Source organism: Aegilops tauschii, chromosome 7 (assembly GCF_002575655.3).
Source record: "Aegilops tauschii subsp. strangulata cultivar AL8/78 chromosome 7, Aet v6.0, whole genome shotgun sequence".
Classification (NCBI taxonomy): domain Eukaryota; kingdom Viridiplantae; phylum Streptophyta; class Magnoliopsida; order Poales; family Poaceae; genus Aegilops; species Aegilops tauschii.
Window position 1 is genome coordinate 41,505,294 of NC_053041.3, and position 72,089 is coordinate 41,577,382.

General features: G+C 47.6%; 1 protein-coding gene across 1 annotated transcript; it reads left to right on the plus strand.

The window, feature by feature from the left end:
• The first annotated feature begins 5,364 nt into the window (after positions 1–5,364).
• LOC109756162 (uncharacterized) lies at positions 5,365–27,743 on the plus strand. The gene is made up of 16 exons (XM_073505833.1): positions 5,365–5,492; positions 5,748–5,832; positions 6,906–7,833; positions 7,909–8,220; positions 8,257–8,443; positions 8,726–8,847; positions 8,955–9,019; positions 9,085–9,172; positions 9,213–9,249; positions 9,306–9,615; positions 9,748–9,793; positions 10,203–10,293; positions 10,900–11,044; positions 11,199–11,264; positions 27,240–27,273; positions 27,556–27,743. The coding sequence occupies exons 1-16, from the start codon at positions 5,365–5,367 to the stop codon at positions 27,741–27,743; spliced, it is 2,832 nt and encodes a 943-aa protein (XP_073361934.1).
• The last annotated feature ends 44,346 nt before the right edge of the window (positions 27,744–72,089 follow it).

A 72,089-nucleotide genomic window follows, 5' to 3' on the forward strand; every position in this document is an offset into this window, starting at 1 on the left:
TGGAATCTTCTTGGCAACATCTAGTGAAGTTCAAGTTGTGTTTAACATTCATATGGTTTCATCAAACATGTCTGCTCGGCCAATGGTCTTAGTGCAAGATGAGATGATTGATGCAGTCGGACGGAGGGAGGGTGCTCAGGGAGCAGTCGTTGGAGGCCATGCGACGGGGCAAGGAAGCGCTGCCCGAGGGTGGTGCGTCCAGTGTGACCTTGGCACAGTGCATGCATCTTGTGATTTACACAGAGATGCGGAGCTTAGTCAAACAGTAACCTTGTGACTGACATGTGGCACCCACCCGATTTACACAGAGATAAGATAAAAAAAATTGAGGGGAAACCTAACCTTATTCATAGTCTTTCAGTGTGATGCATTATTAACTGTTCAAGGGCCAAATCCGTGTGAATGTTTGTGCCTCATCTCTTGCAGGTTATCTCGGCGGCTATGGCTTCAGTTCACATGTGGCCATCACGAACGCCTATAGCTTTGGGTGCAGCCGGCGAGAACAACTATGCATGGTTTATTCAAGAAGTTTCGTAGGCGAGCCGGTCGTAGATTATGTGGATGAAATGTGTAATAATCATGTGTTCGACTGCTTATGGTCATGTTGTATTTTTTATTCTATATTTTATTTATCTATACCTATACTACGTACTAATAAAGGGCTATTACTTATAGCGTCACGTCATGGAAATTGCCCTCAAAATTGCAAAATATTACCCACCAATGCCATTCATAAGTGAGATAAAAACGATTCACACAGGAAAATCCCCCTCTTGGGCTGGCCCATGCAGTAGGGCCCTCCAATACTGCGCTCTGCTCGCCGCGAGAAGAAGCGGCATGCCCATTTGTGGCGGCCCACGGCCAGTGGCGGATCTACAGGGTGGACAGGGTGGGCCGCGGCCCACCCTGAGATTTTTGGTTAACCCATATATATACTATAGCCCATAAGGGAGAGACTAAGGGATGGGCTGGAAGAAAGAAAAAAAGCCCAGCAAACGGAGCATCAACTCGTCGCGTAGCTGCACACTGTCTCCCATCCCCGATTCCCCTCATGACTGCTCTGCGCTCCCGCTGATCTTGCCGCCTTGCTCATGCCTCGCCGGCGACTCTGCCCACCCTGCCCCGCCCCTACCCGGCGCCACCGCACCCAGCAGGCCGACCGCCGCAACCAGTCGGCGCCCGGCTACAGTCGTTGTGCATCTGCAGCAGGCCAGCAGCCAGCCGCCTAGCCCGATTTGAGGTAGTACATTCGATGAGATTTCTGCCCCTTCCCCAGTTCCAGTTTACTTATTGCTCGCCGTGCTGCTAGGTGCTACCTGCCACTAATGCTCATTAGTCATTACGAATTTAGGCTTGCTGTGCTTCTATGTAAAATGCAATGTATTACTAATAAACTCTGTCCAGAATCAAATGAATGTCATTGTCAGATTTAAAAACAAAATGTCAACCAGGATCACAGGATTACATATATGTCTCAAATGTGGAAGAAGGAACACATGCACATAGTCTTATTTGAACTTGTAAAGGTATGCATGCTTCTTTTTTTGCAAAATTAAGACTTACTTGATTAATTTTAATAAGTTTTTAAGACGATACTGATCAATTTCTATTGTCCTAATTGTAAATTATTTAGTACATTCGCATGTCATATTTGTTGTAAAAGAAATTTTAGGGTGGACTACCCTGTATCAAAATCCTAGATCCGCCACTTCTCACGGCCAGGTGGCATGTTTTTCAAATTTCGTTTTTTCTACTTTAAATAATTTGGGACTTCAAATTTTTTCCAAAAATTTAGAAAAAACGAGAACTTTGAAATACATTTTATAAAAAAAAATTGCTTATTAAAAAATCTTCTACATTTTGTAAACAAATGGCCGAAAAATAAATAAATGTTCATGATTTTCAAAAATTTCATGCATTAAAAAATTTAAAGAAATTGAACAAAATTTCCCCAATTCAAATAATGCTCAAGAATGAAAAAATATGCTAAAAAGTCAAGAACTATTCGTGACTTACAAAATAGTTTATTCATTCATAAAATGTTTACTAATTAAAAAATGATCATGTATTTAAAGAATTGTTTTTAAAATAAAAATATTATAAAATAAAAAGTGTTGGTAAATTTGAAAAATTGTTCAAATTCTAAACTAATGTTCATCCATTCTAGAAATGTTTGCCGATTCAAGTAACTTGTTAAAAAATGTTTATAAATAGTAGAAAGTGTACATGAGTTCAAAAAATTGATTATGATGTAGAACTAGGGTGGCATGTGGCACCCTGCTATGCGCGTACACACGCCAGGGGAGGCATGGCGACATGATGCTCTTCTACACCGCGACGCGCAAGCGTGGGTGGCGCCGCCGGTCTCTGCCTTCAACTTCATGCTCTCGTCCCTGCAGAAGAACAGGCTCCACGGCAAGGTGATCCACCTCTGGAAACACATGGTGGAAATGGAAGAAGCCAACAATGTGGTGCCAAATCACTTCACATACACAGTTGTGATCGGCTCATTTGTGAAGGAGGGTCTCCTGGAGGAGGCCATGGATGTTCTGGGGAAGATGAGTGTATGACGTTGTAATTGCACGATATGTTGCTCTTCGTGCATAGGCACGTATATATGATGTACAAAGGTGGGCCACAGACCTCAACTATACAAGGAACTAGGAGGTGGGCCCAATACACAATATGCACATAACACATATACTCAACCCCCACCCCCCCCCCCCCTCGCAGTCAAAGCGGCACCTCGGCTGACGAAAAGACTGGACCGGAACTCCTCAAATGACGACGTAGGCAAGCCCTTGGTCATCATATCGGCAAATTGTTGGGAAGTAGGGACGTGCAAAACACGAATATGGCCAAAGGCCACATGTTCCTGAAAAAAATGAATATCCAACTCAATATGCTGGGTCCGTCGATGATGCACCAGATTAGCGGAGACGTAGACCGCCCAGACGTTGTCGCAATAGACCACCGTGGCACGGTCAACAGGACTAGAGAGCTCCTGAAATAGCTGGCGAAGCCACGAACACTCGGCGACGGCGTTGGCCACCGCACGATACTCAGCCTCAGCACTGGAACGAGAGACCGTAGTCTGCCGCTTGGACGACCACGAGATGAGTGAGGGTCCAAGATAGACACAATAGCCTGAAGTGGAGCGACGAGTGTCAGGGCAGCCCGCCCAGTCTGCATCGGAGTAGGCAATGAGGGCGGTGTCGGCGGAGGCGTGAAGCGTGACACCAAGATCCATAGTGCCACAAATATAACGGAGAATCCGCTTGACGGCAGCCCAGTGAACGTCTCGAGGAGCATGCATATGAAGATACACCTGCTGTACGGCATACTGGATCTCCGGTCGAGTCAGAGCGAGGTACTGGAGAGCACCAACGATAGACCGATAGAAAGCAGCATCCGAAGCAGGAGAACCATCCTTGGTAGAAAGCTTGGCCTTCGTATGAACAGGCGTAGCGGCGGGCTTGCAGTTAAGCGTGCCGGCGCGCTCGAGGAGCTCGTGAGCGTACTTCCGCTAATGAAGGAAGAAGCCATCCGGACGGCGCACCACCTCGACACCGAGGAAGTAGTGCAAAGGATCCAAGTCCTTGATGGCGAACTCAGCGCGAAGACGAGCCGTGAGCTGACTGAGGAGACCAGCCATACATGCCGTCAGGATGATGTCGTCAACATGGAGCAGCAAGTAGGCCGTGTCAGAGCCCTGATGATAGACGAAGAGCGAGGCGTCCGAGCGGGTAGAGCGGAACCCAAGCTGGTGGAGAAACGCCGCGATGCGCTGGTACCAAGCGCGCGGAGCCTGCTTGAGTCCGTACAAGGACCGCTAAAGCAGGCACACGTGGTCGGGAAGCGCCGGGTCAACAAACCCGGTGGGCTGCTGGCAGAAGACCTGCTCCTTGAGGTGACCATGGAGGAAGGCGTTGGAGATGTCCATCTGGTGCACCGGCCAAGCACGGGAGACCGCAAGGTGGAGAACAATGCGTAGCGTGCCGGGCTTGATGACCGGAGCGAAGGTGTCGGTGAAGTCGATGCCAGCACGCTGTCGGAAGCCACGAACGACCCAGCGCGCTTTGTAGCGATCAAGGGTACCATTAGGACGGAGCTTGTGTTTAAAGACCCACTTCCTAGTAATCACGTTGGCGTGCCGTGGACGGGGAACAAGCTGCCATGTCCAGTTGTGCAACAGGGCGTCAAACTCCTCTTGCATCACTGCCATCCAGAGCGGGTCATGAAGAGCGGCTCGAACGGAGGACAGCAACAGCGACGGCTCAGAGGTGGACGCCACATTGACGTAGTCATCCGAGGCGTAGCGCGAGCTCGGGCAAAAAACGCCCGTACGAGCGCGGGTGACCGGACTAGCCACAGGCGCCGAGGGGGCCGCGGGCACCGGGGCGACGGGGGGGGGGGGGGCGCGGGGGCCACGGGCGCCGGAGGAGCCGCGGGGGCCGGGGGCGCCAGCGCCGCGGCTGTAGGAGGCGCCGCATGCGGGGGTGCACCTCAAAGCCAGGGGCGGGCCAAGAAAGGCGCGCGAGAGCCTTGGAAGAGGCATAGAGGAGCCGGTGTCACCAGTGGCGGGAGGAACAACCGGGGTACCTGGTGAAACGGAAACACATGCTCATCAAAGTAAACGTGCTGGGAAGTGAACACACGGTGGGAGATGGGATCGTATCACCGATATCCCTTGGACTTGGAGGGGTAGCCGATGAAGATGCAAGCGACAAATCGAGGTGCAAGCTTGTGAGAAGCAGTGTTGGCAGTGCTGGGATAGCAAAGGCACCCAAAAATATGCAAGTCGTCATAAGACGGGGGCGTACCAAAGAGAAGATGGTGAGGTGCGTAGTTCCATCATGGGCGGCAGGGTCTAATATTAAGAAGAAGTGATGCAGTGGCGAGTGCGTCTGGTCAGAAACGAGGCGACACGTTGGCATGAAACAGGAGCGTGCGAATGCAGTCATTCAGAGTGCGAATGACGCGTTCGGCTCGACCGTTCTGCTGTGAAGTGTACGGGCATGTGAGGCGGAAAACTGTGCCGGGATGCGACAAAAAGGTGGGGAAAGTGAGGTTGTCGAACCCTTTTCCATTGTCCGTATGAAGCGCAAGGATGGGACGCCCAAACTGCGTGCGGACATAGGAGTAAAAAGCCGTCAAGGTAGAGAGTGCATCCGACTTTCTGTGCATAGGAAAAGTCCACACATAATGAGAATAATCATCAAGAATGACCAGATAATATAAATAGCCCGAGTTACTAGGAACCGGAGAAGTCCACACATCGCTATGAATCAACTTAAAAGGAGAAGAAGCAATGGTGGTGGAATTATTAAATGACAGGCGAACATGTTTGCCGACTCGACAGGCATGACAAGTGTGATCCTCGATCTTATTGCAACTAAAACTAAAACTCCTAAGAATATGACGAAGTGTGACGGGGTTGGGATGACCCAAGTGAGCGTGCCAGAGATTGACGCCAGCGGAGAGAGCAACCGGTGTGGTGGTGGTGGATGAAGGTGAGCGCACTGGATAGAGCTCGTCAGGGTTGTCACATCGGTGAAGTACCATCCTGGTTCGAGCGTCTTTGACACAAAAACCAAGCTCGTCAAATTCAACGGTAACAAGATTTTCACGAGTGAAACAACGAACGGAAATGAGATTCTTAGTAAGATGAGGTGACACAAGTATGTTAGACAAAGACAATGGAGTAGAAGTAGAAGGGAAAGAAGTGTGTCCAACATGTGTGATAGGAAGTGTGGAACCGTCGCCGACAATGATGCGGTGGTCGGTGGAGACAGGAGTGAAGGAGGCAAGGTTACCAGGATGAGCAAACATGTGAGCTGTAGCACCGGTGTCGATGTACCAATCACCACCTTCAGGGTAGTTGTTCGGTGTAGGAGCGGCATGCAGCCCGGTGAGGAGCACCGGGTCCCAGGGTGCCGGCGGCAGGGCCGGCGAGGGGGACAGAGACTCCAAGGGGAAGCCGTAGCCGCCGCTCAACGGCGGTGGTAGGTACGCTCCATACAGCCCCGGCTGCAACTGCGGTGCCGGGTAGGCCGGATGGCCGCCGGAAAAACCTGTGGGCCCGCTGACAGATGCTGCAGGTGCTGGGTGCCGTCTGGCTGCTGACCAGCGGACGAGTGCTGGCCCGTTGACGACTCCCACCAGTACCCGGGAGACTCGTACACGAGCGAAGCCCCGTACGTGGATGCTTCGATGACGCGGGTGGCAGCGGCTGGCGAGGCGGTTGGGCGGCGGCTGCAGGTGATACGCGCGGTAGCAGCAACGGCTTGGCGAAGGCTAACGGCGGGACGAGCGAAGCAGCGGGCGGGCGGGGCTATCTGGCACCACCTACGGAAACAGGCTGCTGGATGGATTTCCTAGACGTGAAGCTAGCTAGACGAAGCTAGCGATCGATCGGCTGTACAAGCACGTATATGCGTACGTGCGAGGTCGCGGCTAGCGGGCGATGCGCGATAGCGAGCGGCGCGGGCGGCTGGGAGCGACGAGAATCGGGCAGGCGGCACGGTGTAGCGCGTGCGGCAGGCCAGGCTGGCGATGCGTGCGGCACGGATGGGTAGCGCATGGCGTGCGGCGCGGATGGTTATCGCGCGGCAGAGAGGAGCGGCAGCCAGCGTGGAAGACGCGCGGGCGGCGGCGGTGAGGCGGCGGCGGCGGCGGCGTAGGGGAGGTGCGCGGCGGCGGCAGTGGAAGGCTAGGGTTAGAACCTAAAAACGGATACCATATATGATGTTGTAATTGCACGATGTGTTGCTCTTCGTGCATAGGCACGTATATATGATGTACAAAAGTGGATCATGAACCTCAACTATACAAGGAACTAAAAGGCAGACCCAATACACAATATGCAAACACATATACTCATTACGTCCCGGTTTGTCACGGAGGAGTCGACGTATAGTGGCCTGATCAGCTTGAGTGCTAGGCATCGCAGAATGGAGCAGGCAGTGGGGCTCTATGAGGAGATGAGAGCCCATGGAATTGTCCCCAGCAACGACACATGTGCATCCCTCCTGGCACTCTATGACAAGAGTGAGGACTACTCGAAGGCGCTCTCGCGCTTCTCGGAGATGGAGCGGAGCAGGGTTGTCATTGATGGGGTCATCTATGGGATCCTCATTAGGATCTATGGTAAGATCTGGCTCTACGACGATGCGCAGCGCACCTTCGAGGAAATCGACAATATGTGTTTTTTGAGTGTTGAGCAGACTTATGTGGCAATGGCTCAGGTTCACATGAATGCTGGCAACTATGGTAAGGCATTGCAAGTTTTTGGATTGATGAGGTCGAGGAATGTGAAGCCGTTGCCGTTCTCTTACGGCGCTCTTCTTCGATGCCATGTCGCGAGGGAAGACATAGCTGCAGCTGAAGATGCCTTCAGAGCTCTGTGCAAATATGGCCTCCCTGATGTGTTCTGCTGCAACGACTTGCTGAGATTATATGTCAAGCTGGGCCAGCTAGAGAAGGCAAGTGCATTCATTCGTAAGATGAGAAAAGAAGATATCCTGCTTGATGAGGCCCTCTGCATGACTGTAATGAAAGTTTCCTGCAAAAGCGGGATGATCGCCGATGTGGATAAGATACTGAAAGAGATGGAAAATGAAGGGGTGACCATGAAGAATTCGACAATCGTTTCTATGATAGAGATGTATGCTAGAAGCAGAACCAGTGTGATGCAGGAACAAGATAGTTCGTCGAAGGCACTAGGTTGTCAGACTGACCATTCAACGTTGGACACGACCTTCAGATCCTTGTTGCACACACCTCTGGGTTCATCCATCGCGTGCCAATTGATCAGAAAATTGTCTAGGGAAGGTGAGGAAGCTAGGTTCTACATTGATGATGCCTAAGTATACTGTCACTCACTGCTGTTCATATATTTTTCTGCAGGGAGTACATGTGAGGCAAAATTCCTTCATGAACAGCTGACTGAATTGGTAGTGGAGCCTGAAGATTCTGCAACAGCTACTCTGATGGTCCAATATGGCCAGGAACAGAAGTTACAGCAAGCCGTGGAACTGTTTGAGTCGGCATCGACATTGTTTCCAGTAGGAGGGCCTGTCTACAATGCCATGGTCGATGCATTATGCAAGTGCGGCAAAATCGAGGAGGCGTATCATCTCATTATGAAAATGGCTGATCAAGGCCAAAGCAAAGATGTTGTGACAATTAGCATACTTGTCAATCACCTGACCAAACATGGTAATTTTTTTTCAACTGCTACCCATCCTTGTGCAGTAAATTTGGTGAGGCGTTTCGCTGCCGTGTATACTCACATAGCAAAATTACTCCCAGCAAAATTTCAGGAGGCAGAGAACATCATACATGCAGCTTCAATGGTGAAGTTGAGCTTGATACCGTCGTGTACAATACTTTTATCAAGTCGATGCTCTAGTCAGGTCTGGATAAACATCTTTTCGAACTGGTAAGGTGGGAAGCAAGATTTTTAGGGCAAGGATGCCATGGCTAACTGCTACAGCTTTAGTTTCCAAGCAGGCAAACTATACTAAGCAGCCAGCATATATGATCGCTTGATATCCTCTGGCGTTCCCCGTTCTTTGCAGACATTCAATATAATGATAAGGTGCATGATCCTGCTAACACTTAGAAAATGGGAGATAGAAGTATGCAATTATTATTTTCTCTCTTTTATGTTTGTGTTGAGACTTGAGACCAATTTGTCATTAGCTTTAGTTTTCTTGTTCAGTGTCTATGGCCTAGGAGGAAAGCTGGATAAGGCTGCTGAAATGTTTACTTCTGCACAAGAACTAGGCTTACCGATCGAAGAGAAGATATACACAAACATGCTTAACTTCTATGGAAAGGCTGGTCAGTCCCTTCAACCTTGCGTAGAGGAATCAAAGAACATTACCCATGTCATGTTCGACGAGTTTTTCCTCGACTCTTGTTCATACTATTCAGTTCAATTTATGCAGGGAGGCATCAGGATGCGTCTTTACTATTCAATAGAATGAAGGAACTTGGTATCATGCCTGGAAAGGTATGCTTCTATGTTATCTGACTTGAGATTGACTAGTGTGAATGAAACTTGCAATCAATGTGCAGACCAGTTTCAACTCCATGATCAATGCCTATGCTACTTCCAGGCTGCATGATAAAGCAGAGATTGTTTTCCAAGAGATGAAATCACAAGGTCAAGTTCCTGACTCGATGACATACCTCGCACTGATCAGGGCATACTGAGAAAGTAGATGCTACTCCAAAGCTGAGGTAGCCATCCAGATGATGCTGAGCAGCGGCATAACCCCTTCATGCCCCCATTTCAGCCACCTCATTTTCGCCTTTCTGAAGGAAGGCCAAATAGATGAAGCTCAGAGGATCTGCTGCCAAATGCAGGAGATTGGTGTGGCTGTCGATTTGGCCTGTTGCCGGGCAATGATGAGGGCGTACCTTGAGCACGGCCGCGTCGACGAGGGCATATCGCTCTTTGAGACAATACGCAGGTCACTGAAACCTAACGGCTTCATCCTGAGTGCTACATTTCAACTCTATGTGCATTCAGGCAGGGAGCCTGAAGCTGGGGATGTGCTAGAAGCCATCGGTCTACATGGTGCCTCTTTCTTGAGAAGTCTGAAGGTTGAATCAAAGTTGGAATCAACTTAATAACGACCATATCATGTGCCCATCAACAGCAACCATCACAGGTATCTTCCTTTTGCATGTATGTTATGATATTGTAAAACTGAAAAATAATAAACACTTGATCAGGGATCTTCCAAGTTCAATCTGCAGATATGGAGATATAACTTTTCTGGTAATACCCATGAAAGAAGTGCCTGCTATGGTGCCATTTACATCTGCAAGTGGCCGATTTGTGTGCTATGGAGCATGCGACTCTACTGTCGTGTTGCAACTCCAAGGACACGTTTGGTTGCCCGCATAAGGTCCAACCAGGCCCGCGCGGGAACAAACTGGGCTGTTTGGTTGCCAGCATACACTATTGGGCCTGCGTCGCACGAAGTTTAAAGCACCTCTGGGCCTATCTCACGAGGCACGCTCGAATCGGCAGTTTCTCGCGAACGAGGCCCGAGTGAGGCACGTGGGCAGGGGGGGCTGCACGCGAGGAGCCACCCTCGATAAGCGGCGTTGCTTTCCGAAGCGCCGACAGTTATTACCCTCACATTACCTCACTGATCTCTCCCCTCTCCCCACTCTCATTGAAGGCGGTGGCAGGGCTTTGAAGCAGATCAGAGAACAGCAAGTCGACCTCCGGCCACCTTCACCGGCATCAGCAGCAGCACTTCGGCAATGGCGGTAAGCTATTTTTCCCCTCCTTGCCTACTACTTCGTATTTGATTCCAGTTTAGATTCGATCCGCGTTAGGGGAACGGGGTATCGGGGTAAACACTATACAAGTGATCATAGCATCGTCATGACTACCGGTAGATATGAGGTTCCCAATCCGGATTGAGTACAATAAGAATAGGGATTAGGGTTCATCTTACATAGTACACACAGATCTTAGCTTCAGGGACCCTGGAGGTGATTGGAGCGGAGGGTGGCCTTGGTATCAGTCTTCTCCTGCAGCACCGTCTCTTCTTCCTCGCCAGAGTCCACCTCGATTCGCATGCTTCGGTTTCCTGGCTCCGACGCCCTCACAGTCATCTCCACGCATCCTCCTCTTCCTCTTCAATAGGCACAGTATTTGTGGTGAAGTACACGCTGGCAGAATGGTTATGAGGATGCGGTACTATCTGTACTTGGCCCACTCACCCTCTGTCTAGCATCGCTGGATTCAGCCTGATTCATGGCCCAGCGAAGTATGTTTACTGACATAGCGCCCTTCGCTGTGTCAGGAATCTGTGTCTTCAACTCCCCCGGCGTCACCTTCTTCAACACAGGGTCTGACTTCTCGTGTAGATCTTCCATGCTGCTGAAGTTTGAGCATACTATCATGGTATTCTCAAACTTGGTGCGGTCACCCAGCGAGCGCCCTAAGAAGAAAGCCCTTCATCCAATGCCGCAAGGGAAATGTTGGGGTTGGGGTTGGGGTTCATGGCATTGGGTTAGTGGTAGAGTGGAATATAGAGAGGCGGTGGGTAAGTGGTGACCCTCACAGCGTGTAAATAAAGGAGCACATGAGCATAGATTTTATTGGCGATGTTGCAAGGTTCATAATACAGATTCTGACCCAGCCTTTGAACCTCTTCATAATGCAGATCGACACGGAGAACAAAGGAAAGGAGGTGGTGGACAAGGGCAAGGACGTGGTGCCGCCCTCAGAGGTGATGCCCATCTAGAGCTCGGCCACAGAGGAAGATGTGTCGGAGAAGCCCCCCAGCGGCAAGCTCCGGAACTACGGCCATTACCATGAGGTGGGAGGTCTAACCACCTTCTGCAAGGTGATCATGGCCCCCAGCTCGAGGCCATACCTATGCCGCCGGACTTCACGAAGTAGTTCCCGTCCGTGCCGCAGGAGTTCAAGCTGAAGACTTACACCGGCTGCTCCTGGAGGGTCACTGTCCGGCTGTTGAATGGTAGGGTCACCCTCGATCTTGGTTGGGCCACCTTCGCTGCCATCCATCCTATCAAGATAGGCTACATGGTGACCTTCAAGCTACTGACTCCCGACATGCTGAAGGTCATCGTCTTCAATGAGGATGGCATTGAAGTGGTAACCAGGTGCGGGAAGCATGATGACGCCTTCGCCGTAAATGCCTAGGATAGCCTATCGTATGCTCCAGCCTCTTTAGTTTAATATCGAACTGCTTAGTAATATGTTTGAACTGATCTGCTTATGTGTGGCACAATATTTATGCTTACTACTATCTTCTGTTGTGTGTGTTCTTCCGGACGCTGCTATGTGCCGGTAACCTCACCACAACGTCGAAGAGGTTATTAGACAACAAGGGTTGCATGCAACCAAACTACATGCTTATGTGTAAGTTCAGACAATGCGGGCAACCAAACACCATGCGCTAAGCTATCCTCTAATGCGTGAGAACTAAATGTGGGCAACCAAACAATATGCAGAGGTTGTTTTCGGCCTGCATTTGCTCAACCAGCCTCATGTGAGCCAGTCTTGAGCTAGCCAAGCTCGGCAGCTACGGCTGCCAAACACGCCCTAAAAGTCTTTTATGCTACAAGACTCTTGATCTCAATTTTCCAATAGTCAAATACATACAGGAACTTACTCTCCACAATGTTAGAAATATGTGGCCTTTACGTTTTGTGGACACCTTTTGAAATTACACGACAATTTTCAAAAATATGGAAAACATTTTGAAAAGATATGTATATTTCTTAAATTATATGGATTTTAATTATGTGGAACTTTTAAATTAAAATACGTGAACCTTTATTGAAAGTACATGGACATTCCTTTATGTTTCCTATGTGTGAATATTTTATATGTAAATCTGATATAATTAATTTTTATTGTCAAAATAATTATATATGAATTAAATAAAACACTTCATTTTTGCGAAAACCTTGTACCAGCTTTTAATGGGCCACACTTTGTACGACCCATTCAACTCCGTTTGTGGACAGTGTGATTCTTATTGCACGCGGCAAGTACTACATAGGTGCGCCCGTCTCTTCCTTCGTGGTTTTTGTATTCCATCTGAATTTCCATATATACAACCTCACAGGATTTCATACTTTTTCTGAATGAATTCGCAGCGCATTCCTCATCTATGTTTGTTCTTGGCTGGTATCTTCCACTTAACTAGTGAAAATGGCAAATCTTTGCGACATTTTAAACTCTTGTTATATTAATTTTTTGCATGAATTCCTATCTTACTTGCGTTTTACGGAATTTCTCTCTTTCAAATGCACATCACACAAACGTTGCCAACTTCACTAAACAAAAACGCTCTAGACAAGAGGGGCAATAACTCCAAAAATCATGTTCGCCCACGGGATGAAGCTACATAAAAATATCCCAAGTGCAAAACTTTGATGTTAATGCACCAAGTGATACTTCGAAAGAGATTGTGCAGTTTGTACACGAATTGCATCCAGTTTTTGCCGTAACCCTCTCTACTTTTTCGCATATGCTATGCGGGTGAAATGATGATACCATGCCAAGTTTCAACCTTTTCAGAGTTTATTTTGTAGTGTTTTTCAATTTCAGAGTTATTTAGCTAAAAAAATCAGTAAATGCATCAAAAACAGCAAATTATGTCAGCAAGGGTTGAAAGTTGATGACGTGGCTTCGAATGGTGCATCTGAACGCAAAAAAAGTCCGGAGTTGTAATAAGTTATTAAATTTTTGAATAGCCGGTGTAACAGATGAGTTTTCGTCCTAAACCCTGATACTTCGAAAGAGATTGTCTATTTTGTACACGAAGTGCATCCAGTTTTTGCCATAACCCTCTCTACTTTTTCGCACATGCTATGCAGGTGAAATGATGATACCATGCCAAGTTTCAACCTTTTCAGAGTTTATTTTGTAGTGCTTTTCAATTTCAGGGTCATTTAGCTCAAAACAAATTAGTAAATGCATCAAAAATAGAAAATTATGTCAGAAAGGGTTGAAAGTTGATGACGTGGATTCGAATGGTGCATCTGAATGCAAAAAAAGTCCGGAGTTGTAATAAGTTATTAAAATTTTGAATAGCCCGTGTAACAGATGAGTTTTCGTCCTAAACCCTGATACTTCGAAAGAGATTGTCCAGTTTATACACGAAGTGCATCCAGTTTTTGCCGTAACCCTCTATATACTTTTTTGCACATGCTATGCGTGTGAAATGATGATACCATGCCATGTTTCAACCTTTTCAGAGTTCATTTTGTAATGGTTTTCAATTTCAGGGTCACTTAGCTCAAAACAAATTAGTAAATGCATAAAAAATAGCAAATGAAGGCACAAAAAATCCGGAGTTAAAATAAGTTATTAAAAATGAAAGAGAGGCGCAATGCTCACCTGCACGTTTCTTATCTTCAGGCCTTGAGGAAATAGTGTAGACTGCATGGAGCTATGTGTAGTTTTCGTCCGAAACCCATATAGCTCCGTGTAGTCTACACCACTTCCTTAAGGCCTGAAGCTAAGCAACGCGTGCAGGTGAGCATTGCGCCTCTCCTTCATCGTCTCTGCACTCAGGGCTTATAAACCGCTGCTAGTGCCTCTCGTTTAGCGAGGTGGGACTAAAAACCAGCTGCAAAATGAAACAAATAAAAAGCTCTAGTACCGGTTCATGCCACGAACCGGTACTAAAGGTGCTGGTGGTGCCCCAGTCTGCCCACAGCCTATCACAACATCTTTAGTACCGGTTCGTGGCACGAACCGGTACTAAAGGTTCACCACGAACCGGTACTAATTAGCTCCGCCCGCCTAGCCGTTGGAACCGGCGCTAATGGACACATTAGTGCTGGTTTTGTTTCAAACCGGGACTAATGTGCTTCACATTAGGCCCTTTTTCTTCTAGTGATGGGTCGTGCGGAGAGCGCCCAGCGACGACCCAGCGAGGAAGTCTTGAGAGTCGCCTGACCTCGAAGCTCTCCTCCTGGAGGGCTTCCTGGCCCGGACCAAGGGCACAGGTCTCGTCGTCAAATCGTGGGCGCCAGAGCATGACGTGGAGCACGATGCGGTGAGCTGCTTCGTGACGCATTGGGATGGATCTCCATGCTAGAGTCGGTCATGGCCGGCATGCCCATGCGGGCCTGGCCGCTCTACGCAGGGCAACGACTTATCAGGGTCTACCTGGAGAAAGAGTTGGGGGTGGCTGTCGCGGTGGAAGGGTACCACAAGGAGGTGGTCGAAGCCGATGAGGTGGCATCATGGGTGAGGTGGGTGATGGAGTCTGACGGCGGGAAGGTGCTCTGGGAGCAGACGTTGGCGGCCCTGCGGCAGGGCAAGGAGGTGCTGCTCGAGGGCGGGGAGTCCAGTGTGACCTTGGCACAACTTGTGGATTGGTTGATTGGCTCATCTTCACATGGGAGATGAGGAGAAGTATTCCTAAAATCTACTGCGCATTAGGTTTAAAAATAGGTCAAAATATGGAAACTTTCATCAAATTTATGTAATGATTTATCAGTATAAATATCAAAATCAATATCATCTCATTAAATTTATTTTCATACGGTATATGTTTGGTATTGTAGATATACGTAATTTTATCTGTAAACTTGGTCAAAATTTACAAACTCAGTTCTTTTGAACTTGTGTGAACTTCAACTTTTATGAAAACGAATATGCATTATATTATAGTATTATTATGTGACGGATGGAGTATGCATATGAAGCTAGCAGCTATTCTGCAAGTCGCTGCAGGTCAAATCAATACGTTTTAGTACAACTTTCATTCAACTCAGCACCTGCGGGGAGCATGGCCACCGGAAATTGCTTTTCGCGAATACGCAAAGGTTGTGTATTATTTCATTGATAGATAGAAAAGAGAGTTGAAGTACAAGTGTGCTACTCTTGCGGGTGTACACAGCTAGCTGGCAGCGGCAAGAGAGCGAGCAAGCAGAAGGGGAGGTTGCTCAGCATCAAGGAAGAAGCTCAGGTTACACGGAAAATTCTGTCAAGTCCCTTGAACACATCTAGCTGGCCGTGGGAAAATCCAGCTAGAATTAAACCACCATCTGTACTTTCTACGTTTCAGCGTGCCTGTGTGTGCTAAGCTACCAATCGAAGGTTCGCTTCGTGCTACTAGATGATAAGCCGGCCAGAGGAGGATGATCAGTGCTCCAGGTTCAGCTAGCCGGAAAGTAGTCAGACGGGTCGCACGTTTGTGCTGGCGCTCTGCAGCAGCATGATAGATCGCCGGTGACGACTCCCTTCAGATCAAAGCGGAACTCTCGAGGCTATTCGAGGTACCGCAATAGAAAGATTCTGGAGACCTGTGTCCGGGACGTCCTTGATGAACCTAAGACCATGAATCTCGTAGCTTCAGCTTGAAGATGCACTGTCGAAGAAGTTCCCAATGCCTTTCATTTCTATGAGTAATTTATCAGAACCAAACGTACAAAGAGAGTGTGACAATATCTGTTAGGTGAAAGACAAAACACTAGCTAGGTTACTGGCTTGTGAGGGGGAGGAAGAAAGATATATATGAGAACTATTGATGCGGACATCTTTCATTATTATGAGGTAGCACGGCAAATCGGTAACATAGGTGAGCAGTCACTTTTATTGCTGCATGCATCGTTTTGATGCAGAGGTCAGATGTTATCCTCCTTTTAAAATGAATAAATAAGAGTGAGCAGACACTCTTACGTCAAACAAAATATGTCCGAATTCTAGTAATTGTAGAAGATAGCAAAATAATTATCCATTGGTCAAATTATTTTAATTATTACAGTAGCACATACAGATAGAATGAAATTCATTTTTTCATTAATATTTAAACTATTAGGTCACACTATTGCAGAAATAGTTACCTCTAATTGGCCAAATAGTTACCAGGTCGGCACGTGCCAGGCCAAGGGCCACGTCACCGGGCATGGGCCACCTGGTCTCCATTGATATTTGACCTCGCCATCATCATTGTTATGTTATATATAACTAAGAGCAACGGGCCGATCCAAACGGACGGCGCATTTGTCCGCTTTTTGTTCTTTTGGGTCGGCCGCCCGCCCGGCGTCCGCCCTATTTTTAATATGGGTCGGCAGCACGCCCAACGCGCCGACCCATATGTGCCGGCGTGGCCGGCTGGCCGCCTAATTTTACATTGATGATTGCATTCAAACATACTATCAAATAACATAGTTTAGACCGAATAAAATAGTATAGTTTTACAAGCCGAATAAAATAAAAATGTTTCACATAGTTTTGCAAACAAATAAAAGAAGATATATCTATTGGTTGCCAACATGAGCCCACATATGCTCAACCAAATCATTTTGCAGTTGTACGTGAGTTTCCCAATCGCGCATGTCTTGATGAAATTGGGTGAACTGTTCAAACGTTGCCGCTCCTCCATGCTCAGGCACAACATTCTCACCCTGAAACTGAAACCCTTGATCGTACAGATGTTCTGGGCGCTCGTCTTCTACAATCATATTGTGCATGATCACACAAGCAGTCATCACCTCCCACAGTTTCTGCGTGCTCCAGGTATTAGCAGGATATCGAACGATGCCCCATCGAGATTGCAAAACACCAAAGGCACGCTCGACATCCTTCCTAGCACTCTCTTGCTCTTGGGCAATTCTTTTCCTCTTGTCTCCGACAGGGTTGGGTATTGTCTTGATAATAGTGGTCCACTGAGGATAGATATTGTCACCCAGGTAGTATCCTTTGTCGTAGTTGTTGCCGTTGACAGTAAAGTTCTCCGGTGGGCTATTGCCTTCGGCAAGCCTAGCAAACACCGGCGAGCGCTGAAGCACGTTGATATCATTGTGTGATCCAGCAATGCCAAAGAAAGAGTGCCAGATATAGATATCTTGAGACGCCACAACCTCTAGTATGACAGTGCAAGCCCTGACATGGCCCTTATACTGCCCTTGCCAAGCAGAAGGGCAGTTCTTCCACTCCCAGTGCATGCAGTCTATGCTGCCAAGCATCCCTGAGAAGCCCCTACTGGCATTCATCGCCAACGAACGGGTTGTATCTTCAGCTGTCGGCTCTCTGGAGCACTCAGGGCCAAACACAGCAATAACAGCCTTGCAGAACTTATACAGGGACACTAGGCATGTAGACTCGCTCATACGGACGTACTCGTCAATGAGATCACCAGGCACTCCGTATGCAAGCATTCGGATGGCGGCAATGCATTTCTGATAAGAGGAGAAACCAATCTTGCCGACGGCATCCTCTTTGCATTCGAAATAGTCATCATAGCCGACCACCCCCTCTCTAATATGGTTGAAAAGATGCCTACTCATACGGAAACGGCGGCGGAATTTTTGATGTTTGAACAACGGGTTTGTTGTATCAAAGTGGTCCTTCCAAAGAAGGAAATGCCCGCTCTCTCGGTTGCGATTCAACGCCGGAAGGTGGCCCGGAATGGAGCCACGGAACAATGACCGCTGGCTGTTCAGGTGGTGATGGACCAACACGGCAGCCAATATCTCCTCCTCGTAGTCGGACGACGAATTGTCGGAGTCGCAAAGGAAATTGTCGAAAAAGAACTCGTCGGCAGAGTCCATTTTGTACCTTGGCAAACTGTCGAACAACTTGCGGGCGTCGACGAAGGAGACGGACGGCGAGGGGAGTCACGGCGCGCACGGACCAGCTAGCTGCCCTGCCGGCGTCCGACGAGCGTGCCGGTGAGGATCTGGCCGGGGCGGCGAGGTGGCTTCTTGGTCGCGGGCGGCTGTGTGGTGGGTGGAGCGGGGGTGGAAAGCAGTCTGCTCCCCGAAGGCAAGACGGCGGTGGCGGGCGACGGGGGAGTGGGCGGCGTTGCTGGGCGGATGTGGAGGCGGCGGCGGCTGGCAGAGTCGCCGGCAAAAATGGGCGGCGGCGTCGGCAACAAAGGAGGCGGGCTAGGGTTGCTGTTGGATGGGGGTGAGGGGGGAGGCCAATGTGCCACCGACCAGCGGGCCCGGGGAGAGGAGAAGGCAAGCGTGTGCGCGTCCATCGTGTGTCCGCGCCGACGCAAATCCGGCTCAAAAATGTGCCGAGAATGGATCGCCCGCGGACGAAAAGCGGACATGTGTCCGTTTGGGTCGGCGCATTGGCCGCCTTTTGTATCCGCGGCGACCCAAACGGACGGCGGCGGACGAAATGGGTCGCCCCATTGGAGTTGCTCTGAGTGTTAAAAGTATAATTCGTAGTCTCCCCGCCTATTTGCGCATATATTTACTGCCTAGTCAAATATCGACCAGACAAAGACCTTAGAGTACATACTGGGCTGACCTATAGCATTCTATAGGCCCTCTCTCACAGCGATTTGTTCCGCAGATCGCTGTCGCAGGCTCTTCTGATCTACATTGACAACTCAGGTTGATATTTATACAAGCTCCTGGGTTCACCAAATTTGCTCCGCTCAGACGGAGGCCCAGAGATGACGACAAGAAGATATGCTCACGGCGCACCGCTGGTAGATGCAGAAAAAAGAGGACTTCCTTACTTCTAAGAATTTGAAAGTATTTTTGAAACGAGTGTTTTTGTAAGGGTATGTGATACTTAATATATGACCTTTGGGTTTATAGTCAAAGGAAACTACATTGTTGTGTTGACATATCATTTGGGTTTTGCAACCTGCACAGATGATTGGGGTCAATTTGTTGCCCATCCTTGTCTTCCCAAATTTTTGTAAAAATCACTACTAGTTCTTCTTTGTTAGAGCTGAACCAAACAGTAACATTAAGACTGACAGGTGGGTCCCACCCGATTTACCCAGAGATAAAAAAGAGAGAAGAAATCTAACCTTATCTCGTAATCACCTGGCTTTCCCGCGTCCGTCCAGGCCGCCTGTGCCTTCTGCTCCTCCTCCTCACACTCCACTGCTGGCCGCACCCACCGCCGCCGTCTCCGTCGCCTGCTCCTACCGGGAGGATGATGACGGCGCCGCCTCATGGTCACTCTCCTCCGGCGCACCCTCCTCCTCCTCATCGTCACGGGGACGCCGCCCACCGCCGTAACGATGGGTCCTCTACGATGAGGCGCCGGCGCCCAATCGCCCCATTGGGTGCGCCGCACCAAGGGCCAGATGGCCCGGTACGACGAGGATAACCGCGCCGGCCATGTTCACTTCCGCCACGTTGTCGCCGCCGCCCGCGCCACACGCGCCACGGCGTCCCGCACATGCGCCGGCGGCTCCACCATGCGAGAGGCCATGGTCTCTTTCGTCGCCAGGCTCACGTTCCGCGAGATGTGTGTCGTCCTCCACGAGCAGCGGGGGTGGCGCCAAGCCCACGACTTCTTCTCCTGGATGAAGCTCCAGGTACAGACAAAAAATCCCCAAATAATCACAGCATTTGATCCGATTATTTCAAAATTTCACTGATTTAAGCACCCCGAGGCGATGTTCTTGATCCACCTGCAACGTTCTGAGCTGAATCCTCACCAATTTTGCTCCCAACTGAGTCCTCATCTGATTTTCTAGCAGCTGTGCTACGAGCCCATCATGGTCGCCTGCACCATCTTCCTTAGGGCGTACGGCAACGCCTCAAGATGCTCGAGGCCGGCGTGGAGCCGGACGCGGTGGTGTGCGGCACCCTGCTGTGTGCGTACGCGCGCCGGGGGAGGCATGGTGACATGATGCTCTTCTACGCTGCGACGCGCAAGCGCGGCGTGGTACCGCCGGTCGCCTACAACTTCATGCTCTCCTCCCTGCAGAAGCACAGGCTCCATGGCAAGGTGCCAAGGTGATCCACCTGTGGAAACACATGGTGGATGTTATATCTGTGTCGAATATATTACGTACGCAAGGGGTTATTTGGATTTGGAGTTGTAATTGGTGTGGTTAGGTACGAGTTGTGTAGGAATAGACCTCTTATATACGGAGGGGCACCACACGTTGTAACCTATGACGACTTGATAGCAATAGGTACGTGGGGGAACCGACGGCTTGTGCCGGCGCCCGGGCGGCCGGTGTTGCGGTGTCTTGGGGAGGACCGTCCGTAGTCATGCCCCAGGGATGTACCCATATCGGTGAACCTCGTTAACAAATATCGTGCCTCTGTGTGTCTTCTATGATCTTGCATTAGCGTTTTATTCTAACAAGTGGTTTCAGAACAAGGTTGCGAGAAGGCTATGCGGAAGATCATCCGGAGGTACGAGAATCATGCTCGACGGGTGCCATGGAACATCCGATTGGTGCAAGGTGGAGCATGGCGGCGATTGCGGAGGCGGTCGGTGGTGTCGGACACTTCGGGCAGGATGCCTGGACCGTTCGATGGGCTGCGGTCAGTAAGGATCGACTAGACGTGGCGATCGGACCAGCGTAGTGGCTGTTGAACACATTGCGGAGGCGGCGGATTCGGCTAGCGATCAGACCGGCGACCAGACGTGGGGGACGGCCGGATAGATCGAAGTGTGAGAGCATCGAGATGATGTGATCGGTGTTGTACAAGGGCGGCGGCGCGGCACTGCGGATGGATTGTGTCGGCGACGCGGGTGGCCAGGGTACGACACGGCTCGTGTATAGATGATGCGCAAGGTGGCGTCTGTTTCGGCAGGGTTGGTGTACAACGAGTACACACGATAGGGCAAGTTACAGATAGTTGACGAAGAACCAAGATCAGAGACTGGAGCTGTCGTCGGATACAGCGGCGGATTTTTTCCAGAGGTACACGGACAGAGGAAAGTCAGGGTTCAGTTGCTGGCGTTCGTACGCGAGACGGCCGCTGGAGCCTATGAGGAGGCGTGTGGCAACCGGTCTCGGTAGGAGCCTGACGCAAAGGAAGGTCAAGGCAGCAGGTTTCATCGGATAGGGTGCAGCGTACTACGTACAAGGAAAGATAAAATCGTGATGAGGCAGAAGTCCGAGTTAACTTGCATGCGGTCAGCGGATGAAATTTACATGGGTGTCGGTGTCAAAACCGGCGGATTTCGGGTAGGGGTCTCGAACTGTGCGTCTACGGTCGATGGTAACAGGAGACAGGGAACACAATGTTTACCCAAGTTCGGGCCCTCTCTATGGAGGTAATACCCTACTTCCTGCTTGATTGATCTTGATGAATATAAGTATTACAAGAGTTGATCTATCACGAGATTGTAATGGCTAAACCCTAGAAGTCTAGCCTGTCTGACTATGATTGTATATGGATCCTCTACTGACAAACCCCTCCGGTTTATATAAGCACCGGAGGGGACTAGGGTTACATAACGTCGGTTACAGAGAAAGAAATCTTCATATTTGATCGCCAAGCTTGCCTTCCACGCCAAGGAGAGTCCACTCCGGACACGGGAGAAAGTCTTCGGTCTCCGTATCTTCAAAGCCCATCAGTCCGGCCCATGTCTAACAGGTCGGACGCCCGGGTACCCCTTAGTCAAGGACTCCCTCAGTAGCCCCTGAACCAGGCTTCAATGACGAGGTGTCCGGCACGCGGATTGTCTTCGGCATTGCAAGGCGGGTTCCTTCTCCGAATACCCAAGATAGTCTTCGGACGCAACGAGCGTGTCCGGATCTTCAACATAAGTACCGCACACAGCCGCAGAGAGTTTGATATTCCATGAGTCCAATCTGCTGACAACTTTTTTGTAATGTGATATCACGTCCGTCGGTCATTATTTCGAACCGTTTCTTGTCCTGCCGTTCCACGTTTCGAGGCGCGATTTTTATTGGCACGTCTTGTCGAAGCAGAGGTCGTGTCCCCTTATTACGGGATTCTCGTTAATGCGAACGTGGGTAATCCAACCGTCCCATTGGGATGATTCCTTAGGAATAGGCAGGCTTTCAGGCTTAGGAGGAGGCGTCCGATACCCGTTGCCTTTATAAAGGAGCCAAGGGACGTCTCTTTTTACGCCAAACTTCTCCTCAGCCTTTCCAACCTCGAGTTCTAACACCCAAGGTTCGACTTCCATGCTTCAAGCTCCCCAATCATGTCCGGACCCAGCCCACAGGGCCGATGGGTGGCTTCCTCTGTTACAGAGGAGGACGTAGCGAAGCTTCATGCGGCCAGATACCTGACCGCGGAGATCCCCCACTGACTTCCTGCTCAAGGACAGGTTATTTCTGCTCTCAGATCCGGCGAGAGGGTTGTATTCATCTCCCACTTCCTCCAAGGGCTAGGATTTGCTCTTCATCCCTTTGTCCGGGGGCTCATGTTTTACTACGGGCTAGATTTCCACGATCTAGCCCCAGATTCTTTCCTTCACATCTCGACGTTCATTGTCACGTGCGAGGCCTTTCTTCATATTCCCCCACACTTCGGCTTATGGCTCAAGACCTTTAGTGTGAGGCCGAAGGTAGTCGACGGGGAAAAAGCAGAGTGCGGAGGTGCTACAGTGAGCAAGCTTACCAATGCTCTCTGGCCCAAAGGGGCCTTTACTGAAACTCCCAACCTATGGCAGCGGGAGTGGTTTTACGTCACTGAACTCCGCGGTACCAAGTGGGCAGCTATACCTACGTTTTGATCTGGCCCTCCGTTACAGCTCGCGTCGTGGATTAATAAGGGGCTGGACTGGGGATCAATTGACGAAGTGCAGACTCTACAGAGCCGCCTCCGGAGCCTCCTTGAGAAGGACATCGATCTCGTCAACGTGATTCAAGTATTGTTGGTCCGCCGGGCCCTGCCGTGCAAGTGACGGTCTCTCCGCATGTGGGAGTTTAATCCGGAAGGACCACAGACCCTCCAACACTTCTACGGCACTACGCACAAACGAATGTAGAAGCTGTTTTTCGGGAAATGAAAACAGTGGCCGGACACCACCGAGAACCTCGGCCTTGACTGCAACCATCCGGATACCCCGGTAAGCGATCGACTCCCGAATAATTTCTGGCCATGTATGCCGTAATATGATACCGAACAAACCATCTTTTTCCAGGGCTGGATAAAGAAAGAATAGCGAATTAGGTGTTCGGCCCCTCTCCCGGAAGATTCAGTGGATCCCGTACTAACAAGGATGCTGGCCCCAGCCATACCAGATGCCTGCGAAGGAGGACAAGGCGGAGAGCGGGAGGCCAAAATTGGCCTCCATCCCGAAGGTACACCGGATACCATGTCCAAGGAAATTAAAATTCCGTCGTCCGAAGACAAGAGCGGAGGAGAAGCCAACATCTCTTCTCCCTATGGTAAGAAAAGGGCTGTCTCCGAAGATTGGGAGGAAAGGGCTCCTAAGCGAGGCAAGGTGCCCCTGTCGGGCGGCTCGGGCTTGGAGGACGACATCGTCGCACAGTCCCACGATGAGGACTAGCCTCTAGCCGAATCGTAAGTGAACAAGGATGTTTTCAAACATATCCCGTTCCTTTCATGTTACCAAGGTAACATCTAGAATATATGTTTTTGCATCTCGGCAAACAGTCTTCTTCACCAATCCTCTTCCTCGGGAGATCTTCTTCCGGAGATGATGGAAAGCGAGACACCTCCACCGGTTTCCTCGCCCAGTAAGGTGGACGACTTTGAGGTGTCGTCCCGGAGGGTCTTTCCTGATCAACAAGTGGTGCGAGGGGTGATGAAGACACAACCCGAAGGTGATACTTCGGTAACCCAGGGTTCGGGGACCAATAATAAAGGCCCCGAACTATCCGGCTCACAGCTGGAGACGACGCTAGGGACGAATAAACGGATCCCTTTGAAGGGAGGCCGTACTCCGACAACGGCTTCTGGTGATCCAGAAGCGCCGGATATATTGACGAACATGCTGCGTCAGGCGTCCGTCTCAGAGGAACATCGCACCTTAATGCGTACAGTGGTTGAAAGGGTTCTATCCGCGAAAAGCGGATTGAATGAAGCCTTCACGAGCCTACTAAGAGGCTTTGAGGTTTGTAATGTAATGTTTTCAATTGTGCTTTATTCACAAAATGCACCCGTGTATAGATAGTAGCCCCTGAGACTCTGATTGGCTTCCCAATGGAGGCGACCAGAGGATCAAAAAGATATGATCAGGGAATAATCTGACTAATTGTAACACAGGCTGTCACCTCCCTGGCTACTGCCCGAACTACAGAGATTGCAGATCTACAGCGAAAGATTGATGAGGCAGATGATGACATCACGCTTATCAACAAGCGGCTTGACGACGCGCAAGGTATGTTTTTTTGGGGTAGTCATTATGTGGACATGCTAATAGTATAAGCATGACTCTAAGAATAGTATACTGAGATATGCGTGACTGCAGATGGTGCCACCGCAGTTGAGATCCTTGGGGATGAGCTAGCCCGGGCCAAGGAGTAGGCCATGATTAGTAATGCGGCTGCCGAAAAGGCATCTGCGGCGTTGAAGGCCGAACAGGCAGCTCAGAGCCAATACGAGGAGAAAATATTCACGATGACGCTTCAGCTAAAGGATGCCACTAGCCGCTGCGAATTTCTCGAGAAGGATAATAAAGCCAAAACGGTTGATCTTGACAAGGCCTTACGAGAGGCGAAAGAAGCGCGGTCCGAATCTAGGGCGGCCCGGGAGGAGATCCGGCAAGCTGGGGAGATCGCGGCTGGTAAGCCCTTTTTATTACAAACTAAGTTCGGCGATCCGAATTATGCCCCGCTTAATCAAGTGTGGAGTTCTCCAGACGCATTGTTGGACCTGCCGAAGAGTGCCTCCGATGCGATGCAGTTTTTCCAAGCACAAGAAGGGCGTGAAACCGAAAGGCCGTCCTGGTTACAATTTAGCCTGCCAAAGCGTCCGCTACTACTGAACGAACAGATGGCCCAATGGGCAGAGCTCCATAAGATATCCGGATCTGCCATGAAGGACGTCGTGGTCCGGTTGTGGCCGACCGAGCCAATTCCGAATAGTTATTTTGGTATGTTGCAGCAACTTGTTGATGCGGTGCCGCGTATCGACGCCTTGAAGCGGTCGTCGTGCATTGAAGGTGCACGGATGGCTTTAGCCCGTGTCAAGACATACTGGGCGAAGATGAAGGCCACCGACGCTGCAGCGAAGAGTCCACCCAAGGGCAAGGACCACCACGCACCAGATGAGCCCATTGTTGTGTATGTTGTTCTAGATGATCTTGTACCAGTTCATATGTACATTAGGACAAGTTTTGTACCAAGATGTTGTAAAATGTAAATTTCAAAAAATATTTCCAAAACAGTGTATATTATCATATATATAATTTCTCCAAAATGTACAACTTAACGTTGTACTGATCTGTTTGATCAACTCACAACATTTAACATGTCACACACAACAAACACTCAACAGTTCGCCGTCTCAAGCTTTAAGGCGTATTTTCAACAGTAAAGGAGGTTTTCTGGATACTAAGGATATTGTAAAACTGAAAAATAATAAACACTTGATAAGGGATCTTCCAAGTTCAATCTGCAGATATGGAGATATAACTTTTCTGGTAATACCCATGAAAGAATTGCCTGATATGGTGCCATTTACATCTGCAAGTGGCCGATTTGTGTGCTATGGAGCATGCGACTCTACTGTCGTGTTGCAACTCTAAGGACGCGTTTGGTTGCACGCATAAGGTTCAACCAGGCCCGCGCAGGAAGAAACTGGGCTGTTTGGTTGCTAGCATACACTATTGGGCCTGCATCGCACGAAGTTTAAAGCACCTCTGGGCCTGGCTCGCAAGGCACGCCCGAATCGGCACTTTCTCGCGAACGAGGCCCGAGCGAGGCACGTGGGGAAGCAGGGGCTGCACGCGAGGAGCCACCCTCGATAAGCCGTGTTGCTTCCCGAAGCGCCGACAGTTATTACCCTCACATTCCCTCACTGATCTCGCCCCTGTCCCCACTCTCACCGACGGCAGCGGCGGGACTGTGAAGCAAATAGGAGAACAGCAAGTCGACCTCCGGCCACCTTCACCGGCATTAGCAGCAGCACTTCGGCAATGGCGGTAAGCTATTTTTCCCCTCCTTGCCTACTACTTCGCATTCGATTCCAGTTTAGATTCGATCCATGTTAGGGGAACGGGGTATCGGTGTAAACACCATACAAGTGATCATAGCATCGTCATGACTACCAATAGATATGAGGTTCCCAATCCGGATTGAGTACAATAAGAATGGGGATTAGGGTTCATCTTACATAGTACACAGAGATCTTAGCCTTGGGGAACCTGGAGGCGATTGGAGCGGCGGGTGGCCTTGGTGTTAGTCTTCTCCTGCACCACCATCTCTTCTTCCTCGCCGGAGTCCACCTCGATTCGCATGCTTCGGTTTCCTGGCTCCGGGGCCCTCATAGTCATCGCCACTGCATCATCCTCTTCCTCTTCACTATGCACAATATTTGTGGTGAAGTACACGCTGGCAGAATGGTCATGAGGATCCTGGTACTATCTGTACTTGGCCCACTCTCCCTCTGTCCAGCATCGCTGGATTCAGCCTGATTCATGGCCCAGTGAAGTATGTCGACTGATATAGCGCCCTTCGTTGGGTCAAGAATCTATGTCTTCAACTCCTTCGGCGTCACCTTCTTCAACGCAGCGTCTGACTCCTGGTGTAGATCTTCCATGCTGCTAAAGTTTGAGCACACTTTCATGGTGTTCTCAAACTTGGTGCGGTCACCCAGCGAGCACCCTAAGACGAAAGCCCTCCATCCAATGCCGCAAGGGAAGTGTTGGGGTTGGGGTTGGGATTCTTGGCATTGGGTTAGTGGTAGAGTGGAAGATAGAGAGGTGGTGGGTAAGTGGTGACCCTCACAGTGGGTAAATAAAGGGGCACACAAGCATAGATTTTAATGGCGATTTTCCAAGGTTCATAATGCAGATCCTGACCCAGCCTTTGAACCTCTTCATAATGCAGATCGACACGGAGAACAAAGGAAAGGAGGTGGTGGACAAGGGAAAGGACGTGGTGCCGCCCTCAGAGGTGATGCCCATCTAGAGCCCGGCCACAGAGGAAGATGTGTCGGAGAAGCCCCCCAGCGGCAAGCTCCGGAACTACGGCCATTACCATGAGGTGGGAGGTCTAACCACCTTCTGCAAGGTGATCATGGCCCCCCAGCTCGAGGCCATACCTATGCCGCTGGACTTCACGAAGTAGTTCCCGTCCGTGCCGCAGGAGTTCAAGCTGAAGACTTACACCGGCTGCTCCTGGAGGGTCACTGTCCGGCTGTTGAACGGTAGGGTCACCCTCGATCTTGGTTGGGCCACCTTCGCTGCCATCCATCCTATCAAGATAGGCTACATTGTGACCTTCACGCTACTGACTCCCGACAGGCTGAAGGTCATCGTCTTCAATGACGATGGCATTGAAGTGGTAACTAGGTGCGGGAAGCATGATGAAGCCTTTGCCGTAAACGCCTAGGATAGCCCATCATATGATCCAGCCTCTTTAGTTTAATATCGAACTGCTTAGTAATATGTTTGAACTGGTCTGCTTATGTGTGGCACAATATTTATGCTTACTACCATGTTCTGTTGTGTGTGTTCTTCCGGACACTGCTATGTGCCGGTAACCTCAACACAGCGCCAAAGAGGTTATCAGACAACAAGGGTTGCATGCAACCAAACTACATGCTTATGTGTAAGTTCAGACAATACGGGCAACCAAACACTATGCGCTAAGCTATCCTCTAATGCGTGAGAACTAAATGTGAGCAACCAAACAATATGCGGAGGTTGTTTTCCGCCTCCATTTGCTCAACCAGCCTCATGTGAGTCAGTCTTGAGCTAGCCAAGCTCGGCAGCTACGGCTGCCAAACACGCCCTAAAAGTCTTTTATGCTACAAGACTCTTGATCTCAATTTTCCAATAGTCAAATACATATAGGAACTTACTCTCCACAATGTTAGAAATATGTGGCCTTTACGTTTTGTGGACACCTTATGAAATTACACGACAATTTTCAAAAATATGGAAAACACTTTGAAAAGATATGTATATTTCTTAAATTATATAGATTTTTAATTATGTGGACTTTTTAAATAAAAATACGTGAACCTTTATTGAAAGTCCATGGACATTCCTTTATGTTTCCTATCTGTGAATATTTTATATATAAATCTGATATAATTAATTTTTATTGTCAAAATAATTATATATGAATTAAATAAAACACTTCATTTTTGCGAAAAACTTGTACCAGCTTTTAATGGGCCATGCTTTGTGCAACCCATTCAACTCCGTTTGTGGACGGTGTGATGCTTATTGCACGCGGCAAGTACTACATAGGTGCGCCCGTCTCTTCCTTCCTCGTGTGAATTTTGTATTCCATCTGAATTTCCATATATAGAACCTCACAGGGTTTCATACCTTTTCTGAATGAATTCACAGCGCATTCCTCATCTATGTTTGTTCTTGGCTGGTATCTTCCACTTAACTAATGAAAATGGCAATTCTTTGCGACATTTTAAAACTCTTGTTATATTAATTTTTTGCATGAATTCTTATCTTACTTGCGTTTTACGGAATTTCTCTCCTTAAAATGCACATCACACAAATTTCGCGAACTTCACCAAACAAAAATGCTCTAGACAAGAGGGGCAATAACTCCCAAAATCATCTTCGCCCACGGGATGAAGCTATATAAAAATATCCCAAGTGCAAAACTTTGATGTTAATGCACCAATATATGGAATTAATGTCAATGAAAAATACTAACAATAGTGTGTTTTGCAATTGCTAGCATATGTAATCCACGTAACGAACACACTATGAAAATACTTTTATTTGACCCTAGATTATCGAGTAAAAAATAATGACAAATAAAAATATAAGTAAGAGTGGTATCTTTAACATATATGATCTCTCAGATTTATCATCCACAAATCAGAATTAGAGTCGGTAGTATGGGGTACAGTATCGTATTACATCGAACAGAAATTACAAAATAATTAATTCTCTAATACGCAACAACAAGATTTGTATATAGAACTCAGAGATAGATTCAAAAAATTAAGGTCGGTTAGGATGTAATACCATAGTCTTGGACATTGTACTGCCTTATTCGATTCAACTTGTTAGCAAATAATCCCGTTGAGCTGTTTGTTATCCTCTAGTTTTTTCTTAGCTAAAATAAAGGGCCATGCAGCGTGGAATCTGTTCCGGACTTGGTGTAGTTTCAGACTTTCAGTTAATTTGTTCAGCTGAGCCGTCACAGGTGGATCGTGGGATGGCACGATTGTAAACGTATGACGGCGACACCCTAGCGATCGGGAGGACGTGGGATGGCATGTCCGATCAGCCCGCTCGTGGACCGGGTATCTTGTAGTTTCTGTTCTGAAGCACTTGACTGAATAAGATGAAAAGGGAAATGGCTGCAGAGGTCGAACGCAGCGCAAACACTCGTGTTCTTCGTGCGAGAAAGAGTTAGAACTGATCCTGCAACTACAATTGGCATCAGAGCCTTGTGGTGACCATGTCGGGACATGGTGGATCACGCACGCCGCAGCGCTCCGGCTCGCGCTGGAGGAACACCCCATCGCCGGCTCGTTGGGGACGAAGCCCGACACGGCGCGGTGGGAGAGAGCTGGTCATCCACGAGCGGGTGGTCAGAGATGGCGGCGCGGGCGCAATCCCGATGCTGACTCGGACGAACTACGTCGAGTGGTCAATCCTCATGAAGGTACATCTTCAGGCTGCACGGCTGTGGGAAGCCATCGAGATGCGCGACGCCGATCACCCTGATGATCGTACCGCACTGGGCGTCATCCTCCGCGGCGTCCCACCAGAGATGCTGCGGACGCTGGCGGCGAAGGACTCCGCCAAGGAGGCGTGGGACACCGTCAAGACGCTTCGCATGGGCGTCGAGCGCGTGCGCGAGTCACGGGCTCAGGTGCTGCGCTGTGATTTCGAAAATCTCTCCTTCAAGGAGGGAGAGACAGTGGAGGACTTCGCGCTTCGCCTCACCGGCCTGATCAGCGATCTTCAGGAACTTGGCGACGACGTCCACGAGATCAAGGCGGTGAGGAAGTTTCTGCGGGTGGTGCTGCCTCGCTACGCCCAGGTAGCCATCTCCATTGAGACTCTTGTTGATCTCAAAACACTGACAATTGAGAAGGTGGCCGGCCGTTTTCTTGCCATCGAGGAGCGCCTCGACCCCGACACCGGCGGCTCCGGCGGCAAGCTGCTCCTCACAGAGGAGGAGTGGCACGAGCGGGAAAGGCGACGGCAATCAGGCGGAGGCTCGTCCGGCGGTGGATCCAAAGGCGGCAAGGGGAAACCCAAGCCGAAGCCTCCCACCGGCGCCGGCGGAGGACAACCTCACGGCGGTGCTCCTAAACGCAAGGGGAACTGCCGCAAGTGCGGCAATTGGGGCCACTGGGCACGCGAGTGCTACGGCAAGCCCAAGCAGGAGCGCCGCGAGGAGGCAAACGTGGCGCAAGTCGAAGAGGTCGAGGAGCCGGGGCTGCTCATGGCGGTGCTTCGAGCACCGGAGGAGATCACAATCGCAGCTCCGCAAGCCGTCTTCCTCAACGAGGAAAAAGTGGTGCCCAAGGACGTCGGCGGTGGCTCTTGGTACGCGGACACAGGGGCCAGCAGCCATATGACTGGCCGCAAGGAGTTATTTCCCACGTTGGACGAGACGGTGCGCGGCACTGTCCGCTTCGGAGATGGATCAGTCGTCGAGATATGCGGCAAAGGAACTGTGTTGTTTGAGTGCCTCACCGGCGATCAGCGTGTACTCTCGGAGGTATATTACATTCCCCGTCTTCGGAGTAACATTGTTTCGCTCGGACAGCTAGATGAGAAGGGGCTGCGAGATCGTCATCAAGCGCAGTGTCCTCGCGATCTTCGACCAAGAGGGACGGCTGCTGGCGCGTGTCAAGCGCTCAGCAAACCGTCTGTACAAGCTGAACCTACAGCGTGCTGAGCCGGTGTGCCTGCTGTCCAAAGGAGGCGACCTGGCCTGGCTGTGGCATGCACGTTTTGGGCACCTCCACTTCCGTGCATTGTGTGCCATGGCAAGGAAGATGGTGCGTGGGATTCCTGATGTGGATCACGTTGGGGAGTATTGTGATGGCTGCATGCTCGGGAAACAACACCGACTACCCTTCCCGCAGGCTGCAACATATCGTGCAAAGGCGTCCCTGGAGCTCGTACACTCGGATTTGTGCGGTCCGATCTCTCCGCCAACACCGGGAGGTAGAAATTATTTCTTGTTAATTATGGATGATTACTCTCGGTACATGTGGATTGAGGTACTCAGGACAAAGAGCGAGGCTTTTGCTTTCTTCAAAAAGGTGAAAGCGGCAGCAGAGACCAGGAGCGGCTGCAAGCTGCTCGCATTCCGCTCGGATCGCGGCGGGGAGTTCAACTCCACGGCGTTCGTCGAGTACTGCAACGAGCTCGGCATCAAGCACTTCATGACCGCCCAGTACACGCCGCAACAAAACGGGGTTGTCGAGCGCCGTAATCAAACGGTGGTGGAGATGGCGAGGTGCATGCTGAAGAGCATGGGCGTGCCCGCGGTCTTCTGGGGAGAGGCCGTCAAGGCGGCCGTCTATGTCCTCAACCGATCGCCGACGCGGAGCCTCGACGGGGTGACTCCGTACGAGCTGTGGCATGGCAAGAAGCCGAGCGTGGCTCACCTGCGCACCTTCGGGTGTCACGCGCACGTGAAGAAGCTCGGACCCGGGATCAACAAGCTGGCCGACAGGTCGACGCCCGGCGTCATGATGGGATATGAGGAAGGTGCCAAGGCCTATCGTATCTATGATCCCGTTGCCAAGAAACTGCTGGTGTCACGTGATGTTGTGTTTCAGGAGACACGCCCATGAAACTGGAAACCTGAAGCAGCAAAGGAAAGCACACCATCAGGTGTGTTCACGGTGGTATATGCCATTGAGCCGGAAGTCACGGTGACTGACAGTGGCTCCGGTTCGCCTCGTCCGGCAGCAGCGGAGACGGCACCGTGCACGCCCGAACTATCGACGCCACCAATACAGTTCGTGTCGCCGCCGTTGCGTGATCACGCGCTGGACACGGACAGCGGGCACCCGCGATATCGGCGTGTGTCCGACGTCTAAGACACCACCAAGGAGATCACAGCACCGATCGACTACAGCGACTTGTTCGACAACGACGACGAGCAGCAGCATGTGGGCCTATGTCTTCTGGCTGCCGAGGAGCCGGCGAGTGTTGAGGCAGCACTCTCTGATCACGCCTGGCACAAGGCGATGGAGGAGGAAATGGGCTCGATCGTCGACAATCAAACCTGGGAACTCACATCTCTTCCCGCTGGGCACCGCGCCATCGGGTTAAAGTGGGTTTTCAAGGTGAAAAGAGATCCTGCCGGCAACATCCTGAAGCATAAAGCGCGACTGGTGGCAAAGGGGTACTCTCAGCGACAGGGGGTGGACTTTGAAGAAGTTTTCGCTCCAGTGGCTCGCATGGAGACTGTGCGGCTGCTCCTCGCTCTCGCCGCGCACGGTGGATGGCAGGTACACCACATGGATGTTAAATCCGCTTTTCTGAATGGTGATCTTGCAGAGGAGGTCTATGTACAGCAGCCGCCAGGGTTTGTCGATGATCGAGAGAGCTGCAAAGTATACAAGTTGCAGAAGGCACTGTACGGGCTGCGACAAGCACCACGGGCCTGGAATGCTAAATTGGATGCATCATTGCAAGCCTTGGGTTTCAAAAGAAGCCGGCTGGAACATGTTGTGTATAGGTGTGGTGGCCACAAGAACTTCCTGTTGGTGGGAGTATATGTGGATGATCTGGTGATTACCGGGACTAGTCAGGATGATATTGACAAGTTCAAGCAGGAGATGCAACGGCTGTTCAAAATGATTGATCTCGGCCTACTGTCCTACTACTTGGGTATTGAAGTTGAGCAGAGAAGTGGTGAGATCAAGATCTGTCAAAGAAGCTATGCTCAGAAGATTTTGGAGGTTGCAGGCATGGAGCAATGCAAACCGTGTGCAACTCCAATGGAATACCGCCTCAAGCTCAGCAAGAGGGATGGAGCTGAAGCCGTGGATGCCACTTTGTACAGGAGTGTGATCGGCAGTCTTCATTACTTGGTCAATACAAGGCCTGATATAGCATGTGCCGTCGGCATTGTGAGCAGGTACATGGAGGCACCAAGCAAGCACCATTGGACGGCAGTGAAACAAATTCTTAGGTACGTACAAGGTACTAAGGGGTATGGATGCTGCTACAGGGCTGGTGCAAAGGGTTTGGTGCTGACAGGTTACAGTGATAGTGACCATGCCGGGGACATAGATGACAGAAAGAGCACTTCTGGAGTTGTGTTCATGCTTGAAAAGAGCATTGTGACGTGGAGCTCACAGAAACAAAAGATAGTGACCACATCATCCTGCGAGGCGGAGTATGTGGCAGCAGCGAGCGGCGCTTGTCAAGGGGTCTGGCTCAGCAGATTGCTCGGGGAAATGACAGGGCAAGCTTCGGCCATGTTCGACCTTATGGTTGATAACCAGGCAGCTATCGCACTGAGCAAAAATCCGGTGCATCACGACCGGATCAAGCATATTGATGTTAAGTATCACTTCATCAGGGAGTGCGTCGAGGAAGGAAGAGCTGACGTGAAGCACATTGGAACAACTGATCAACTTGCTGATCTTCTAACCAAGGCATTGGGGCGCACCAGATTCGTTGAGATGAGGAAGATGCTCGGTGTCGTTGAAGTGAAGACTGTGCAACGGGCTTAAGGGGGTGATTTGTTAGCAAATAATCCCGTTGAGCTGTTTGTTATCCTCTAGTTTTTTCTTAGCTAAAATAAAGGGCCATGCAGCGTGGAATCTGTTCCCGACTTGGTGTAGTTTCAGACTTTCAGTTAGTTTGTTTAGCTGAGCCGTCACAAGTGGATCATGGGATGGCACGATTGTAAACGTGTGACGGCCACACCCTAGCGATCGGGAGGACGTGGGATGGCACGTCCGATCAGCCCGCTCATGGACCGGGTATCTTGTAGTTTCTGTTCTGAAGCACTTGACTGAATAAGATAAAAAGGGAAAAGGCTGCAGAGGTCGAACGCAGCGCAAACACTCGTGTTCTTCGTGCGAGAAAGAGTTAGAACTGATCCTGCAACTACACAACTGTGTGGCTATCCGATGTGTCAGCAACTCTCCGTGTCTCGGCCTGAATGAGCGTGTACAGCTAGACGAAGCTTCTTCTCTGTGTCTCGTGTAGTGCCACTGTCGCCAATGCCCTCGATGTACCAGCCTCCTGTAAAGTAATGGGTCATTCCTTGATTCCTAATTGCCTACGAGGCCGCACATGTGGTACTAGAAGTCTGAGTTGGCTATGAGGACAAATTGGCCGCATGGATCGAGAATTTTTTTTGTCATGTGCACAAACTAGTTACGGCTATTAATCGCTATGAAAAAAGTTTCGCCCAGGTGCCTGTGCACGGGGGAATGTTCACGCTGCTCTAAGCACCGTGTGTTCTGTTGTTTCAATGTATTCCTTGCCCGATGCCTCGTATTCTTAAGCTAACTTCATTATCACCTTGCATTCTTGTTGTTCTAGGAGTTGGTGTATGAGAGAAATGCTTTGGGATAATATGTGAAGCATGAAGATATAGCACTTGCTTGTTGGTGGTATATATATACATGCATTGTTAGCACTCATTGTTGTGGTAGGAAGAAACATTTATGTTCAATATATTTTGTATTGAAGTTCGTCATAGTTAATGGATGTATATGGTGTATCATGGGTGTTTTTATTTAACATGGTTCGTACTTGTACATATATTGTACTACCCGGTAACCGATCAAAATGCACTTATCTACAGTTTTTACATTTCTAGCATGTATGATTTGATGCCAAAAACTGGTATGCCAATATTTGGAATATTAACTATTGATTGGTTGCCTACCAATTTTTTCCAACCTCAAAATAATTTACCATTATTTGTCAAGTCTTTGCATTACTAATTTTTGGCTTGTCAGTGCATTCCAAGCCAAATGTTGGTATCAAATCAAACATATTGTCCAATTTCGACTTGATTCAAAATCGAAGACGGTTAGATTATGTTCTATATTCATGCGCAAGCCCTTAGGCCTTCTCAATGTAAGATGTTTAAGGAAGTGCTTAGAGAATTAATTAGGCATCCTCTGTAGGGATAAGTACTGGTGTTTAAGAAAAGCTTTGTTTATTTTAGTAAGCATCTCTCTAGGCACCTTGCATTGTACAAGGCCTTATGAGGGCAAAGGTTCTGACAAACTTGACATGTTTTACAGTTAATCAATTCACTACCTCACGCTGGTAGTGAGAGTAATTGATCTTTTCCAACCACGACTGTGATCCAAGATTCTAGATAAGAATGGTCAGCCGAACATGCCAATCAGAACACACATGGACATGAGAGGAATTAATTAAACAGAAACTGGGGTTCAATCAAATGTTCATGTGTGCGCGATTGTTAGAGAGCAAAAAGAAATTAGGGGAGCGAGAGAGGTGGAGATGGCAATGATAGCGGCAATGTAAGGAGGTGGCTGGTTGCCACTACCCCCCTTTCCCCTGGTGGTTAGTCATACATAGTGATTGTGTGTCACATCACTGGTACCCTCTCTGTGCTTCAAAAGAAGTCATGTGACCTTTTATTGAAGTCAAACGGTGCAATGTGTGACCAAGTTGTTGATTAAAAAACAATCAACAGATAGAATACCTAATTAGTATCACTAGATACAATATCAAATATATATTTTCTTGCACGAACACACGCATGAACCACTCCCTCCATCCCTTTTTTGGCTCAACGCCGGCGAGCCGGCCACGCACCACGCAGCGCCGTGGAATCCGCTCAGTCCATCCCCTCTGGCTTCACTACGATGAACCGGCCTCCACCACTACTGCAAGCCATTACGGGCTCTGCCACTAAGTATTCTGCCCTCTGCAATAACCTAGACGGGCCGGGCTGCATGCGTCATCGCTGCCGTTGCCGGAATCGGAAACAACCACCCACAGATGCTAGAGGAGGTCACTTCTGTTGGCTTTTGCTGGAACCGTCGGGCAAAATTGCTGAAACCGCCCGACAAAATTGTTGTGGCCAGCAGCCATTCTTTGCTCGAACCGTACAGAGACTTATGTTTAGGTTTTACATGTATGTTCAATATACTGGCTACGAAGTGTGTTCAACTTTGAACTCCCATTTACATGTTTGTCTGTTTTGGGAAGCAAAGTGCTTGTGCACAGGGTTTTGGTTACCGGTCGAAATTTCGAGATTTCCCATGGTTATCGCGTATTTCCGTGTCCCTCGGTAAATCCTCATACCAAGCAAAAAATACCAATTTTTTGAATTTAAACGCTCGATTTATAGTAAAGTACGTAGGATCTAATTAATGCGATGAGAGTTGGTTCTGATGTGTTGGTAGCAAGCTAGTTCGTGTTTTGGGAGGTCTATGGTTCGAATATTCGTTCATTCACTTATTTGAATTCAAAATTCAACTATAAAATTCGTTTGCAATATTCTCGGTATTTCTCGGTAACCATGGTAACCACGTTTACTAGCCCCCGGGTAAAATTGCCTCATTCGGTAACCAAAACCTTGCTTGTGCAAATGAATGAGATGTGCCTATGCACTGGTGCGCGTCGGTCCTAAACAAACGGTTTTTAACCCCTTTCCGCGACGGCATTTGGAACCGTCGTCAAGTGAGTGTGGGCGATAGGGGGGTCCTTCCCACACGTCCCATAAACCGTCGGGGATATGCCCTCCTGGCACACACGTTCGGCAAAATGAGGTCGTGTGCGACCGGCGAGCGCTCGAATACGGAAATACGTACAGTAGAGCTAAAAAATACAATTACACGGCGAAATTGTTTCCGGTCGCAAGTACATCCCACACAGTCGGTCCTCGCTAGACGTTTCCGTTCGTATGTACATCCCACATAGTCGCTCCAAGGAAAGCGTTTCCGTTCACAGGTACATCATACATAATTTTTCCTGTTAAATCGTTTGCGATAGCGTTGCCATTGCAAACGATATTAATAATTTGATCGTTTGCGTTATTGAATGCATCACACACGGTGCGTAGAAGAAATTGTATGGCAAAGGCTGTCTATCACACACACTTTTTATGTGATAAAGGTTTGCGCAAGGTGGCCTAACGCAAACTGTTTTCAAGAGAAAGTCGTGTGTGCAGTGGAGATTGATCGCACACGTAGTGGATCCTAGAAACGTTTCTGATCTCCACGTATATCACAGACGTTTCGCTTTCGCAAACCGTATGCAGCGTTATCCCTAATTAATCCATAATTAATCTAATTAATCTCTAATTTAAAAATCACATGTTTTGAATTTGAAAGTAGGCAATCACTTATTTCATATCCAACCATGTTTATTACAAATACTAGGAAATATGCCCGTGTGTTGTAACGGGAGAAAATATAAGCCCACACTTACGTACTAAAAGAACACAACGCGCACGGTTATGCAAATGTGATAGCGTTAAAGAACTTTCGAAACATATGTCAGAAGGATAAGGAGTTATGATGGGCCATTTGGCAAATTGAAACCTTGGCAGTGATATCATGGCTTGATTTCTTAAGACGCCTGAAATATTATTTGGCCAAGCAGCTCCATGTTGCACTGATGGACTTGGCCTAATCTAGATTGATGAATCATTCATTTCGCATTGACCTAGCGCAACACATAGTGTGTTCCGTGACCAGTAAAACTATGAAATCGGACCAGACAGAGCTATGCATGGAGGCATTTTAGACAGTTAGTCATTTTTCATAATTTGCTTGGAATAGTATAAAGCTAGATTGCCGCCCACCTCTTCCGTGTATACCACTGAGTGTAAGTGTTGGTCCAACCATTGTATGCGTCTTTCGTCAGACAAAAAGGGAGAGAGATGATAAACACCGATTGTCATGAAACAGGCGACATTGCAGTTAAACAAATAAAGTAGATATAATGTGTATAAGACAATATGAAATATTTGAGAGACAAATACGATCTCGACTCGATGCACAATGAGGTCATGCAAATGACAAAGCAAGCGAGATGGTTCCTGGCGGTGGACAAGCTGGCCGGAGCCATCTGTGATCCTGCCCTCTATCTCAATGGTGCCACTCGTACAGAGCTCTGGCTGGAATTGAAATATGGGTTCGTCTCCAGCTCATGAACTACGGCCTCCATGGCGTCCAGCGTGATGGAGCCGGACCGGATCACCAGAGATACCGATTATGATTTAAAAAAGAGCAAGTTCATAGGTATATATGTGTGGTGTACGTTGGCAATATTTTTTTTACCGATAATATTATGCACAATAATATATATAAATCATATGAAAAGTGAATAGCCCGTGCGTCGCTCAAGAAGTACTATCAGAATTAACACATATAGTATAACTCTATGCTTAGTCAATAGAGTCTCTTGCCAGAGTAAATTGCAAAAAACCACCACCTTTCAATTTTTTTTCAAAAACCAACCACCATTGTACTGACAATTTGCAAAAAACACTGATGGGTTGATTAGAGCTTTTTATTAGGAAACTGACATCTGGGTCCTTCTGTAAATGATGACGTGGCATGGAAATAACTCACACCGTTTGACTCAAATATTAGGCTGGCGTAGGGCCCACCCGTCATCCTCACTGCCACCCCTCTTCCTCCTCTGGTCAACACAAACGCACACATTCACGACACGGACGCACCGGTGCCCTCGCCGGCGTCGTCCCAGCCACTGGTGCTTGCCAAGAGACACAGGAGAGCGGGAGAAGGGGAAGGAGGAGCTTGTAGTCGACGCAGAGGTGGCAGGGGAGCTCGAGGACGATGGCTTGGGGCGCGGCGGCTGCTGCCGGAGCAGGGCGACGACGGGAAGTAGTAGGAGGTTGCAGGGCTCGTCATAAAGATGCCATGCGGCACCGGGGTGTTTATGCGAAGCTGCTGGAGGCGACGGCGAGGTCTGGCGCTCGACCTCCCGATCAAATCGAGCTCGGCCGCACCGAGCGAGCAGGGGCACGGGCGCGCTGGAGCTCGGCCTTGCCGAAGCGGGATGGGGCGCGGCGCGCAGGAGATCGTACTCGACGGAGCGGTCATGTGCGAGGGCTCGCTGAAGCTCGGCCTCGCCGGATTAGGCGGCGTCCGCTTCGTGTATGTACGCATCTGGCCGGAACCAATTCAGGTGCTTCCGAAGCAAAGTTTGCAGGGACATGTATTTCCTCATTCACGTGTACTTGCTCCAAGACCCACAACGCAGCCCAATGGAATCCCGAAGCCGCCGCAACAGTTCGTTTGGAGGCTGCGTGTGGTTGACCACGGAGTGCTCTCGATGGCGATGCCGACACGCTCGAACACCTGATTTTGCGCTGCAAGTGCCAGCGCAGAGCGCAGCATGTCAAAGCGGGCCAAGCAGGTGGCGGCGCGCCGGGGCGACGGCTGCCGACGAGGTGGGCGGCCGGCGGGACGCACCGGGCTGCAACTCTGGTGCGCCCGCTACGTGTTTGGCAAAATGCCAAGGAGGCAGAGGAGCCATTGACTGGTCACTTAACGTCCGTCTGTTCCAACAATTTCCCCTGCCACGTGGCACCTGACAGTGGGACCCGTCTGTCAGGTTTTCACTTAAACTACTTTAATCGATCCATCAGTGTTTTTAGCAAACTGTCAGTACAATGGCGGTGGGTTTTTGAAAAAAACCAAAAGATGGTGGTTTTTTGAATTAGGGTCCTCAATTGTGGTGGGTATTTGCAATTTACTCCTCTTGCCACCCCCAAAAAAAGGTACAGCAGACTAACCTGCCGAGGTATCAGTGTCTCTCCAGTCATATCTGAATTGGCAAGCTTGAGCGTGCATCGGTTTATAAGCACCGGAAGCCCAGACCATGTTCCTCCACATGCGAGCGTCCTTGAGTAATGTCCATTTAGGACACGATCCTCTCAATGATCCAGAGCAGACGCATTACATTCATGATGGCTGACTGTAGGTTTAACTTTGGTATTGCCCCTCGGTCGTCGCTGTCCATAGCAATCATGAAGTCGGGGCTGGCGTACTTACCCAGCAGCTGCTTGACTGTGCCAATCCGGGACCTTGTGCATGCAGTCATGGCTAGATAGTCCGCAAGGATTACCGGGACAAACACCTTGGCGGTGGCAGGGATAGGATGGCCGTGGATGGCAGAATAGGTCAAATCGTGCAACATCGCCTCCAAGGGCGACTTGGTGGCCTCACAAGCGGCAGCAGCAGGCGGAAGGGGCCCTGATGGGAGAGCTCGTCAATGAGGAGGAGCGGCAAGAGGTACAACGCGTGAGCTTCCTTGTCCTCAGACCAAGGCATGGCCTTGATGCATCCGTCGAAGAGGAGCAGCAGCACAATGGAGAGGATGTTGACGACATCGGCAGGAGAGCAGATGGTATCCGCCAAGTCAACCGTGTGGGCGAGACGAACGACCTCGACAGGGGCGTGGGAAGGATGGGGTCAGGAGGACGAGATGGTGACCGCGAGGAAGACGTATAACCAACGGCGGAGGGTATGGTTCTGGGACCAGGCACGAGTGAACAATGAAAGCTCTAGGGAGAGTTTCTCGAGCCGAAGCAGAGCGGATCGTCGAGACGTGGGAAGGCCTGGATGAAAAGAAGGGATTGACGAAAAGAAGCGGATAGGGTAGTCATATCAGGATCAATTTATGTGTCAGTTTTACCTCCACGTTGTTCTATTGTTCTGTCAGTCTGTCATCGGAGGCGTCGTTGTAGGAAGCGGCCGGCGGCGGCGGGGATCGAGAGGTGATGCGCTGCACTTTGCGGATCGGCGGTGTCGTCGCATATGTGGAGGCGATCTTGCGTCGGCAGGGTAGTTGCGTCCGAGTCGGTTACGTGATCATGCGCTAGGCTGGCTATGATGGTGCGCTAGGCTGCTTGCTGGGCTTGCTGGTACGATCGATCCAATTGAGGCGCTGAGGCCCGATCGCGTGCGTGGGAGAGGTCTCGACAGATAGAACGGCTTGACGAAACGAAGCGGAACGGGGATCGTTGCCCCTATTAATAAAAAGAAAAATAGGAGAGAAGAGATAGTAAAAAAAACCTTTCTCCTTTTGAATCTCAGCCATCAATCTTTATGGTTAACGTAAAATCGACGGAGATAAACGGATGACGTATGAAGAACTATGAATGCTTTCGTCCTTTATTATTAGGTAAAAGATAGGTTCAACCACGAATCCATAATTCAATGCACATGTACCTATACTGAAGAACTACAGAAGCATCAAGTAAAGAATAATGAACCACAGTTGTACTAAAGACTGTAAAAAGAGAGACGAAAGACATTCTGGTTGGTGGAGAAGGTGAAGTGGAATGCCCATATTGTGCCCTCCTCCATGCGTAAGGCGCGCATGACTCTAGGCCAACCCCTTGTGATGGCTGCCCGTCCATCCTTCACTGTCATCATTAGGACTGCTTCGGGAACCACTGAAAACGGAAAAGATGCTGATTGTAGTCTGGATGCAATACTTTAACCTTCATTGCATGTCTACCAATCATGTACTTTGTGAGATAATCTTGAGTGAACTGCTTCGGGAACCACTGAAAACGAAAAAGATTCAGCCATTGTTGTCTAACAACTCATTATGGGCAGTAAAAAAAGAAGGCTGCAGAGTTTGTAGTTACCATCCTACAGCTCATTGTTGTGTTGGATAGAGCATAAACTCATACGCAAAAAAGGGTCGATGCGTGGATCCTTGCCAAAGGCATATGTACCTACAAGCAACAAGTCAATATTAGAAGCTAACTAGTGTCCATGCCTGGATCTATATGCACTACATTATGGAACGACGGGGGGATTACAAGCCGAGGGATGAAGCTAACATCGGCGGAAAATGGTGGCCACTCCCGTTGTTGTCCTGCATAAGTAGTGGAAAGGCATGATAAGTACATCAATCTTAACATCAAACAAATATAGAAAGGGTAAACAACATCATCTCCAAATGATAGCTTGAATGTGTTGGTTTCAGCATGCTGTTAAAGACGATATAAAATGGAAGGCAATGTTACCGACAGCAAGCTTAACAGCCATCAAATATTGCAATTCAAACTGGTATTGTTGAAAATGAACAGAACGTAGGTAATGCTTAAACATCACACTGGATAAATGTGTAAAACTAAAATAAAGGGCATGTGTTAACTACACCAGGAATAACTGGAACCAAATATAGCCGTTCAAACTGGTATTGATGTAGCCGAGCGGCACAGTTCCGACTTGCACATAATGAACCACACATTGTGAATGACTGAAATAAACAAGGCATAAATGACTAGTATAACAACCAAATATAGCCATTGAAAACTGGACAGAGTCTCACTGCAACCAACCTAACAAGCAAATATAGATAAACATGGCATATGCTTGAAAACTGGACAAATGCTCACTACAACCAACCTAACAAGCAGATAAAGATAAACAAGGCATCTCCTTGATAACTCGAGAAATGCTAAAAAAAGCAACCTAACAACCAAATACAGATAAACAAGGCATCTGCTTGATAACTGGACAAATGCTAAAAAAACAACCTAATAACCAAATACAGATAAACAAGACATCTGCTTAATAACTGGACAAATACTCTACAACCAAACTAAGACCCAAATACAGATAAACAAGGCATCTGCTCGATAACTGAAAAAAATGCTCACTCCAACCAACCTAACAACCAAATACAGATAAACAAGGCATCTACTCACTATAAACAACCAAATATAGCCATTCGTGAAACTAATGTGGACAATTCATACTTAAACATCACATAGACCTATAGAACAATACATTTTTGCATAACTGAAACAATTAAACACGACACAGTTAAAGCACCGCACGGCAAATGCTATTACAACAAAGGGTACTGGTTGGCAAGCTAGAAAAGGTAAGATTTGCTGATAGAATGTTGCCTCACATTTCATGGACAGGATCCTTCCAGTTGGAAGAGCACAGACCCATGGTGCGCTCTCTGATGTCACAGATGGGCTGTTTCACCTATAAGAACCTTCGTGGGTGCCCTCCTCGTGGTCGTGGTCGTGGTCGATGATCCGACTTGGCAATTGAGGATCCCAAGCCGCCGCCGTAGAACGTGTCCTTCAGAAGTGACAAAATGGGCTCGACGGCGTATAAAGCTCGCAAATCCTTGACCGCTTGGCGGAGGAGATCAGCGGCATGGACCACTTAACCTGTGACATGGCCCGCGAGAAGCCTTCGGTGTGGACGAGCTTGATGTCGTAGCCAGCTTTCCCGAGATGCAGTAATACGCTAGCCCGCTGACATGAAGCCTTCGGCATGGAAACGTAGTCAACCTCTTCGCCGGCTTCCATGGCGACGCGTTGCTCCGGGATTGACAGGTCGGGGTGAACGGCGGCCATCTCGCCAACGTCCGCCGGAGAGGCCATGATAAACCTCTTCTTGGCCGAACGCTCGTCGGGCTCCCCGGGATACGTGGTCGAGCTTAGGCTACGACATTCTGGAGCAGGGGATGTGGATCTGGCGGGGAGGGACACTGCAGGCCTCATCTAAAAACTCAGGGGAGTGGGGCGACGGTATGGGAATCACTGGATAACCTGAACTTTATTATATAAGCTAGGAGGAACGGGCAGACCGGCAGGGTTGGCGGCGGCGGCCGCCACGAGGGTTCGAAGGGGAGGGGGCGGGTGGGGGACTGTGGAGGGGGGGTGTTTGAGGATATGCCGCGGCTACTGAAAATTTTAGTAATGGTGGGTAGAGATGGTGGTGGACGAGGGAGGGCGACGGTTCAAATGCCTCGGCTACTGCAATTTTACAATAAGGTCGGTGCTGGAGGAGTGTGGGCGACGGTTGAAGTACGGCGGTTACTAAAATTTGGGTAAATGAATTGATGCGGGGCCGGAGTGCCCAAGATCGCGCACGGTCCAATAACAATATGCGTGTATGGTAATAAGGAAAAGTGGCGCGGATCCGTCGATTTTTGCAATGCTCAAGGCCGGTAGTTTTTTATATATATTTCTAGCTAGCTGGTCTATCGCACAGGGTTCGTCCTAATTTCCAAATAAACTGACCCGCCTTTAGCTTCAACAGGTGGTGGTTTTACAGCGCACTTGCATCGCACACGGTTAAGCCAGTACCTCCACCCTTTGCTCGCGCTTACACGGTCGTGGTGATTTCAGCGCACTTGCATCGCACATGGTTGAGCCAGTACCTCCACCCTTTGCTCGCACTTGCGCGGTCTTGGTGATTTCAGCGTACTTGCATCGCACACAGTTGAGCCAATACCTCCACCTTACTTTTCTTGCGCTTGCGCGGTCGTGGTGATTCACATCGCACTTGTATCGCACACGGTTAAGATATTATACCCTGTGTCTGTTGAGGGTCATTAGAGTCCTTGCAGCAAAAAATAAAGTTAGGGAGGGTCAAAAGACAGCCACACCAACATGTGGCCCAAATATATATGACTGAAAAGGGTGGTATGTGATGTTCAAAATTCCAATGCACAACTTTGACCCCGCGGGCCCACGGTTGGGCGCGTCATTGAGGATCGATGAGAGGAGCCAGAAGTCAAGAACCACCTGGAAGTCGTCAAATATATGTACGAATATTGGGGATATTTAAAACTTTAAATACACAATGTATAACTTTGGTGGCACCTACCTCGCAAACTGGAAAGTACCCTAACAAACTCCTAGCTAGGATATATATAATAACATAATGTCGTACCTAGCTAGGATGCTTGGCCCACCACCTCCCACTTCGTGTCAGCGGGGCGGATACACGTAATGATCGATACTTTGGTCATACATGCATGTCGCCATGACCTACCATAAGACGGACCAATGAATCTTTCGTTTCGTCAAATGACAGTTGTTGTTGTCGATAAACCACTTGGGCCAATAGATTGAACCATCATAAACATTGCACGAGAGGGACCACAAAACCAGCACCTCTAACATGCGGCCCAAAATGATGTACGTTGGGAAGGGGTGATGTGTGTTTTCAATATAGAATAATGTATAATTTAGATGTCGTGCCTACCTCTCGATATAGACAACAACCATGAAGGCAAGGTAGTTAAGGACGAGATATGTACGCAGGGTTTGATGTAGGTCAAACCTAGCAATTCGAGCATCTGGGAGGGAATCTTGGCAACGCATGAGCTCGAGCTTTGGTTGACCGACATTTGACGGTGACCGGCCCTAACATGAACTAGGAGGAATCCATTCATGGCCAACACATACCCCTCATTATCGGTCAAAGGGATGATATATATACACTCGGGGAGCCCACAGATATCCGTGTCGTCACAAAAAAACCACACAAGGGAGACATGGTCGATCAGAAGACCCCGTATACACTGTGTGCGGCCCGAAAATATGTATGGGTATGATGGTGTATGATGTGTTTAAATCCCAAATGCACAACTTCGATGGGCCACGCCAAGTACATTACAAACCGAACACCGTACCCGACTCCAAGCCTGTTTCAATACCTATGATGTCAGTTTCCCAACTTCGAGGTGGCAGCGGGGGGGGGGGGGGGGGGGGGTGTTGTCGTCCCACGCATGCGCTCAACTTCGAGGTGGCAGTCTGGTTCAATACCTATGATGTCAGTTTCCCAACTTTATTTTGTCTAGCGTGGGACACATCTATATATATCTATACATCTATATATCTATACATCTATACACCTATACAGTGTTCGAATAACTATGGAAGTTGCTCGTTGGATGAAGCCAATCCGACGGTACAGAGATGGGAAATCCGAGCACTACTGGCCGTTGGATATCATCTACATTCCACCAGATTCTGCCACATGTACAATCTAGAAGGCTCCATGGTTGAACTTAAGCATAATGCACAAAACTCAAAACACAAGCACTTCTCCTTTGTTCTCTAGAATCTTCCATATCTTAATTGACCAAACCTTTTTTTTCTAAATGAATTGTCACCTTTTGTTTTTACCTTTACAATGCACAGTTCCATGAATCTTAAAATAGTTTTTTTATAAAACTAATTGATTTTGGATGAGATGAACTGTAAGAATTAACGAACATCTACATCATGCATATCTGGGAGAAGAGGCAGGAAACCGATGAGACGAGTGGTGAGAAACGGTAGCCCGTTTTGAATGAAGACCTAGTAGAGAAGGAAGCGTGAGCTACATGACACATGCGCACAGTGCTTACCCATGTACTGCATGTGCTGTCGAAAGGGCTCAGGGTTGCCGTTCGATCTAGGAGCATCCAACGGTGCACACGTACGATCCATGGGGCTTGGGTTCTGGCCAGTCAGAACGCAGGACTCAGATCGCGCGCGCAGCGGGTGGGGGGGATATCATACGGAAACCAACATTCAGTGGAAACCGGTGAAAACCATGAGAAAAATATGTTTTGAAGTTTCAAAAAAAAATTCAAAAAAATGCGGGATGTTAAGAGGATGATGTTTTATTGGCACACAAAATTTCAAGTTGAAAGACATTAAGAGATGTGAGCTATGAAAAAGACAAAATCAGTGTCGAATAGTATGTCACTATTCAGGGCGGAATTTGTCTTTTTCATAGCTCACATCTCGTAATGTTTTTCAACTTGAAATTTTGTGTCGCAATAAAACATCACCTTCTTAAAATACCACATTTTTCAGATTTTTATGAAACTTTAAAATGTGGTTTCCACGAAGTTTTCATTGAATATCGGCATTCGTGAGTGAATCGTGTGCTATTTGAAAACATTTCATGAGAAGAATCTTGGTTTTTAAATCCCAGTAAATCCAAAACTAAGCTGAAAATCGTGAAACCTGCCATGGTATCACGACAGCGCACTTATATGTCGAGGAACTTTTTTCGTCCATTGTGGCGCAAGTTTTACTACAAGCCTCTTACAAACCGGAGCTTCTCTCAAAGAAGCCTCGTGGTTCTGATAAGGAAACTTGTCCCCCTTGTGGGCGAAACGTAATCACTGCCTCTTTTCACCTTGTATTTTCTTCTACGGGCAACATGGAACGACATGATATCTGTGCTGAAATTTAAACTTATTCAGGGTTCGTTTGGCCTTTCTATACACTAATTGAGTTTTCTAGGCATTTAATGTCCATAATTCAAATATGAACTACAAATACATGCTCCAGTTCACCAAAATGGCTAGAAAAATTATACATGTGTCCTTGGGTGCATGTTTAGGTCCCATGCCAGGAATGGGAACGAATTACAACCGTACTAGTGTCATGGCTCGTACTCACACATTTCGAATCTTGGGTTTTAAGTCCACATAAATCCTAAACTTACCAGAAAGTCATCAAAGGTGGCATGGTGTCACGTCATGGCACATATATGTCGTGGTAAAAACATTTTCCAATTTTTGGCAAGCTTTATTACAAACCTCTTACAAAAACTGGAGCTTCTCTCAAAGAAGCCTCGTGGTTCTGATAGGAAAACGTGTTCCCCTTGTGGGCGAAACGTAATCACTGCCTCTTTGCGCCTTGTATTTTGTTCCACGGGCAACATGGAACGACAGGATATCTATGCTGAAATTTAAACTTATTCAGGGTTCGTTTGGCCTTTTATACACTAATTGAGTTTCCCAGGCATTTAATGTCCATAATTCAAATCTGAACTACAAATACATGCTCCAGTTCACCAAAATGGCTAGAAAAATTATACATGTGTCCTTGGGTGCATGTTTAGGTCTCACGCCAGGAATGGGAACGAATTACAACCGTACCGGTGTCCTGGCTTGTCCTCAAACCTTTCGAATCTTGGTTTTTAGGTCCTCATAAATCCTAAACTCACTAGAAAGTCATCAAAGGTGGCATGGTGTCACGTCATGGCACATATATGTCGTGGTAAAAATATTGCCAATTTGGGCCAAGCTTTATTACAAACATCTTACAAACCGGAGTCTGTTGCAAGAATCCTCGTGGTTTCGATAGGGAAACGTGTCCCCTTGTGGGCCAAACGATAATTACTCCCTCTTCTAGCCTCGTATTTTCTTCTACACGCAACACGGAACAACTGGAGATCCGCGCTGAACTTTGAATTTATTCAGGTTTCGTTTGACCTTTTTATTCATTAATTGAGTTTTAGGAATTTAATGTCCATCATTCAAATCTGAACTATAAATACATGCTCCAATGCACAAAAATGGCTAGAAAAAAACGTACATGTTTCCTTGGGGTGCATGTTTAGGTCCCATGGAACGAATGAGAACGAATTCAACTGTCTCGCCGTCCTGGCCAGGCCACAAACATTGCGAATCTCAGTTTTTAAATGTCTGTAAATCCAAAACTCATCAGGAAATCATGACTTGGCATGGTGTCACTACATGGTATATATAATTGTCCAATTTGGGCGAAGCTATATTACAAGCCTTTTACAAACCGGAGCCTATCACTACTAGGAAAAAGGCTACTAGCAGCGCAGGTAAAATGGCTACTAGCAGCGCGGATACCCGTGCTACTAGTATCGCGCTACAACTAATAGTTACCCGCGCTACTACTAACGAAATAGTAGTAGCGCGTCTATAGTACCACACGCTACTAGTATCCTGAATACTAGTAGCGCTCCATTTCACCCCAACGCTACTACTAACTAATTAGGAATTAAAAAAAATCCATCAATCCCATTTTATGCATACAATTCTAACAACTAAAACAAGCCCAGATTTGTAATAAACCAGGAGCATTACACATCATTTCAAATCGAAGATTTATAAGAAACCAGGAGCATTAGAGCATATCCATACATCTACACTTATTGCCTAGCCACTTATTCCCAGCTAGTGCAAACACAGTTGAAAGCAAACAAAAATGCATAAAAACACAAACAGTGGCATTCTATCCCTCCAAATGATTTGCTCCCTCTCCATCCTTGCAATCATCTTCTTCTCCCTTATGTGCTTCTCCCATTTATGAATCCAAGATTTCTGTAAAGAGCAAAGAACAAATTAAATTAAATTTCAACAGACATATATCTCCTTGCATGTTGTGATGTACAGTAGCTACGGGAATAAATATATGAAAACAAAAAAGTGAGTGATTTCTATTAACAAGAGATCGCCTACACTAGTAGAAAAAGGGTCATCTGTACCGGTTGGTAAGGGCCTTTTGTCCCGGTTGTTGAACCGAGACTAAAGGGTCGTTACTAATGCCCTAGCCCTTTAGTCCCGGTTCTTACACGAACCGGCACAGATGGGCCTCCACGTGATCGCTGCGGCCAGCCCAGGCAAGAGGGCCTTTGGTCCAGGTTGGTGACACCAACCGGGACCAAAAGGCATCCACGCGTCAGCATTTCAGTGGTTGGGGTTTTTGTTTTTTTGAAAGGGGGAGGGTTTAGGGGGTAATTTAGGGTGTGTAAGCTAGCTAACAGAGAGAACTGTCCTCTCTTATTTCCGTGCTTGATTTACCAACGCTACTGCTATGCCTAAACATGGCTTAGATTAAAGTGAAGGCAACATGTGGTGCATGTCGAAAGTAATATTAATCCTAACTTGATCAAGTTTGGATTAGTACTACTTTCGACATGCACCACATGCTTGTTGCCTTCACTTCATTCCAATCCATATTCATTTCACCCACTGATATATAATAACTCTTCATGCCCGCATCATGCATCATCATAATAACAAGTCCTACTAATCATCATCATACAACTTCAACTCGTTATTAATAACAAGTCATACGATCATCATCCTCATAGTCATCGAACCAACCCTACTTAATTGTTCTTAGCACATGATCATCAGTATTAGGTAGGACCTAAATACCCTCTTTAAGGTAAAATAGCATAAAACAATATAGACCCCGACTCTCCATTATGGAGAATGGAGATCATCCTGTCTACAATTTTTGCGCTTCGCTTCCTTTTGCTTCCAAGAACCTCCTTGCGACTGTCCATAAATTTTTTCCATTCTTTGATTTTCATGTCTCCACTTCTTTTAGAAATCCGGTATGGACAGTTGAGATTCGTAGGATGGCCTGGTTGTATGTTCACAACATCAAGGCTATCATTCTGATACATCAAATGAGGCACACAATCCTCTGGGATTATCTGTTGAAAAACATAGTAATAACTTCATAGTTAGCAATGATGTACTAGTTTTAGAAGTATGCAAAAGATGCACGGATGTCGTAATAGTAAGAAATCTTACCAGGGTATCTCCATAGTAGTTACCGTAGTTCAACACGTGCACTAGTGGCACGTATTGACCATAATGTGGAGGAGTTTTACAATAGATATTGTTATTCTCAAGATTAGTACAAAATCCGACCAGATGAGTTTTCTCCTTATAAGTTAACTCAGAGCCATCGGTGTAGTAGGTTCTGTCTACCATGTTCCGCACATTGTTTGAACAATCAAAATAAGCTGTCAATGAAAATAAGCTGTCAACTATTTTGAAATGAATAATATAAATTTGCTAATAACTATGTTTGAGAAACTCACATAACGGTAGAATTGGAGGCCTATCAACAAGGACCCAAATGTCCATATTGTCTTGCTCGATGTCAGGATCACCAAGATCCATGGTGACAAGCATACCCTCATCAAAACCATACATCTTGCAAAATGGGTTACGCTCTCAGAATTATACAGATTTACTTCAAAATCTATATCATGATGGGTCCTTAGGTGAATTTTCTTTGTTTCCATACTTTCATGGTCTTCAAAACCCATCCTCTCCAAGACGTAGCGTCTTGCATGGCATGGGATAAGCTAGTCGAGTTGTAAAAGATGAAAAGTACACGTTGAAATAGTTGAAGTCGTGCTTAATTACGAAAAAATAACACTTGTCATCGCTGCGTACCGTTTCAACATCGAAGGTCTCCTCCAGCTTAATACTGAAGCGCCAATCTTCGTCCAGGTGAGGCCTGTCGCACAGACCTCGGTCGTCGTGGCACCAGTCGCACTCCCCCGGGAGACTTTCGTCGTCCGAGTACGACATTTCCTATGTTCATAATTAAAATATTAAACGTCTACAATTAAATATATGTACTAAAAAACCTAAGTTAGATCATTATTATTCATCACGGGTTGACTATCGGTTTGTCGAGTCTTTTCTTGAAAACTCTCAGCTCACGTGGTGTATACATTCGAGCGTTGGTGATGGTCGCTCCTCCTTTCATCCCCGAGTGCATTACACCAAAATGTCTAGCACACGGGAATGAAGGAGAAGCGACCCCCACGAAAACAGTAGGGATTCTTCGTCCTCTCATATATATATGGTGGAACTCTCCCTCACTGATTCCTCTCAGACATTTGCGACCGTCGGTGATGGTAGCTCCTTCCTTTCATTCCCGAGTGCATTACACCAAATTTTCTAGCACACGGGAACGAAAGAGAAGCTACCCCCACGACAACAGTCGGGATTCTTCGTCCTCTCATATATGGTGGAGACCCAATAGACTTAAAGTCAACCCGAAATATCGTTTAATTATCTTTCTAAAACCGGTTCGTGGCTGGTCTCACCTCGAGGTCGGAGGGGGTCGGTGACAGGGGCGACGGCGGGGATGATGGAGGGGGGCTCCTAGATTTCTGCGAAAACAAAAACCCTATAAGCTATCAACTAATCATATGCATACGCCTTGCATAGTGCTCTCCAATTTTAGCATTCAAAGTAGGAGTAGTTTTCCAATTTGAGCATTCAATAAGCAAAATCAAATCACAAAATAAAGTAGTATTCAAATTAGGATGCATTCAATTATAAGCAAAACTACATCATCTCCATGCGTCCGTACATCATCGAATATTATCACTAATACACCTCGAATACTATCATACATATAGCATCGCTAGTACAGCTAGAACCGTAGCGCCCGACGGGTATCGGCGCGGGCGGTGGATACCCAAAGAGAAGGAACCATCACAGGATCATAGCTCCAATGAGATCCCTGAAGAACCTGCCAGGTATTGTCGAACCTGCACTCCAACGCAACCATGTAGCGACGGGCGTGCTCGTCCTCCTCGCTGACACGGTGATGTACCACTCCGCGGTGTCCGGAAGCCTCGGCACGATCACTAGCCCACGCAACCGCCACCAAACAAGGATCGGGTCAATGACGGGCTGGCTCCTCACCAACCTACGCCCCCCGGAAGGTAGCACCTCCCAAAACCAGCCCGGCGGAGCCCAGTCCCGGACATGGCCCCTCTGATCAAGCGGGCCTCCTCCGCCGAGTCGTCGACGAGGATTCGGGATTGGCATCGCCGACGTCGATGCGGGAATAATTGCTTTAACTAAAAAAATTAGTTCTATTAATTTTCTTGCTAAAAATAAACTACTTCTATAGTAAAATAAACTAGTTTTATTAAATCAACTAGTTCAACTACTAAGCACTTACTATAAATAGAATAAAGTAGTACTTACTAAAAATAAACTAGTTTAACTAGTTCTATTATTTTTCTAACTAATTCAATTAAACGCTTTCTCTTCTTATTCTATGAACAAAATTACAACAGAAAAAAATCATAAAAATTCTATGAACAAGATAAAAATTCTATGAACAAAATTACAACAGAAATAAATTATAAAAATTCTATGAAAAAAATTGACATATTCTTTTCATATATATGAACACACAAACATTTGCATATTCAACAATAATATCACAAAAAAAATCTATGAACAGAAAAAAATTCTAACATTTGCATATTCTAACAGAAAAAAATCTATGAACAAAAAAATCTATGAACAAAAATATCTGTGAACATCTAAATTAGAAAAATTCATATAAGCTCACTAAGGGGGCGGCGATCGACGAGGAGGCAGGGCACGGGGGCGACGGTGAGGGGCGCGGCCACGGGCGGCGAGGAGGCAGGGGGCGGCGACGGCGACGGTGAGTGGCGCGGCGACGGGCGACGAGGAGGCAGGGGCGGAGGTGAGGGGCGCGGCGACGGGCGACGAGGAGGCAGGGGGCGCGGGGCGGCGACGGCGTCTGGACGGCGCGGGACGGCGTCAGAGGCAGGGCGACGATGGCAACGGCGAGGCGCAGAGGGGCAGCCTAGCGGCGTCGTCGGGGCGGGATCGAAGAACTGAACGAAAAATTTCACAAGTGCTGTATATATAGATGGAGCATTGGTCCCGGTTCGTGACAGCAACCGGGACGAATTCGACCATTAGTCCCGGTTGGTGCCACCAACCGGGACCAAAGGCCTCTTTTCAGCAGCCCAAAGGGCGGGAAGCGGCGGCCTTTGGTCCCGGTTGGTGGCACCATCCGGGACTAAAGGCGTGGCATTAGTACCGGTTGGCGCCACGAACCGGTACCAATGCACCCCTTTAGTCCCGGTTGGTGCCACCAACCGGGACCAAAGGCCTTGTGCTGCTGCGCCCGCGTCGAAAGTTTAGTCCCACCTCGCTAGTTGAGAGGGGCGGGCAGTGGTTTATAAGCCCCACTGCCGCACCCCTCTCGAGCTCCTCTCCATAGCAGGCTTACGGGCCTAATTGTCACTGCTATGCCTGATGGGCTTACTGGGCCTTCTACGGGCCTGAATCCTGGCCCATCGATGGGTTTCTAGTCGTATTCAGGCCGTGGTGGCCCAGTAGGTGGCATCTTTTTTATTTTTTGCATGTTCTTTTCTTTTCTTTTTTGCTTTATTTATTTCGTTTTGTTTCTACTTACAACAAAAAACTTATTTATTTTATTTTATTTTATTTTGTTTCTAGTTACTTATTTATTTTACTTTATGATAATTCTTTTTGCTATTAAAATTTCTAACAAAATAAGTTCTTTATGAAAATTCTTTTTGCTTTTAATGATTTTGAACAGAAAATACTTCGATAATTTCAGTTGCATCAATTTTATATAATTTTAGTTTCAATAATACAAGAGGTTTCTTATAATGTTTTGAACAGAAAATACTTTGTTAATTTTAGTTTCATAAATTTTATTGAAGTTTATTTTATTTTATTTCTACTTGTATATTTTAATAAAGTTTATATTATTTTATTTCTAATTAATTATTTATTTTATTAGTTATAGAGGTTTCTTATATATTTTACCATTTTTCATGCATTTACTGATTATTTTGAGCTATAAGACCCTAAATTTGAAAAGCATTTCAAATGAACTCTGAAAAGGTTGAAAGTTGGCATGGTATCATCATTTCATCCACATAGCATGTGCAAGAAAGTTGAGAGGGTTACGGCAAAAACTTGATACACTTCGTGTACAAAACGGACAATTTCTTTCAAAGTATCAGGATTTCATACGGAAACTCGTCTGTTACAAAGGGATTTCATTTTTTTAGACTTATTTGAACTCCTGACTTTTTGTGTGTTCAAAATGCACCATTCAAAGCCACATCATCATTTTTCAATCCTTTCTGACTTCATTTGTTATTTTTCATGCATTTACTAATTATTTTGGGCTATAAGACCCTAAAATTGAAAAGCATTTCAAATGAACTCTGAAAAGGTTGAAAGTTGGCATGGTATCATCATTTCATCCACATAGCATGTGCAAGCATGTTGAGAGGGTTACGTAATGAAATGTGGCATGGTATCAACTTTCTTGCACATGCTATGTGGATGAAATGATGATACCATGCCAACTTTCAACCTTTTCAGAGTTCATTTGAAATTGTTTTCAATTTTAGGGTCTTATAGCTCAAAATAATTAGTAAATGCATGAAAAATAACAAATGAAGTCAGAAAGGATTGCAAAATGATGATGTGGTTTTGAATGGTGCATTTTGAACACACAAAAAGTCAGGAGTTCAAATAAGTTTTAAAAAATGAAATCCCTTTGTAACAGACGAGTTTCCGTATGAAATCCTGATACTTTGAAAAAGATTGTCCGTTTTGTACACGAAGTGCATCCAGTTTTTGCCGTAACCCTCTCAACTTTCTTGCACATGCTATGGGGATGAAATGATGATACCATGCCAACTTTCAACCTTTTTAGAGTTCATTTGAAATGCTTTTCAATTTTAGGGTCTTATAGCTCAAAATAATTAGTAAATGCATGAAAAATAACAAATGAAGTCAGAAAGGATTGAAAAATGATGATGTGGCTTTGAATGGTACATTTTGAACACACAAAAAGTCAGGATTTCAAATAAGTTTAAAAAATGAAATCCCTTTGTAACAGACGAGTTTTCGTATGAAATCCTGATACTTTGAAAGAGATTGTCCGTTTTGTACACGAAGTGCATCCAGTTTTTGCCGTAACCCTCTCAACTTTCTCGCACATGCTATGTGGATGAAATGATGAAACCATGCCAACTTTCAACCTTTTCAGAGTTCATTTGAAATGCTTTTCAATTTTAGGGTCTTATAGCTCAAAATAATTAGTAAATGCATGAAAAATAACAAATGAAGTCAGAAAGGATTGAAAAATGATGATGTGGCTTTGAATGGTGCATTTTGAACACACAAAAAGTCAGGAGTTCAAATAAGTTTTAAAAAATGAAATCCCTTTGTAACAGACGAATTTCCGTATAAAATCCTGATACATTGAAAGAGATTGTCCGTTTTGTACACGAAGTGCATCCAGGTTTTGCCGTAACCCTCTCAACTTTCTTGCACATGCTATGTGGATGAAATGATGAAACCATGCCAACTTTCAACCTTTTCAGAGTTCATTTGAAATGCTTTTCAATTTTATGGTCTTATAGCTCAAAATGATTAGTAAATGCATGAAAAATAACAAATGAAGTCAGAAAGGATTGAAAAATGATGATGTGGCTTTGAATGGTGCATTTTGAACACACAAAAAGTCAGGAGTTCAAATAAGTTTTAAAAGATGAAATCCCTTTGTAACAGACGAGTTTTCGTCTGAAATCCTGATACTTTGAAAGAGATTGTCGGTTTTGTACACGAAGTGCGTCCAGTTTTTGCCGTTACCCTCTCAACTTTTTTGCACATGCTATGTGGATGAAATGATGAAAGAGTTCATTTGAAATGCTTTTATAAACTCTAATAGCAAAAGGAATCAACTAAAAAGCTTTTATAAACCTCTAGTATTTTTTGAACTAAAATTATATAAAATTTATGCAACTAAAATTATCAAAGTATTTTCTGTTCAAAACATGAAAAGCAGAAAGAATTATCATAAAAAAATTTGGTTAGAAACTTTAGTAGCAAAAAGAATTTTCGTAAAGAGTTAAAATTTAAACTATTCAAATTTGAAAACTAATGGAGTAACAGAAAGTTTATAATTATTCTGAGCTAAAAGCAAAAAGAATAAAAAAATAAAGCAAAAATAAAAAGAAAATAAATAATTCAAAAAACAAAAAATACTGGAAAAAATAAAAAATGCCACCTAATGGGCCACACGGCCTGCATACGACTAGAAACCCATCTGCAAGCGTAGGCATGTAATGCCTGCATATTAGAGAGGAGCTCAGCACCTGAGCTGCAACACAGCTTATAAACAGGTGCTGAGCTCTCTCGGCTAGCGAGGTGGGACTAAACTTCCCACTGCACCGCGCCAGTACAGGGCCTTTAGTCCCGGTTGGTGGCTCCAACCGGAACCAATGCTCCCCTTTGGTCCCGGTTGGTGGCACCAACCGGGACCAATGCCAGCCCTCTGCTTCCCGCCCTTTGGCTGCTGAAAAGAGGCCTTTGGTCCCGGTTGGTGGCACCAACCGGGACTAAAGGTGGCATTCGTCCCGGTTCCTGTCACGAACCGGGACCAATGCTTCGTGTATATAACTGGCACTTGTGAAAATTTCATTGCCGTTTGCCCCCCGCCCGACGCCGCCGCCAGGCTGCCCCGTCGCCATCGCCGTCGCCCGTGCCCCCGAGCCTACGCCGATGCCGTCCGCCGCCCATGCCGTCGCCCGTCGCCGTTGCCCTCCGCCCCCCACCGTCGTCGCCGTTGCCCCCAAGCCGTCTCCCTCCGCCCCCCGCCGCTGTCGCCGTCGCCCTCCGCCGCCCACGCCGTCGCCCGTCGTCGCCCTCCGCCCGCCGCCGTCGCCCTCCGCCGCCCCCGAGACGTCGCCCGTCACCGTCACCGTCGCCGTCGCCCTCCGGCCCCCGCCGCCGTCGCCGTCTCCCTCCGTGTATTAGTTTTTTCATTGCATTTTTTTCATATATATAATGTATATATGTATGTGGTAGCCATATGATGAATGGATGTGGCTATGTGTATGTATGAATATAATGTTCATAGCATTTTTTTGTTTATATATGTTTTTTTCATATATGTATTAATTTTTTATTGAGGTTAATTATTAGTAGATATCGATTTTAGGTTAGTGCTTAGTAGTTGAACTAGTTGATTTAATAAAACTATTTTATTAAATTTTACTATATATAGAAGTAGTTTATTTTTAGTAAGAACTACTTTATTTTATATATTTATAGTAAGTGTTTAGTAGTTGAACTAGTTGATTAATTAATAAAACTACTTTATTAAATTTTACTATATATAGAAGTAGTTTATTTTTAGTAAGAACTACTTTATTTTATTTATTTATAGTAAGTGCATACTGGTTGAACTAGTTGATTAATTAATAAAACTACTTTATTAAATTTTACCATAGATAGAAGTAGTTTATTTTTAGTAAGAACTACTTTATTTTATTTATTTATAGTAAGTGCTTAGTATTTGAACTAGTTGATTTAATAAAACTACTTTATTTTACTATATATGGAAGTATTTTATTTTTAGCAAGAAAATTAATAGAACTAGTTTATTTTTTTAGTTCAAGCAATTAATCCCGCATCGACGTCGACGATGCCTATCCCGCATCCTCGTCCTCGACTCGGCGGAGGAGGCCGACTTGATCAGTGGGGCCATGTCCGGGACTGGGCTCCGCCGGGCTGGTTTTGGGAAGTGCTACCTTCCGGTGGGCGTAGGTTGGTGAGGAGCCAGCCCGTCGTTGACCCGATCCTTGTTTGGTGGCGGTCGCGTGGGCAGTGACGGTGCCGAGGCTTCCGTACACCGCGGAGGTGGTACGTCACCGTGTCAGGGAGGAGGACCAGCACGTCTGTCGCTACATGGTTGCGTTGGAGGGCAGGTTCGACAATACCTAGCAGGTTCTTCAGGGATCTCACTGGAGCTATGATCCTGTGATGGTTCCGTCCCTTTGGGTTTCCACCGCCCGCGCCGATACCCGTCGGGCGCTACTGTTCTAGCTGTACTAGCGATGCTATATGTATGATAGTATTCGAGGTGTATTAGTGATAATATTCGACGATGTACGGACGCATGGAGATGATGTAGTTTTGCTTATAATTGAATGCATCCTAATTTGAACTACTTTATTTTGTGATTTGATTTTGCCTATTGAATGCTCAAAGTGGAAAACTACTCCTACTTTGAATGCTAAAATTGGAGAGCACTATGCAAGGCGTATGCATATGATTAGTTGATAGCTTATAGGGTTTTTGTTTTCGCAGAAATCTAGGAGCCCCCGGCCCCTCCATCATCCCCGTCGTCGTCCCCGTCACCGCCCCCTCCGACATCGAGGTGAGACTAGCCAAATCCTCTTTTAGAAAGATAATTAAACGATATTTTGGGTTGACTGTAAGTCTGTCGAGTCTCCACCATATATGAAAGGACGAAGAATCCCGACTGTTGTCGTGGGGGTAGCTTCTCCTTCGTTCCCGTGTGCTAGACAATTTGGTGTAATGCACTCGAGAACGAAAGGAGGAGCTACCATACCATCACCGACGGTCGCAAATGTCAGAGAGGAATCAGTGAGGGAGAGTTCCACCATATATATATGAGAGGACGAAGAATCCCAACTGTTGTCGTGGGGGTCGCTTCTCCTTTGTTCCCGTGTGCTAGACATTTTGGTGTAATGCACTCGGGGACAAATGGAGGAGCGACCATCACCAACGGTCGAATGTATACACCACGTAGCTGAGAGTTTTCAAGAAAAGACTCGACAAACCGATAGTCAACCCGTGATGAATAATAATGATCTAACTTAGGTTTTTTAGTACATATATTTAATTGTAGACGTAATATTTTAATTATGAACATAGGAAATGTCGTACTCGGACGACGAAAGTCTCCCGGGGGAGTGTGACTGGTGCCACGTTGACCGAGGTCAGTGCGACAGGCCTCACCTGGACGAAGATCGGTGCTTCAGTATTAAGCTGGAGGAGACCTTCGATGTTGAAACGGTACGCAACGACGACAAGTGTTATTTTTTCGTAATTAAGCACGACTTCAACTATTTCAATGTGTACTTTTCATCTTTTACAATTCGGCTAGCTTATCCCATGCCATGCAAGAAGCTACGTCTTGGAGAGGATGGGTTTTGAAGACCATGAAAGTATGGAAACAAAGAAAATTCACCTAAGGACCCATCATGATATAGATTTTGAAGTAAATCTGTATAATTCTGAGAGCGTAACCCATTTTGGTTGCAAAATTGGGAAGCATTTTGCAAGATGTATGGTTTTGATGAGGGTATGCTTGTCACCATGGATCTTGGTGATCCTGACATCGAGCAAGACAATATGGACATTTGGGTCCTTGTTGATACGCCTCCAATTCTACCGCTATGTGAGTTTCTCAAACATAGTTATTAGCTAATTTATATTGTTCATTTCAAAATAGTTGACAGCTTATTTTCATTGACAGCTTATTTTGATTGTTCAAACATTGTGCGGAACATGGTAGACAGAACCTACTACACCGATGGCTCTGAGTTAACTTATAAGGAGAAAACTCATCTGGTCGGATTTTGTACTGATCTTGAGAATTACAATATCTATTGTAAAACTCCTCCACATTATGGTCAATACGTGCCACTAGTGCACGTGTTGAACTACGGTAACTACTATGGAGATACCCTGGTAAGATTTCTTACTATTACGACATCTGTGCATCTTTTGAATACTTCTAAAACTAGTACATCATTGCTAACTATGAAGTTATTACTATGTTTTTCAACAGATAATCCCAGAGGATTGTGTGCCTCATTTGATGTATCAGAATGGTAGCCTTGATGTTTTGAACATACAACCAGGTCATCCTACGAATCTCAACTGTCCATACCGGATTTCTAAAAGAAGTGGAGACATGAAAATCAAAGAATGGAAAAAATGTATGGACAGTCGCAAGGAGGTTCTTGGAAGCAAAAGGAAGCGAAGCGCAAAAATTGTAGACAGGATGATCTCCATTCTCCATAATGGAGAGTCGGGGTCTATATTGTTTTATGCTATTTTACCTTAAAGAGGGTATTTAGGTCCTACCTAATACTGATGATCATGTGCTAGGAACAATTAAGTAGGGTTGGTTCGATGACTATGAGGATGATGATCGTATGACTTGTTATTAATAACGAGTTGAAGTTGTATGATGATAATTAGTAGGACTTGTTATTATGATGATGCATGATGCGGGCATGAAGAGTTATTATATATCAGTGGGTGAAATGAACATGGATTGGAATGAAGTGAAGGCAACAAGCATGTGGTGCATGTCGAAAGTAGTACTAATCCAAACTTGATCAAGTTAGGATTAATATTACTTTCGACATGCACCACATGTTGCCTTCACTTTAATCTAAGCCATGTTTAGGCATAGCAGTAGCGTTGGTAAATCAAGCACGGAAATAAGAGAGGACAGTTCTCTCTGTTAGCTAGCTTACACACCCTAAATTACCCCCTAAACCCTCCCCCTTTCAAAAAAACAAAAACCCCAGCAACTGAAATGCTGACGCGTGGATGCCTTTTGGTCCCAGTTGGTGTCACCAACCTGGACCAAAGGCCCTCCTGCCTGGGCTGGCCGCAACGATCACGTGGAGGCCCATCTGTCCCGGTTCGTGTAAGAACCGGGACTAAAGGGCTAGGGCATTAGTAACGACCCTTTAGTCTCAGTTCAACAACCGGGACAAAAGGCCCTTACCAACCGATACAGATGACCCTTTTTCTACTAGTGTAGGCGATCTCTTGTTAATAGAAATCACTCACTTTTTTGTTTTCGTATATTTATTCCCGTAGCTACTGTACATCACAACATGCAAGGAGATATACGTCTGTTGAAATTTAATTTAATTTGTTCTTTGCTCTTTACAGAAATCTTGGATTCATAAATGGGAGAAGCACATAAGGGAGAAGAAGATGATTGCAAGGATGGAGAGGGAGCAAATCATTTGGAGGGATAGAATGCCACTGTTTGTGTTTTTATGCATTTTTGTTTGCTTTCAACTGTGTTTGCACTAGCTGGGAATAAGTGGCTAGGCAATAAGTGTAGATGTATGGATATGCTCTAATGCTCCTGGTTTATTATAAATCTTCGATTTGAAATGATGTGTAATGCTCCTGGTTTATTACAAATCTGGGCTTGTTTTAGTTGTTAGAATTGTATGCATAAAATGGGATTGATGGATTTTATTTTTTTAATTCCTAATTAGTTAGTAGTAGCGTAGGGGTGAAATGGAGCGCTACTAGTATTCAGGAAGGATACTAGTAGCGTGTGCCTCATTTGATGTATCAGAATGGTAGCCTTGATGTTTTGAACATACAACCAGGTCATCCTACGAATCTCAACTGTCCATACCGGATTTCTAAAAGAAGTGGAGACATGAAAATCAAAGAATGGAAAAAATGTATGGACAGTCGCAAGGAGGTTCTTGGAAGCAAAAGGAAGCGAAGCTCAAAAATTGTAGACAGGATGATCTCCATTCTCCATAATGAAGAGTCGGGGTCTATATTGTTTTATGCTATTTTACCTTAAAGAGAGTATTTCGGTCCTACCTAATACTGATGATCATGTGCTAAGAACAATTAAGTAGGGTTGGTTCGATGACTATGAGGATGATGATCATATGACTGGTTATTAATAACGAGTAGAAGTTGTATGATGCTGATTAGTAGGACTTGTTATTATATATGATGATGCATGATGCGCGCATGAAGAGTTATTATATATCAGCGGGTGAAATGAACATGGATTGGATTGAAGTGAAGGCAACATGCATGTGGTGCATGTCGAAAGTAGTACAATCCAAATTTGATCAAGTTAGGATTAGTATTACTTTCGACATGCACCACATGTTGCCTTCACTTCAATCTAAGCCATGTTTAGGCATAGCAGTACATAGCATTGGTAAACCAAGCACAGATATATAAGAGAGGACACTTCTCTCTAATAGCTACCTAATAACAACCTAAATTAACCCCCAAAACCCCTAAATCAGCCTCTTACAAAAAAAACAAAAACCTCAGCTCCAGCCAGATGCTGACGCATGGATGCCTATTGGTCCCGGTTGGGGTCACCAACCGGGACCAAAGGTCCCCCGGCCTGGGCTGGCCGCAGCGGCCACGTGGAGGCCCATCTGTCCCAATTCGTGTAAGAACCGGGACTCAAGGGTTAGGGCATTAGTAACGACCCTTTAGTCCCGGTTCAAAAACCGGGACAAAAGGCCCTTACCAACCGGGACAATAGGCCCTTTTTCTACTAGTGCACGCAACTAAAATATGAACCGTGTTTGATGCGTCCTCCATCGCAAACGGTTTGCACCTTTTTTGACCTTTTTTTAAGCTCCGTTTGTGATTAATGCATCGCACACAGTTTCGTAAAAGGGTCTTTGATCGTAGTGTCGCGTTAACAACATCCGGCAGTAGTGATGTATTGTGTGTGTATGGTTTTGTCAATTTCACATGCATCGCCGGTAACAAAACATTAAAAGTGTGGTTGTACATGCTCTTAGCCAGGATGACAGGTTCGGGGTAGCTTTACAATTTGTAACTACACAACATTTTACTTCTCTGCATTAGTGAAAACAGCTCCAAGCTGCCTTTTCGTCAAAAATAAAAAAATAGCATCAACCATAGGAAACTGACATTCAACGATAGAAAACTAACAAACCATTAATGCCCAGTTGCTTGCTATTGATAAAATAGTTGTCTACCATTGCTACTTAGTTGTCTGACTTTGCAAATTAATTGCCTACTCTAACAAAAGGCTAACAAAACCAAGCAACTGTCCATACCAAACCAAGCAATTGTCCTATCAAATCCAAGCGACTACATTAGCAAAAACACCGTGCAAAACTTTCCAAGAAAAAACCAAGCAATTGTCCTAACCAAACCAAGCAACTGCATTATGACACGATGCAACTCTTCTAGCAAATGCAAGCGACTGCTCTGTCCCCACCAAACCAAGCAACTGCATTACGACTCAACGAAACTCTTCTAGCAAATCCAAGCGATTGCTTTGTCTCCCATAATTCACATAGTTGCCAATCTATTGACTACAAAAATTATTGCACTGATTCAAACAGAAATGCCATGCATCTGGACAAGACCCCCCCCCCCCCCCCCCCCCGGGGTTTTGGTAATAGGCAACTTCATAACAATGGTGGACAACTGGGAGAAATGTTTTATATCCTTTTATGAAACATGGATAGGCAATAATAGGATAGTCTATGCATAATATATCTTGAATGCACCTTCATAACACAAGATGCCTCCTTAGTACTGAAAGTTGCCTCCATCTGATAGCAAAGTTGCTTACGGATGATGTTCAGTTGCCTACATATGATGAAAATTTGTTTGACATGGTTTCTATGGTGCAAGAAAGTTGCTTCTATTTAGCAATAAAGTTGCCTCAACTAGAACGAAAGTTGCTTTTGAAAAAATGCATCGAAACCTAAATGGCATCAAGTTTTGAACATCTCGTCGCGAGAAACCTAATGGTAAAAACGGATCTTTGTTCTGATGCTCGGTTCAAAAGTTATAGGTTTTGAAAAAAAGAGACGTGATAAAGTGGGATGACGTCAGCATATGCATGCGGTTAATCCTTAGGGACCATCCACCACCCGACGATGCCAGGTACATCACGAGGGGAGAGGAGACCATTTTCGGTCATGTAGCAGAATTGCGTCAGAATCGGACGGTTTGCATGCGTGAGCTCGACTCCGCCGAATAGCACAGCTGCATTATCTAGCATTTGGGATTAACATGACTTCGAAATGGTGCAAAGGTGCAATGAAAGGGAGCCAAGAAGAAGAGTCCATGGTTAGGAACAAAATTTTGTCTGCGGCAGACAAATTCAAGTAACTGCAAAAATCTCAACCTGCTGGCAGGGCACATCGCATGCATTTCACGGCAGGCAGCTTCAGTTCTTCCTCCAGCCGGTTGATGAAGAAGTGGATCAAGAATTTCCAGAGGGCCTAGATCCACCAGTAGAAGGCCAGCGGTCAGTAGTGGCAGCAGCTGGAGGAGCACCATCCTGTTGGCGAGCAGGGGGCGCTTCCTGGCGTGCGGGAGGAGCATCTTGGAGGATGGGACACACATCCCGCGCACGAGGAGCCTCTTGGCGCTCTTCATGGCGGAGGGGACGCGCATCAACTGGGAAGAAAATCAGCGCTCGCACCTCCACGCTCATGCTCCTCCCCTGCCGATGGCAGGTGGTAGGGCCCAGCCCACTGCTTACTACCTTGGTCACAGGATGAGCGTGCCGTTATTTTTCTGTTAGTTTGCAGATAGGCTGCCCCTACTAGTAGTGCTCCAGTCCAGTTAGTACTCCTATAATCGAGCTGCACGTGCCGTGAACCTCACTCTCTGACAGTGGTGGAGCTTGATCAGTTTTTTTTTCCTATAGAAGTGTAGAATGGGCAAAGTTCGGGCAAAACTGCGTCATTAATGGCTAAACATACCCTTACTTGTGTGTGTGTGTGTGTGTGTGTGTGTGTGTGTGTGTGTGTGTGTGTGTGTGTGTGTGTGTGTGTTTAGCCAAGGTGGGAGGGCCTAGGTGGTTGGTCCTCGTGAAGCTCCCGTCGCTGCAGGTCTCTGAAGAGTCGATAAATGCTATACAGCCCAACGGTCAGAGAGGTACTTACTGTTCTGGGGGAGGGATGGCGATGAAGTAAAGGATGCAGCTGGTTGATGCATTCCGACCTCTGGGCCAGAACGTGATTAACGTCCTGATGGGAGCGGAGCATCGCATCCCACGGCTGGTGGCTCAGGGCTCAGGCTCACGCTGGTGCAGGGTTGCCGAGAGGCTGTCTGCAAACGACAACACAGGGAGGATACCCAGTTTGTACACTACTCTCTACTAAGGAGGAGTACTACAAGGAAGGGAGAAAACAGCTTACCCACGGAGAAACAACTGACGAGCACAGGCATGCAGGCAAATTAGGAGAAGAGAGATAAAGAATAGGCAGCGCCAAGTGTCCACCGGCAGAGGACCTCGTCATGGGGATACAACGCCATGGATGCCAATGATCTCAACCAGGTAGAGACGATGGCGTCCACATAACAACCGGCAAGCAGCAACGAAGCGAGGGACTGCCAAAATGCAAGTCCAGCGGCGCCTACGGCCCAAGGCAGCTGGCCGCGCTTGGAACAGGAAGCCGATGGACGATAAAGAAACTACGCGAGAAGCAAAGACGGAGAAAGGCCCGATGCACAGCAAAGTGAGTGAGGAAGGACAAGGAGAAGGCAGCCCTGGAACGCAGAACACACTGCCGCCGGAGATATTCCTGTCACTCCGGCAGCAACATCCAACCAAGCAAGGAAGCCAAGGATCGCCGATGGCAACCCCGCAGCAGCACATGGAGTGGAGTGCATGAGGAGCCACTTGGCGCGCACCCCAACGGTCTTTATCAGGCGCGACAGCTGTTAAACCTCATGTATTTGTACGTATACAGTAGAGAGTCAGAGCGTGCGTGTGTGCAGTTTTCAGAGTCAGCACACACGATCACCTCCTCGCGGCATGGCCTGGCCACGATCACCATCGTGGGCCCGCGGCCCTTGCCCGCTTCTGTATAAATGTAACCTTGCTGATCAATACAAGATGTGTTCGATCTTCTCTCCCTCAAACATGGTATCAGACGTAGAGGAACACAACCCCTTCGCGCCTGCCCAACCTTCTTCCGCTGCCATGGACACCAACCCTCTCGCCTCCCCCCACACCTCTGACGATGATGCTCCTCCGCCGGCTGGCGTCCTCCACGCCACACTGGCTAGCGCGCCACCCGCTCCGCCGGCTGCTGCTGCACCCGTGCTGGCCCCTTGCGCGTTTCCCTCCTCCGTGCTCCAGACGATCGACATTCGTCACCACGTCCCCATCACCCTGGACCTGCACGCCGGCAACTACGCGCAATGGCGTCGGTTCTTCTTCACCTTCGTGGGCATCACTAGTACAAAACAGGGCTTTCGTCACAGGGCAATATTCACATTAGTCCCGGTTCAGTCACGAACCGGGACTAATGTGAGCATTGGTCCCGGTTCGTGCGGCTAAGGCATTAATCCCGGTTCACCTGGGCCCTTTAGTCCCGGTTGGTGCCACGAACCGGGACTAAAGGGTGCGATGCCCATTAGTACCGGTTGGTGCCATCAACCGGTACTAATGGGCTTTGAGGCATTAGTACCGGTTCATGGCACGAACCGGTACTAAAGGTCCCATTTTCAAACTCTCCCCCCGGACCGCCTTTTCAGTTTTAGAAAAAACAAAAGAAAATGATGAAAATGTCAAAAAAATAAAATAAAATAAGTTTTCCATGTGATATGTGGTCTAGTTGTTGGGAAAAATTTACAAATATGAATTTCGACTTTATTTGCAAAATCTCTCTGGAATTTGTAAAATGGGCATAACCTTTGCATACGAACTCGGATTAAAAAGTTTTTTATATGAAAAATCATCTACTCGGAAAGTTACATCCGATTTTAACGGGGGGACCCCGTTAAACATTTTCAAAATCCTCAAAAACCTAACAGAAAAAAAGTTACGGGGCTTTTAAGATCTGGAGAGGCAAAAAAATTCAAAAAATTTCAAACTTACTAGTAACAGAAAAAATAGTTTCAAATATGTGGTCAAATCTGGTCAAACTGTGGTCAAACAATGGTCAAACTAATTATTCTAGAATATTAGTGTTACTAAATAATTACTTCAGTTTTTTTGAATTTTGGTCAAATCTGGTCAAACAGTGGTCAAACAATGGTATAACTAATTATTCCAGAAATATTAGTGTTACTAAATATTTTTTTAAAACAATAGTTTCAAACTCAAACAGTGAAATGTGTCACTTCATGCTCAAGCTAAATTCCTGAGGGTTAATAGGATTGACATCTTACTATTGTCAGGAAACAACAAGTGCAGACTTGGAAACGAGGGAGAAATAGAACTCGGAAGTTAAGCGTGCTCAGGCTGGAGTAGTGAGAGGATGGGTGACCGTCCGGGAAGTTAGATGATTTGGAATGATGAGAGGTGATTAGAGATTATAGGATAAATTGAGCAGTAATGAGGGATGGTGATTAGAGATTAGAGGTTAAAATAATTCAGAAATTTGAAAATCAAAAAAATAAATAAAAAAAAGCATAAAATTTCCTTTAGTTCCGGCTGGTGTTACCAACCGGGACTAAAGGTGGAGCTCCACGTGGCCGTGGCCTTTAGTCCCGGTTCGTGTAAGAACCGAGACTAAAGGGGGGAGGCATTAGTAACAACCCTTTAGTCCCGATTCAAAAACCAGGACTAAACGCCCTTACCAACCGGGCCAAAAGCCCCTTTTTCTACTAGTGCATGTTCGGCGTCCGCGACCACCTCGTCGCCCCCGCTGCTCCGCGTCGCCGTGATCCCGAGTGGGTTATGGTTGACCACTGCGTATTCGGCTGTTTGTGCTACCCCAACACCACCTCCACCTCACGCCACAAGCTCGATCAGCGTTCGGTTGCCTGCGTCTTCCTCCTACCTGCCTGATCACCGCGGCTACCGCTGCTATGATCCCATGACCCGGCGCGTGCTCACCTCCCGTCACGTTCGCTTCGACGAGCTCACCTTCCCGTTTGCCACGCCGCGTCTCCCACCCACTCCGGCCACTCCACCTCCACGACTTGTCCCTGCGCCCGTCGCTGCACCCACGATCGCGCGCCCCACCGACGCCGTGCCCACGACTGCTCCCGCGCCCGATCCCACCCCACCAAACCGCCACGATCGCGCGCCCGCCATCGGGTCAACCAGCGCCGCTGGATCTTCATCCAACGCGCTCCAATCAACCTCTTCGCGCGCGCTCACCACCGCTTCAAATTGCACCGCTGGATCCCCATCCAACGCACCACATTCGCGCGCGCGCGTTTCCCACCCCTCCCACTCGAACGAGGCCGCTGGATCCTCGTCCGACGCCTCAAGTTCAAACCCCTCCCTCCTGCGCTCTTCCGCCAGCCCGCCTGGTTCCCCCTCCTCACCTCCTCCCGCGCCACCGCGTCGGATGACCACGCGTGCTCGCGCCGGCGTGTTCCGCCCCAATCCCATGTACGCTGACGATTACGTCTGTGTGGCCGCCACTGCTCCCGCCGACGAAATCTCTCCGATTCCTCACTCGGTCCGCGGTGCTCTTCGCAATGCCAACTGGTTCGCCGCCATGCGTGAGGAGTTCACCTCCCTCACCAGCAACCGGACTTGGGAGCTCGTGCCACGACCGCCGCGCGCCAACGTCATCACGGGGAAATGGATCTTCCGCCACAAGACACGGTCTGACGGCACGCTTGAGCGCTACAAAGCGCGGTGGGTCGTCCGCGGCTTCAACCAACGGGCCGGCGTCGACTACGGGGAAACCTTCTCTCCGGTCGTCAAGCCCGCCACCATTCGCACTGTCCTCACTCTCGCCGCCTCGCGCAACTGGCCTGTCCATCAACTCGATGTGAAGAATGCCTTCCTCCATGGCCACTTGTAGGAAGAGGTGTACTGCTTACAGCCCGCCGGCTTCGTCGACGCCGCCAAGCCCGACCACGTCTGCCGCCTGTCCAAGTCTCTCTACGTCTTGAAACAGGCGCCACGCGCGTGGTTTCTTCGCTTCGCCGGCTTCCTCACCACTCTCGGCTTCACGGCAACACGCTCGGACACCTCGCCGTTCACGCTCACCCGTGGAGCGGACGCCGCGTACCTCCTGCTCTACGTGGATGAAATCATGCTCACGGTGTCTTCCCCAACGCTCCTTCGCCGCATCGTCGCCAGGCTCACCACCGAGTTCGCCATGAAGGACCTCGGCGACCTTCACTACTTCTTGGGCATCCACGTCACGCGCTCGGCCGCCGGCTTCTTCCTCTCTCAAGAGCAGTATGCCGAGGACATCCTTGAGCGGGCTGGCATGGACAACTGCAAGCTTGCGCCGACGCCTGTCGACACCAAGGCCAAGCTCCCTTCCGCCACGGGACCGCGCGTCGATGACCCCACCGCCTACCTCAGCCTCGCCGGTGCGCTGCAGTACCTCACGGTGACGCGCCCCGAGCTCGCCTACGCCGTCCAGCAAATCTACCTGCACATGCACGATCCGCGCGAGTGTCACCTCGCCCTGATCAAGCGTGCGCTCCGGTACGTGCGCGGCACGGCCTCGCTCGGCCTTCATCTCCGCGCATCTTCGCCGTTGGATCTCCGGGTCTACACCGACGCCGATTGGGCCGGCCGCCCCGACACTCGCCGTTCGACCTCGGGCTACTACATCTTCCTCGGCGACGCGCTGGTCTCCTGGTCGTCGAAGCGCCAGGCCACTGTCTCCCGCTCCAGTGCGGAGGCCGGATACCGTGGCGTGGCCAACGCTGTAGCTGAATGCGTCTGGCTACGACAACTTCTTGGCGAGCTTCGCTGCGCGGTCACCACTGCTACACTGGTCTACTGCGACAACATCTCCGCCGTGTACCTCTCCAGCAACCCCATTCATCACCGGCGCACCAAGCATGTGGAGATGGACATTCATTTCGTCCACGAGCGCGTCGCGATCGGTGATTTCCGCGTGCTTCATGTCCCCACGCGCCAGCAGTTCGCCGACGTGATGACAAAGGGGCTGCCCACAGATGTGTTTCACGATTTTCGGTCCAGTCTCTGCGTCGCTTCTCGTGACGTCACGACTGCGCGGGGGGGGGGGGGGGGGGGGGTTTGTTAAACCTCATGTATTTGTAGAGAGTCAGAGCGTGCGTGTGTGCAGTTTTCAGAGTCAGCACACACGATCACTTCCTCGCGGCATGGCCTGGCCACGATCACCATCGTGGGCTCGCGGCCCTTGCCTGCTTCTGTATAAACGTAACCTTGCTGATCCATACAAGATGTGTTCGATCTTCTCTCCCTCAAACAACAGCCAGCCTCACCGACACGTTTGTGCCGCGGGACATACTTGCTAGGACTAGGAGCGGCTGGTGGTGCGACGGCAGCAGCAGGTCGTTCATCCGGTCGCTCCGCTGCTCTTCTGAGAGCCTCCCTTCTCTCTTTTTCCTTCTTCTCTTGCACCTCCCTTTCCTTCTCCCTCTGCTTAGCTGCAATTGCAAATCAACGAGCCTCTGTCTTATTCCTCTCTTCCTCTGCAAATCAACGAGGTGACAACAATACTTGATCAGCTACAATGTGTTTTCCTTGCTTCCAAATGACACAAGCATTATGGAATAGCAACAAGGCAACAGCTAGCAAGGTTTTATTTTCAGCTATCCATGGTCCAAGCATGACAATTCAAAGTAGCTTAAACACTTGCATGGAATCGGAATACAGAATAAAATTAAGTAGGGAATATAAGTTGCAAGTAGCCTTGGGTCAGACATAATATAAGCTCGTGAGAGCAATAATTAAGTTGTCAACTTCCTATACAAACACAAGTGGGAGCGAGGACGACGGACTTAGTGAAGCGAATGATGCTGTCGTCTGAAGCAGAACAGCTAAGCTGCCACTTGTGAGGATGGTGCAGGGCCTCCGAAGTTTATGAACTCTGGATTTTGCCTTGCTGCAATCCGTCCTCCCCGTCAAAACTTCTTTGGGTGGTGGCGAGTGGCTCTTGTTGAGTGTCGTCGGCTTACCAATGTAGACAAAGTCATCGCTCGTCGTGGGCACCGTGCGCATATGCAACTATTGGGATCGAGGAAAGTGGAGGAGACAACATATTTTGACTTTTATTGGGTGGTACTTCTCGAGTAACTAGTCTTGAGGTCCTGGGATGAAAACTCTGGTCTGACCCTTGGTTATAGCTGACAATAGCAGTGTTCTTGCATCGTAACCATGATGATGACATTGCTCAGAGTTTGCTCAGATTTTATCTTTGGGGTGAAAACCCATTATCTAAGCTTCGCTGGTTGGATCCAGCGACGACGGCGCCTTCCTTGAGGCATCGCTTTTTAGAGAACCCTTCTCATAGTCCTTAAGTTGTCAAAAGTTTGGTGGCGCGGTTGGTCACTGCTGTACATTGTTGTCAGTCCCTGTTCTCATTGCTTTGAGTTTTTTTTCCTTCTTCGTCCGCCTAGGCATATCTTTGGTCTTGTATGACTTTGCTTCTTGTCGGTGTGATCTTTTGCGTGTGTGTGTTATGTTGGCTGTGTGCATCATAGTTATGTAGAGGCTGGGTTTGTACTCATTATGATTGTATTGCTTGATGCTACGCTATGAGGCAATAAAAAACACCCTTTATCGAAAAAATATGGAAGAGAGCCCCGAATCTCCAGCTTACAGCAGAGGAGATTTTGGCCAGCATCGGCTGTGTGGACAGTCTGACCGATATGGCAATAAAGTTGAAATCCATGCAATCTTCGTTGGAAAGACAGACGGACCAGCAAACATTTTCGGGGTCAGTGGTAAAGAAAACTAAACAGGTCTGATGCAAGGGCCAACTGAAGAAAGAGAAGCTAAAGTGCACGAATTCTCGGCTGAGCTTGATTAAAGCCATTTTTTTTCTGGATACAAAGCAGTATTATGGCATTGTACGGAAGCGAAATTACAAAACAGATTGATTCGCCACTCCACAAAATCCTGCTTTGTATATAAAATAATTGGATGATAAATAAGAAGCATTAAGGTTGATTAGAACAACAGAGAAACTTTCGTGAGGACTGAGCAGCCGAGAGGATGACAGCTTGTAATTTGATACGGGGCGTCCAGCTATGCGCAGGGAACAACACATATGTTAATTATTTATGGGTTTGTCTAGGACTCAGT

Coding starts and splice junctions, on each gene's coding strand:
- LOC109756162 (XM_073505833.1), top strand. CDS start 5,365: ATGACAAGTGTGATCCTCGATCTTATTGCAACTAAAACTAAAACTCCT. Junction 9,173..9,212: donor CCAAGAGATGAAATCACAAG/GTCAAGTTCCTG, acceptor CGCACTGATCAG/GGCATACTGAGAAAGTAGAT. Junction 9,250..9,305: donor GATGCTACTCCAAAGCTGAG/GTAGCCATCCAG, acceptor CCCCCATTTCAG/CCACCTCATTTTCGCCTTTC.